This window comes from Caretta caretta, chromosome 24 (assembly GCF_965140235.1).
Source record: "Caretta caretta isolate rCarCar2 chromosome 24, rCarCar1.hap1, whole genome shotgun sequence".
Taxonomy (NCBI): Eukaryota; Metazoa; Chordata; order Testudines; family Cheloniidae; genus Caretta; species Caretta caretta.
The window spans coordinates 13,058,358-13,128,612 of NC_134229.1; the positions used below are offsets into that span (position 1 = coordinate 13,058,358).

At 55.0% G+C, this 70,255-nt stretch overlaps 1 protein-coding gene and 1 long non-coding RNA gene across 2 annotated transcripts; one reads left to right on the forward strand and one right to left on the reverse strand.

Moving 5' to 3' along the window:
• Positions 1-24,799: 24,799 nt before the first annotated feature.
• On the reverse strand, positions 24,800-37,831 carry PSMC4 (proteasome 26S subunit, ATPase 4). Its single transcript, XM_048828327.2, has 11 exons — positions 37,678-37,831; positions 30,163-30,261; positions 29,509-29,695; positions 29,263-29,409; positions 28,867-28,976; positions 28,448-28,541; positions 27,954-28,121; positions 27,297-27,373; positions 26,911-27,079; positions 25,641-25,696; positions 24,800-24,977 (listed from the first exon to the last, which is right to left on the reverse strand). Exons 1-11 carry the CDS (start codon positions 37,711-37,713, stop codon positions 24,864-24,866), a joined length of 1,257 nt encoding a protein of 418 aa, XP_048684284.1. The 5' UTR covers positions 37,714-37,831; the 3' UTR covers positions 24,800-24,863.
• A 91-nt stretch (positions 37,832-37,922) lies between these two features.
• LOC142069922 (uncharacterized) lies at positions 37,923-43,674 on the forward strand. The gene is made up of 2 exons (XR_012665888.1): positions 37,923-42,548; positions 43,136-43,674. It is a non-coding gene; the product is annotated as an uncharacterized LOC142069922 (long non-coding RNA).
• The last annotated feature ends 26,581 nt before the right edge of the window (positions 43,675-70,255 follow it).

The following is a 70,255-nucleotide window of genomic DNA, read 5'->3' on the forward strand; positions in this document are numbered from 1 at the left end:
AAGCATAACTGAGTCAAGCTTTCAAGCTGTCCAGAGCTCTTCTTCAGGTCCGGGGAACAAAATCAGAGGGTCTGAGCTACATCTGAGTCAGGGCAGATTGTTAAGCATAAAGCAATTAAGGGTTACAAGGCAGGTGTTTGTTACAAATTGTTGTAATAAGCCATAAAAACCGTGTCCTTGTTGAGACCATGGCTTTTAGTGTCCAGCAAAGTAATGAATATAAGTTACTAGGCTCATCTCTTGAAGGTGCTGTGCAGTTCCTTCAAGGACAAGGACTGACAGGTCAAATATTGATGATCCCTTTGTGAAAAGTGTTCACTCCCAGGCAACAGGGTGTTTTTGTCTTTCATCATTTTCCTATGTGAGTTCATCTGAGAGCACAGTGATTGTCTGGTTTCACCCACTAAGTTGTTACTGGGACATTGAGTGCACTGGTTGAGGTACAGCACAAGTTGTGATGGACCCCTGGCTCTGGAAAGTTGTGTTGTGGTAGGTGTTGATCATTGTAGCAGTGGAGCTATGTCTGCACATTTTGCATCTGTTGTTCTGGCAGGGACAGGGTCTTGTGACACTTTGAGTTGGTGGGTCCTGGACTGTGGGAAGCTTGCTTCTGATGATGAGCTTGGTGAGGTTGAATACAGGCCAGAGGGTGGGGGAGATTTCTTTCAGGATGTAAATATAGGTTGCAGTGTGACAATACCCCATATGGGTTCCAGAGTGGGGTGATAGGTGACAAGTAAGGATGTGCAGTCAGTGGGTTTTTCTTTTTTTTTCTTCTTTTTTCTGTATTGAAGAAAGTTCTCTTGGGTAGTTGGGTTGCCTGTTCCACAATGGGATCAACTTCACCTGTACAGTGTCCTTGTTTAGTGAGGGCAGGGTGTTTAGGTGTGTTCTCTGGACCTTTTCTTCAGCAAATTCTGTGGTATCTGAGTGCCTGACTGTGGAAAACAGATACCAGCACAACAGATGCAAACCCTGCAGACATAGCTCCACTGCTAGGAGCTCTTTGGGTCTGTCAGGGGTTTCCCTGGTGTGGGAACTGCTCCTACCTTGCTCTGCCAGATTCTTGGGATGCTGCAGTCCTGGGTACAACAGTGCAGAAATCGAAGCAGACAGCTTTTGGGGATTGCTCCAAAGTGAGAGATGAACTGGTTGTGGATGTTGCCTAGACTAGATCAGGGGCGCCATTCAGAGAGGATGAGGGGCACCTCCGCGCCCTGAGTTTTGTACCACAGCTGCGTGCAAACAGGAAAATGAACCACTGTGCCACGCTCTTGCCACAGGAACCCGAAGCCCTTAGTTGTGGGCTGAGACATTGCTGCAGGGGCAGGGCTGTTTCCGAGAAGCTGGACTGGACCATCAGCCTCTCGCTCCTCCCCACAGCCCTAGGAAATTTTTCCCTGGCTGTGTCGGCTGGTGCGTGCCCAAGAGCGGAACCCCCTACCAGCCCCCTCATCCAGCAGTAGCGCGAGTAGCCAGGGGGCCCTCAAAGCCCTTCCTGTGGGTAAATAGCTCCTTGTTATCCAGCTGAGAGCCAAGAGAGAGCAGTTTCTCGTGAGCCTTAGCCCAGAGAAGACAACTGATGAGTGCTGATCTCCTTAAGTCTTTCTCACAAAGCTAGTCAGCTTTATTTTCAGTGTAACAGTCAGTGCTGCCCTTAGACATTTCAGTTGCTCCTGATGGAAATCAGAGGAAGTCATTGTACATAGCTCTGCTTCTCAATCAGAAAATACAAATGTTTCCTTTCTGGAATTAGTCTATGGACCCCTGGGACATTTTTTTTAACAATTCCTGAAGGGCTGTTAATCCTATCAAGTTGTTACAGCCTTAGAACAGGTCTCTTTCCTAACTTCCTTAATATTTGAGAATGCCCTTGAAATGACATTGTTTAGAAGGCAAATGTTCTTAATAACATTTAAGACGTATAGTGTCATAGACGTATAGAATTATATTTTCATTAGGGCACAGTGAAGAATCATCCAGTTGGGTCACTATAGATACATACTCAGGATTTCTATATTACATTATAGAATTAAACAGTTTCCAGAGGCTAAAACAGATTTTAGACCAGTCATTTGTAAATGCAAGTTCATTTTTTAAATTCATTTTTATGATTTGAATCTTTACACCTTTAGTGCCTTGAACTGGAGTGTGTTTTCATTTGTTCTGGAGAAATATCAAATGCATTGTATGAACAGATTACAGTGTTTAAGACTTTATTTCTAAGTACTGAGGAACTTAACAGGAAAAGAAAACACATTGCCATTGGAAAAAGGTGATAACATTTTCATCTAGTGGAAATACACTTTTAAGGTCAGGCTTGACAAAGCCCTGGCTGGGATGGTTTAGTTGGGGATTGGTCCTGCTTTGAGTAGGGGGTTGGACTAGATGACCTCCTGAGGTCCCTTCCAAACCTGATATTCTATGATTCTATGATGATATGATGATTCTATGATTCTAAGTGTCTTAGAGCTGATAGGAAAGCCATGTTGGCCATTCTATTGTAATATTTTCCTTCCATGTGTCACTTTTAAAGCTTTTGATCTTTCCTTTTCTTTAAGCTAATGCCAAAACCAATTTGTTCTCTAATTTGTTCCATGTTTTAGAAGACTGTTTGAGGGAGCAGACTTCAACTCCCTCAGGGAATGGATGGGTAGGATCCCCTGGGGGACTAACATGAAGGGGAAAGGAGTCCAGGAGAGCTGACTGTATTTCAAGGAATCCCTGTTGAGGTTACAGGGACAAACCATCCCGATGTGTCGAAAGAATAGTAAGTATGGCAGGTGACCAGCTTGGCTTAACGGTGAAATCCTAGCAGATCTTAAGCATAAAAAAGAAGCTTACAAGAAGTGGAAGGTTGGACATATGACCAGGGAAGAGTATAAAAATATTGCTCGGGCATGTAGGAATTAAATTAGGAGGGCCAAATCGCACCTGGAGCTGCAGCTAGCGAGAGATGTTAAGAGTAACAAGAAGGGTTTCTTCAGGTATGTTGGCAACAAGAAGAAAGCCAAGGAAAGTGTGGGCCCCTTAATGAATGAGGGAGGCAACCTAGTGACAGAGGATGTGGAAAAAGCTAATGTACTCAATGCTTTTTTTGCCTCTGTCTTCACTAACAAGGTCAGCTCCCAGACTGCTGCGCTGGGCATCACAAAATGGGGAATAGATGGCCAGCCCTCTGTGGAGAAAGAGGTGGTTAGGGACTATTTAGAAAAACTGGACATGCACAAGTCCATGGGGCCGGATGAGTTGTATCCGAGAGTGCTAAAGGAACTGGCAGCTGTGATTGCAGAGCCATTGGCCATTATCTTTGAAAACTTGTGGCGAACGGGGGAAGTCCCGGATGACTGGAAAAAGGCTAATGTAGTGCCAATCTTTAAAAAAGGGAAGAAGGAGGATCCTGGGAACTACAGGCCAGTCAGCCTCACTTCAGTCCCCGGAAAAATCAGGGAGCAGGTCCTCAAAGAATCAATCCTGAAGCACTTACATGAGAGGAAAGTGATCAGGAACAGTCAGCATGGATTCACCAAGGGAAGGTCATGCCTGACTAATCTAATCGCCTTCTATGATGAGATTACTGGTTCTGTGGATGAAGGGAAAGCAGTGGATGTATTGTATCTTGACTTTTGTGTAGTTTGACACGGTCTCCCACAGTATTCTTGTCAGCAAGTTAAGGAAGTATGGGCTGGATGAATGCACTATAAGGTGGGGAGAAAGTTGGCTAGATTGTCGGGCTCAACGGGTAGTGATCAATGGCTCCATGTCTAGTTGGCAGCCGGTGTCAAGTGGAGTGCCCCAGGGGTCAGTCCTGGGGCCGGTTTTGTTCAATATCTTCATAAATGATCTGGAGGATGGTGTGGATTGCACTCTCAGCAAATTTGCGGATGATACTAAACTGGGAGGAGTGGTAGATACGCTGGAGGGCAGGGATAGGATACAGAGGGACCTAGACAAATTGGAGGATTGTGCCAAAAGAAATCTGATGAGGTTCAATAAGGATAAGTGCAGGGTCCTGCACTTCGGACGGAAGAACCCAATGCACAGCTACAGACTAGGGACCGAATGGCTAGGCAGCAGTTCTGCGGAAAAGGACCTAGGGGTGACAGTGGACGAGAAGCTGGATATGAGCCAGCAGTGTGCCCTTGTTGCCAAGAAGGCCAATGGCATTTTGGGATGTATAAGTAGGGGCATAGCGAGCAGATCGAGGGACGTGATCGTCCCCCTCTATTCGACATTGGTGAGGCCTCATCTGGAGTACTGTGTCCAGTTTTGGGCCCCACACTACAAGAAGGATGTGGATAAATTGGAGAGAGTCCAGCGAAGGACAACAAAAATGATTAGGGGTCTGGAACACATGAGTTATGAGGAGAGGCTGAGGGAACTGGGATTGTTTAGTCTGCAGAAGAGAAGAATGAGGGGGGATTTGATAGCTGCTTTCAACTACCTGGGAGGATAGTTCTAGACTATTCTCAGTGGTGGAAGAGGACAGGACAAGGAGTAATGGTCTCAAGTTGCAGTGGGGGAGGTTTAGGTTGTATATTAGGAAAAACTTTTTCACTAGGAGGGTGAAGTCATGGAATGCGTTGCCTAGGGAGGTGGTGGAATCTCCTTCCTTAGAAGTTTTTAAGGTCAGGCTTGACAAAGCCCTGGCTGTGATGATTTAATTGGGTATGGGTCCTGCTTTTGAGCAGGGGGTTGGACTAGATGACCTCCTGAGGTCCCTTCCAACCCTGATATTCTATGATTCTATGATTCTAGGGGAAACTCAACTACTTTAGACTTCATAATTTTTGAATGAGAAATGAGATATACAAATTGAGAGGGCACATGTTTGCTTGCTTATAATTTTCCACAATATATATAAATAAATGTGTGACACTCTGTGGCCCAAAGCAACACCCAGGCACCCAGACATTCACCAAGGTGATATAATTATATTTTTGTACAAAGTATGCCTCATGAAGTGTCATTCTAAAAGTCTTAATCTTTTGAACATCAGTACCCTGTTAAGTTGTCTGTGCTCTCATTGCATGTGAAGTTATAAAGTTTTGCTGTGTATGTGCTACTGAAACATGCTGTGGGGTTGGGAACACCCACAAGCAGCCTTTCAGGTACAACAAGAAAAACACCAAGCAACGCTGATGGCCCTTTGAGGAAATAGACACACTCACAAGGGTTACCCCAGGAACTGGGTACAATAGAAACCTCTCATCAGGGATCAAAGTAAGTCTAGGGACTTACCGGTATGGGGCTGGGCTGTGGCTGGCTCTGGCCCCCGGGAGGGGCGGGGCCTTGGGCGGGAGGGGCGGGGCTGGGGGGGTCAGAGCCAGGCCCGGCCCACTCTGTACCAGTAAGTGCCTCCTTTGTCCTCCCCTCCTCCCGCCGCCGGGGTAACAGCGACAGCCGGGGGCTCTGGCAGCGGTTTAAAGGGCCCGGGGCAGTAGCGGCAACCAGAACTCTGGGCCCTTTAAATCATCCCCAGAGCCCCACCGCTGCTTCTGCAGGGCTCCAGCAGCGGGGCTCCGGGGACGGGGCTCCAGCCGCCACTACCACCCCAGGCCCTTTAAATCGTCCTTGGAGCCTGCCGGAGCCCAGGGGAAGTGGCGCTGCCGCCGCTACCCCAGGTCTCTGGCAGCAATTTAAAGGGCTGGGGGCTCCTGGGAGCTGCAGGCCCTTTAAATTGCACTTGGGGAAGCCGATCCACCCCGGTACGGCGCACCGGCTCTTGCCAATATGCCATACCAGGAGCGTACTGACTTACTGCCTCTCCGAGGGAGCACAAGGGTTACCCCAGGAACTGGTTACAATCGAAACCACTCCGAGAGAGCATCAAGGGTTGGAACTGGTTACAATCAACATGTCTCAGAGAGAGCACTACACAGTGCAGATTGTTTGACCCAGTTCACAGCAAAATACTTTTCCAGAAAGTTGGAAAAAGATATAAAAGGGGGAAGTGACATCATGACTGGACCTCACTCTCCCTAGAACACAGCACCTGAAAACACCAAAGGAAAAAAGATTGAAATGGGGGGAAGTGCTGGTCCCAGGCAGGAAAGAAGGAAGCCAGCCTGTGTATGCAAAAGCTAACCTGCTTGTACTAACTAACTTGGTGAGACACTGCTTGATTCAAATCATAACTAGTATATTAGGCTTAGATTGCGTTTTGCTTTATGTCTTATGGTAATCTACTTTGATCTGTTTGATATCACTTATAATCACTTCAAATCTATTTTTCTGTAGTTAATAAACCTGTTTTATGTTTTATCTTAACCAGTGTATTTTTGAGTGAATTGTTTGGGGGAAATCTCAGTTCAGTTAACAAGACTTTGTGCATTGTCCTCTTCTCATCAAGGGGGGTGCGGACTGGGTAATAAATTCATACTGGTCAAGTTTTGACCAGGGCAGGACAGTACAGCTCCAAGGTCCTAGGCTGGGGAGCTGGGGGTATTTTGGCTAGAGCCTCTCTCATGTTGGTTTATGCGGTGGCTGGCAGAGCATTCATGAATGCAGCTGGATGTGGCCCCGCCTGTGAATGGTGGTGTGAATGCAAGCTTGAAGGGCTTTGAAGCTTGTCACAGTGTCACAGTGTGAGAGGAAACCCAGATTGGTAAAACAGAGAGCTCAGCTGTACCCCAGTTCCAGGTGGCACCCCAGGGGGATCCAGCACAAAATGAAAATAAAAAAGTTTGAGGGTCATTGGTGTGATGTGTTAAGGACAATGATGTGGAGCAAATATTCTGCATTATTTTATTTACTGGTTAAATTTATTATTTCTTGTATTAAGGCTCCAAAACTGATATAGGAAAGTAAATGCAAAGTAATGCACATTGGAAAACAATCCCATCTATAAATACTAAATGATGGGGTCTAAATTAGCTGTTACCACTTTAGAAAGCAAGCTGGGAGTCATTGTGGATAGTTCTCTGAAAACATCCACTCAATGTGCAGGGGCAGTCAAAACAGCAAACAGAATATTAGGAGTCATGAGGAAAGTAATAGATAAGACAGAAAATACCATAAGGTCTCAGGTCTGCATTTTATGTCAGGGGATAAAAGCAACTGTCACCCACACAGGGCTCAAACCCATGACGCTGGTGTTATTAGCACCATGCTCTAACCAGCTGAGCCAACCAGCCATGCAAGACTTAGATTTACTGCAAAGCCAGTTCTGTGTTATGGTGCCCCCGCAGTGTAATATTGAGGGCACTGCAACTAAATGCACCACACCTTCGCTGAGCCCAGACCTGATGGCAAGGGGCTCAGCTGGATCCCTGCAGACCAGCCCCAGCTCCCTGCTCCCAGGATGGTTCAAAATGCAACAGCCCAGCCCAGCACCCTACACCCCTGGCAGGTCAGGGAGAAAGACGGATCTCAAATTGCACATGTGAACGCCACAGGCTGCTAGCTGCATTCTCTGCACCAGTAGCATTGGGGGCCGGAGGCTCCCTGCCAGGCCCGTGGAGAATTCTTGTCAGCTGGTCAATGTCATGGGGCAGGCCCGGGGTCCTGGGCATCTACACAAAGATGGGTTCTTTCGGAGCCTTCAAAATCTCCCAGGTTTCCCCTCAGCCTGCTCCATGGGAATTGGCCGGACACCGTCAGCTCCATGTGCCAGAAAGCAGATTCAGGCTCCCAGAAACCTCGCCTGGGCAGCGCAGCCCCTGTCTGGGTTTGTTTGAAATAAAGGGGGCTAAAAGTGTTCAATGGGCGGGCACATCAGCTGGCGAAGATGCTGCGTGCCCACCCCTACCATTTGGAATATAATGGAAGCCACCAGCTCTGGGGCACAGTCTAAGGTAGGAGACCCGCTGTCTGGGGATGATTTCTAGCCCTTGGTCAGCTGCAGTTGCTGTATAGCCCAGGCCTGGCATTTGGGCAGCGAACGGAGTCAGTGCATGTCCACATACGGAGCCAGCCCTTTGTCAGCAACCACCAATTTCAGTGCCTAGCTGGTCGCTTTGCCCCAGGCAGAAGTCCTGCCGCTGGACTGCCAAGGCCTTTGCTGGGGTTGGGTATTCCCTCATGCCACATGAGGCTGCAGTCAGTCTGTTTGCCAGGCTCTGGGACCGGAGGCCTAAAGTGCAGTTTGGGAATAGGGTTTTCCCATCACTCGTGCCCAGTCTGACCCAGAGGGTGAAAAAGGGCCCCTCTGTAATCCAAAACCTTCTGCTCATTCTTGGTGGATTAAAATTCCTGATATAATGTGGGGGCATCAGCTGACCATCCAGGAGTGACTTGGGGATGCATTTCCCAAAGTCTAGCTCAGGGATCTCAAAGTCAAATCACCACGAGGGCCACATGAGGACTAGTACATTGGCCCGAGGGCCACATCACTGAAACCTTTTCATATAAAGTATGATAAAGTTCCTCCTCTGCCTTGGTGGGTCCTGCGCTTATTGGCGGATTTGCTCGCCTCAGAGGTTCATGGCAGCCCTCAGTTTGGCCACTTTCGTGGCTCAGATCTGCCGTTCACTCAGTTAGCCTCATTACTGGCCAGCATGGGGAAAAGAAAAAGAACAATCCCCGCTGTCTCTGCTGATCCACCTAGGGGATCGGGGAACAGGCCAGAGACCTTCCCCTCTGGTGAAACCCACAGTCCAGGTCAACTCCTCCGGTATCAAGTAGGGAGTTGGGGGGATGGAGGGATGGGGGAATCCGGGCCCACCCTCTAGTCCAGGTTCCAGCCCAGGGCCCTGTGGATTGCAGCTGTCTACAGTGGCTCCTATAACAGCTGCGTGACAGCTACAACTCCCTGAGCTACTTCCCCATGGCCTCCTCCCAACACCTTCTTTATTCTCACCACAGGACCTCCCTCCTGGTGTCTGATAACGCTTATACTTCTCAGTCGTCCAGTAGTACGCCTTCTCACTCTCAGCTTCTTGCGCCTCTTGCTCCCAGCTCCTCGCATGCCCTTCACTGACTGAAGTGAGCTCCTTTGTAAACCTAGGTGCCCTGATTAGCCTGCCTTAATTGATTCTAGCAGCTTCTTGATTGGCTTCAGGTGTTCTAATCAGCCTATCTGCCTTAATTGTTTCCAGAAAGTTCCTGATTGTTCTGAAACCTTCCCTGTTACCTTACCCAGGGAAAAGGGACCTACTTAACTGGGGGCTAATATATCTGCCTTCTATCACTCTCCTGTAGCCATCTGGCCTGACCCTGTCACAAGCTTTATTGATAAAATAATAAAATAACAGCAGAAAGTGCTGGGAACGCTCCCACGTCACTCAGGGGGAAAACAAGTGTTAGTGCCCCAAGCCCTCACACATGCAATACCCGAGACTGGCCAGGCCTGGGTGTAACGTCAGAAGAAGCCCGGGTGGAAGGGTGGACGGGAGGGGTGTCCTGGGCCCAGGTCATCCCAGGATCCGCTGTTGATCTCCGAGTTGCTCCAGCTCTCAGGAGGGTTTAAGTCCTGGGCTCCTGGAGGGGGTGGGGGGGGGTGGGATATTCCACTCAGGGACCTCTGTTCCTGGTGCTCTTTGTGCCAGTCCAAACCGGCTTGCTGTGGCCTCCTCGATTTCCCAAAACATCCCGGCTCCGGAGACTTTGTTCTCCCTTCTAGTGGCCTTCGCTGTCTCATTTGCTCTCACTGTTCTTACTGCTGTCTCTGCAGCTCTGCTCAACTTAGTTCTCCTCTTCTCACGGCTGGGCAGCTGCTGACCTTGGGCCAGGGCCAGCAGCTTATCTTCACACGGAGCTAGCTGAAGTGTTGAGTTAACTCATTCTCTGCTCTTCTTCTTCCTCTCCGCCCTGGCCTCTCATATTCTGCAAAGGAAACTTCCAATCTCTGCTCACACACCTTTGACCCACTCCAAAATGCTTTGCGATGCTTGCAAAAGTGTTAGCCACATACAATGCTGATCTGCCTTCCGCAAAGACTCCCTGAGGGAGGGGGCCATTGGAGTGTGACACCACCACCTTGTTAAATCAGTAACACAGAGAAACTGAGTCCTACCCCCTCTGCACGCAAAGAAACCCCTGCTTCATCACAATACCCACATCTTGAATACTATATGAAGATCTGGTTGCCCCATCTCAGGAAAGATATACTGGAATTGGAAAAGGTATAGAGAAGGGCAACAAAAACAATTAGGGGTATGGAACAGCTTCTGTATGAGGAGATATTAAAAAGACTGGAACTTTTCAGCTTGGAAAAGAGACAACGAAGGGGCAATATGATAGAGGTCTATAAAATCTTGGCTGGTACGGAGAAAGTGAATAAGGAAGTGTTGTTTACTCCTCATAACAGAAGAAATAGGGGTCACTCAATGAAATTAATAGGTAGCAGGTTTAAAACAAACATAGGAACTACTTCTTCACACAACACACAGTCATAGAATCATAGGGTTGGAACAGACCTCGGGAGGTCGTCTAGTCCAATCCCCTGCTCAAAGCAGGACCAACACCAACTAAATCATCCCAGCCAAGGCTGTCAAGCCTGACCTTAAAAACCTCTAAGGATGGAGATTCCATCACCTCCCTAGGTAACCCATTCCAGTGCTTCACCACTCTCCTAGTGAAATAGTGTTTCCTAATATCCAATCTAAATCTCTCCCACTACAATTTGAGACCATTGCTTCTTGTTCTGTCATCTGTCATCACTGAGAACAGCCAAGCTCCATCCTCTTGGGAACCCCCCTTCAGGTAATTGAAGGCTGCTCTCAAATCCCCCTTCACTCTTCTCTTCTGCAGAATAAATAACCCCAGTTCCCTCAGCCTCTCCTCATAAGTCATCTGCTCCAGACCCCTAATCATTTTCGTTGCCCTCTGCTGGACTGTTTCCAATTTGTCCACATCCCTTCTGTAGTGAGGGGACCAAAACTGGACGTAATACTCCAGATGTGGCCTCTCCAGTGCCGGATAGAGGGGAATAATCACTTCCCTCGATCTGCTGGCAATGCTACTACTAATACAGTCCAATATGCCATTGGCCTTCTTGGCAACAAGGGCACACTGCTGACATATCTAGCTTCTCATTCTCGGTAATCCCCAGGTCAGGTCCTTTTCTGCAGAACTGCTGCTTAGCCTGTCGGTCCCCAGCGTGTAGCGGTGCATGGGATTCTTCCTTCCTAAGTGCAGGACTCTGCACTTGTCCTTGTTGAACCTCATCAGATTTCTTTTCGCCCAATCCTCCAGCTTATCTAGGTCACTCTGGACCCTATCCCTACCTTCCAGTGTATCTACCTCTCCCCCCAGGTTAGTGTCATCTGAAAATTTGCTGAGGATGCAATTAATCCCATCATCTAGATCATTAATAAAAATGTTGAACAAAACTGGCCACAGGACCAACCCCTGAGGCACTCTGCTTGGTACCGGCTGCCAACTAGACATTGAGCCTTTGATCACTACCCGTTGAGCCCGACAATCTAGCTAACTTTCTATCCACCTTATAGTCCATTAATCCAATCCATACTTTTTTAACTTGCAGGCAAGAATACTGTGGGAGACCATATCAAAAGCTTTGCTAAAGTCAAGATATGTCACATCCACTGCTTTCCCCATGTCCAAAGAGCTGGTTATCTCATCATAGAAGGTAATCAGGTTGGTCAGGCATGACTTGCCCTTGGTGAATCCATGTTGACTGTTCTTGATCACCTTCCTTCTGTGGAACTGTCAACCTTGTGGAACTCATTGCCAGGGGATGTTGTGAGGGTCATAACTATAATGGGGTTCAAATAAGAACCAGATAAATTCATGGAGGATGAGTCCATCAGCGGCTATGAGCCAGGAATGCAATCTTATGCTCTGTGTGTCCCTAGCCTAGCATTTCTCAAATGCGGCCACCAGGGGCTTTTTTTGCAACGACAGCCTCCTGGACTATGATTGGGGCAGAGGGGGCAAATCAGCAGCCCTTCCATAGGCGCAGCAGTGGGTGCTTGACCCACCCCTGCCCCGCCCCCCATTCCAACCCCTTCCCCAAAGTCTCCGCCCCCACTCAGCCCCCTCCCTGCCCCTATTCCGGCTTCTTCCCCAAATACCCACCCCCTCATAGAATCATAGAATATCAGGGTTGGAAGGGTCCTCAGGAGATCATCTACTCCAACCCCCTGCTCAAAGCAGGACCAAACCCCAATTTTTGCCCCAGATCCCTAAATGGCCCCCTCAAGGATTGAACTCACAACCCTGGGTTTAGCAGGTCAATGCTCAAACCACTGAGCTATCCCTCATCCCCTAAGTGTGCCACTTTCCTGCCCCTTCCCCCAGAGCTTGCTACGCCACCAAACAGCTGTTTGGCAGTGGCAAGTGCTGGGAGGTAGGTGAAGGAGCAGGGACACGGTGCGCTCAGGGGAGGAGGCGGAGCTGGAGGTGAGGTGGGGAAGTGACGGGAGCTTGGCTGCCGGTGGGTGCAGAGCACCCACTAATTTTTCCCTGGAGCACCCACAGAGTCGGCGCCTATGAGCCCTTCCCCCACCCTCGTGCTCCTGGATGCACCGTCTTGGTGTTGAGTGCTGGGGCTGCCAGTAGGGGTTTGGCCCTGCTCCCCTCCGGAGACACCTGGGGCACAACACTGGAGGAGCACGCAGCTGGTGAGTTCCCTTTCATGTTCAGCTCTCATGTTCAAGTTCAACTTTCATGACAAAGAGATTGCACTACAGTACTTCAATGAGGTGAATTGAAGTTTCTTTTTTACAGTGCAAATGTTTGTAATAAAAAAAAATAAAGTGAGCACTGTACACTTTGTATTCTGTATTGTAATTAAAATCAATAGCTTTGAAAATGTAGAAACATTCAAAAATATTTAAATAAATGGTATTCTATTATTGTTTATCAGCGCGATTAATCGCGATTAATTTTTTTAATCACTTGACAGCCCTAATTATAATTTCTGTCTTGTTTTCAATTGCTTTTCTAATGGTTCCTAACCTTTTATTAGCTTTTTTGTTAGCTGTTCACCCTGTAGACGCTCCCATCAGTGCCAGTCTCGATCATGGTGAGTGTGCCCGGGATGTGCGCCCAGTGGGTCCCCATGCACTTGTCCGGCCAGATGCCCCAGTGGAACCAGACCTGGCCGGCAGTGTTCACCCCGCAGCAGCCCCACCAGCCATAGCTGATGTACTTGAGCTTCCCGTTCATGTGGGCCCAGGGCAGGGAGGGGCTGCCCCACTGCAGAATGGTCCCCAGTCGCAAGAGGCACCAGGTGCCCATGGAGGCGTGAACACCACTCACAAACAGGTCTTTCCCTGCATCGAGCTGTGCAAGTGACCCTGAGACCAGGGATGAGACTGGGGTCAAGGGAGATAAACCCTCCCCGATCTCGGTCAGGGTCTGTGCAGCACCTGGTGTGACAGGGGCCCTGATCTCAGCCTGGGCAGTGCCTGCACCTAGCACAATGGGGGCCCCATTCTCAGTCAGAGTCTGTGCAGTGCATGGCAGGATGGCAGGATAATAGCCCTAATAATAAAGTCTCTAGTGATTAGAGCAGGCACAGCTGGGTCCTGCTCTCTGTTGGGCTCCCCTGGCTGAGCCAGCCCAGCTGCTGGCGAGGGAGCCCCCAGCCCAGGTCCCAGCCGATAGCCACGGGGACGCAGGGAGCTCGGCTGGGATGGCAAAGCAGGGATCTCTGCCCTGTCCCAGATGGATTAGGGTGGCCCCTCGGGAAGAAGGACCCTGACACCCCAGATTGCCTCCAGCCCCTGCGGTATGGGTACCTGTTGTTTTCTGCCAGGTGTTGCCAACCAGTCAGTACATGTAGTTGTGCCTGTCCACAGCCAACATGCCCCTGGACCCCCGGACACGTGCTGCATGGGCCCCAACACATAGAGCCAGTTCCCTTTGTACAGGACATAGACATCCCCAGCTTCGTCCAAGCCAATCACCTCCCTATTGCCGGCGTCGATCTGCTTCAGGGACCCTAGCACTTTGGTGCAGAGTTAAGCTGGGACCAACACAGAACACAATTCACATGGGGCTGGCTGGCCTAGGGGTGGGTAATGAGTAATGGGACCTTTCCCCACATGGGGCACTGGCTCTGATCCGGCCCCAGGGCAGAGACTGCCTGGCTCAAGGGGTAGGGAATACGGTGTCACAGACTCCCAAGTTGTGCCCACTCTTGGTCCATACGGTCCCTGGGGGGGGAACCCCTTTCGGTGCGACAGCCCCTCTTGGTGGTCCACTCTCTCTTGGGGGTTAAGTCCCTCCGCCTCCTGGAACTGCACCTCTCTGAGCCTTAGCATGCCTGTCTCTCGCCACAGGAGTCCACTCGCTCTGGACCCCCGGGGCCTCCACTCCCAGAGGGAATAATGCCCCCCCTTTCTCTAGCCCAGAGCGACTCTCAGCCAGTGTAAAACAGGAGGCTTTATTGAGCATCTGAACCCAGCACAGGAAACGCTCAGGGCCTCAGGCCTGGCCTCCCTCAGCACCGTACATCTAAGTCTCTCCTGCATCCAGGGGGGCTCTGCCTGCTCTCTCTCTCCAGTCCGGAGACCCTGCGCTTTCCAGCTGGGCATCCGATATCACCTCCCCACATCCCACCTCTGTCCATTGTTTTCTATCCAGGTAAACAGGGTCGCCTGGGCCTTCTCTCCTCTCAGCCGTCCTTTGTACCCCTATGGCTGGAACCTTTGTATCCCGCTGGCTGACACCGGCTGGTCAAGTCACCGGGGTCCTCTCTTCGCAGCCCATTGTCCTCCCACTGGCCAGATTTGGTTGTGACTCCCGAGCTGACCCTCCCGGTCACCAGGTCACCAGTGGCTGGGGTATTCATTCTCCAGGCCATTGGCTGGGGTCCCAGTTCCATCGTGGCTCCTCTGTAACGACAAACTCCATCTCCTATCACCTCATTAAACCAGTAACACCCAGGGAAACAGCCCTACCCCCTCTGCATGCAAACCATTGAAAAAAACCAAGAAAAAACCAAGAGAGTTTGGCTGTTTGGCGGTGTTTAGTGCTTTCCAGGAGGGTGGGGGGAGGAGCAGGGTGGGGACTTTGGGGAAGGGGTTGGAATGGGGGTGGAAAAGATGTGGGAAGAGGCGGGGGCAGGAGTGGGGTCTCATGGAAGGGGTGGAGTGGGGGTGGGGCCGGGGCAGAGGTGGGGGTGCTTTTGTATCTTTTGTGACAGGGTCGGGCCAGATGGCTACAGGAGAGTGATAGAAGGCAGATATGTTAGCCCCAGGTTAAGTAGGTCCCTTTTTCCTGGGAGGAGGCTACCCGTGTCCAGGCTGCTGCCCAACAGGAGGCAGTGCGGCTGCAGCAAGAGACCAATTGCTTGTTGATGGACCAGGCTGCTCAAGACCATACTGTGTTGCAGGAACTGGTAAATCAAGTGAAGGCCCTTGCAGAGATGAACTGTGGCCATGGTGGGACACGTATCATACAGGCCAGCAATTGCCTGCAGAAAATGACGGGGGAGGATGACATAGATCCATATCTCCTGGCCTTTGAGAGGACAGCCTATGGGAGGCCTGGCCTCGAGATCAGTGGTCTGGCATCCTTGCCCCATTCCTGTGTGGGCAGACCCATGCTCCCTAATCCACCTTGTGGGGTCTCACTAACCCCATGTATGTACACCAGACCAGCGAAGCTAAATGAGGTAGAGACCACAGCACTGGTTGATTCGGGGAGTGCTATCACACTTATCTCAGGGAAGCTCGTGAAACGTAGTCAGCTGCTGCAGGCTAAATGTACAGGGATAACATGCATCCATGGGACAGTTAATTATTACCCCACCATCCCAGTAAAAATTGAAATCCAGAGGAACACTACTGAGGTAGCAGCAGGTGTAGTCACTAAACTCCCATACCCAGTGCTCATAGGAAGGGACTTCCTAGGGTTTGGAGACTTAATCCCAGTAGGGGGTTTGGAGAGAGAGGGGGACCCTGAAATTAGTGAGGCATGCCCAGTAGATTGTCAATCCCCAATCTTCTCTGAAATATCCCCAGATGTGTTCTCCCTTCCCAGACGGGGTAGAAAGATGAAAAGGGAAAGAAAGGCAGTTGAGGGCTTGGGAACCCGAATACTGAACCAAAGCCAGAGGGTCGCTCTCGTAGGTAGGCGGACCTGAGCAGCTGAAAAGGATGTCATCCAGGAGGGAGAAGCACCCGAGTCTGACCCCCATCCTAACACCTCTGAACCAGTTGAGGCAACAGAGACTGGCCCCCTAGATCTCAGGTAGATTAGCCCTGGGAGAGGAAATTTTGAACGGGACCAAGCTGAAGACCCAAGGTACAACAACATTAGGAAGGAGGTGACCGAAATAAATGGGGTTCCCATGGAAGGGAAAACCCAGGGACCAGGACCCTACTTCATAATGAAGAAGAATCTTTTATACTGGGTTGCACCAGTACAGTGACAGAAGGTACAGAAGATCCTAGTACCTCAAAAACACCAGAATGCTGTATTAAGTCTTGCCCATAGTCATCTTTTTGGGGGGGATTTGGGGGTAGAGAAGACCCTGGGATGGGTCCTACGACAGTTCTTCTGGCCCGGAGTACATGAAGAAGTATGGAGGTACTGTGTGTCCTGCCCAGAATCTCAGCTGCACAGTCACCATCCCCACTTGAGGGCACTTTTAGTACCCATTCCCATCATAGAGGTCCCCTTCGAGCAAATAGCCATGGACCTGGTGAGACCCCTGGAGAAGACGGCTCGGAGTCACCAATATATACTTGTTGTTTTTGGACTATGCTACTCGCTACCCAGAAGCTGTCCCCCGGCGGAACACGGCCTCTAAAACAATAGCCAAAGCGTTGTTGGGGATCTTTGCCTGAGTGGGGCTACCAAAGGAGATATTAACAGACCAAGGTACCCCATTTATGTCGAAGCTAATGTAGGATCTCTGTACACTGCTCCATATACATACCTTGAGGACTTCGGTCTATCATCCGCAGACCGATGGGCTGGTAGAAAGGTTTAACTGAACCTTCAAGGCAATGATAAGGAAAGTGGTAAGTCGGGACGGGAAGGATTGGGACACTCTACTACCCTACCTTATGTTCGCAATCCGGGAGGTACCTCAGGCCTCAACTGGGTTTTCCCCCTTTGAGTTATTATACGGACACCACCCCTGTGACATACTAGATATCACAAAAGAAATCTGGGAAGAGAAACTCAATGAGGAGAGAAATATAACTGACCATGTGTTGCAGATGCGAGAATGGATAGCCCGGGTCACCCCTATTGTATGGGAACATTTGGAAAAGGCGCAGGAGGCCCAGCAAACCCATTACAATCACCAGGCAAAAGTCCGACAGTTCCAACCGGGGGATCGGGTGACGATGTTGGTACCCATGGCAGAAAGCAAGCTTTTGGCCCAATGGCAGGGGCCCTATGAGGTGGCTGAACCCATGGGGGAAGTAACCTACAAGGTGTGGCAGCCAGGACGCCGGAAACAAGAACAAATTTATCACATTAACCTCTTAAAGCCTTGGTACCAATGAGAGGCGTGTGTAGTGGCCCAAGAGACCCCGATCCAGGGAAATAACATGCAGGAGCAGATCAGGAGATCCATTGATCTGACACTAAACCAGAAGAAGGAGGTAACTGAGATGATCAACTGATACCAGGATGTGTTTTCAACCAAACCAGGTCAGACCACCGAAGCTTATCACCACATTATCTCAGACCCTGGAGCAAAGGTAACTTTAAGGCCTTCTCAGTTCCCAGCGGCAAGAAGGGAGGAGATCAAGGCAGAGGTAAAAAGGAGCTCACTTCAGTTTGTGGCGTGCGTGCGAGGAGCTGGGAGCAAGAGGCGCAAGAAGCTGAGAGTGAGAAGGCGTACTACTGGAAGACTGAGAAGTACAAGCATTATCAGATACCAGGAGGAAGGTCCTGTGTTGAGAATAAAGAAGGTGTTGGGAGGAGGCCATGGGGAAGTAGCTCAGGGAGTTGTAGCTGTCACGCAGCTCTTACAGGAGCTACTGTAGACAGCTGCAATCCACAGGGCCCTGGGCTGGAACCTGGACTAGAGGGTGGGCCCGGATTCCCCCATCCCTCCATCCCCCCAACTCCCTACTTGATACCGGAGGAGTTGACCTGGACTGTGGGTTTCACCAGAGGGGAAGGTCTCTGGCCTGTGCCCCAATCCCCTAGGTGGATCAGCAGAGACAGCGGGGATTGTTCTTTTTCTTTTCCCCATGCTGGCCAGTGATGAGGCTAACTGAGTGAATGGCAGATTTGAGCCATGAAAGTGGCCAAACTGAGGGCTGCCGTGAACCTCTGAGGCGAGCAAATCCGCCAATAAGCGCAGGACCCACCAAGGCAGAGGAGGAACTTTGTCACAAGCTTTAAAACTTAGACACTTGATGTGTTCTGCACCTCCTCCCCAAACGATCCTGCGGCATCAGCCTGATCAACTGATGCCCCAGGCAGATTGGTAACAAAAATCTGTCACAGTGGGAGAGGTTTCAGAGGAACAGCCGTGTTAGTCTGTATTCGCAAAAAGAAAAGGAGTACTTGTGGCACCTTAGAGACTAACCAATTTATTTGAGCATGAGCTTTCGTGAGCCACAGTGAGCTGTGGCTCACGAAAGCTCATGCTCAAATAAATTGGTTAGTCTCTAAGGTGCCACAAGTACTCCTTTTCTTTTTAGTGGGAGAGGGAGTTTGTTGTTACAGAGGGCCAGCAAATGGCCTGGAGAATGGATACCCCAGTGACTGGTGACCAGGAGGCCCAGCTTGGGAGTCACAGCTGGTTCTGGCCAGCGTGAGGACAATGGGCTGCGGAGAGAGGATTCCGGTGGCCTGACCAGCCGGTTCCAGCCAGAGGGGAAACAAGGGACGGATGAGAGGAGAAGCTGAAAGGAGAGGAGGCCGAGACAATCTGTTTACCTGGGACAGAAGACAAAGGACAGAGGCGGGACTTGGGAGACAGTGATATCAGATGCCCAGCTGCAAGGAGTGGGTTCTGGGCTGGTAGTGGAGAGCAGGCAGAGCCCACCTGGCTACAGAAGAGACCTAGATGTGCTGTGTTGAAGGATGCTAGGTCTGAGGCCCTGAGAGTTTCCTGTGCTGGTTTCAGCATGGTAGCCGCTCAATACACCCTCCTGTTTTACACTGGCTGAGAGTTGCTCCAGTCTAGATATCAGGGTGGCATTATTCCCTCTGGGTGTAGCGGCCCTGGGGGTCCAGAGCCAGTGGACTCCCTGAGGGGGCCCACGGCAAGAGACAGGTGTATTAAGGCTCAGAGAGGTGTGGTTCCAGGAAGCGGAGCGGCCTATGTCTTAACCCGAGAGAAAGTGGACCCCTGAGAAGGGATGTAGGAGGTTCCTCCCAGGGGCCATACAGAGCCGAGAGAGAGCACAAGTCCTGTGAGTCCCTGACAGGCATACCATGGATTTATATAGAGCAGGGGTTCTCAAACTTTATTGCACCGCAACCCACTTCTGACAACAAAAATTACTACATGACCCCATGAGGGGGAACTGAAGCCTGAGCCCGCCCAAGTCCCACCATCCTGGGTAGGGGGCCAAAGCCTGAGCCCCTCCACCCTGGGTGCGGGACCCAAGCCAAAGGCCAAGGGCTTCAGCTGCAGTCAAGGGGTCTGTGACATGAGCCCTGCTGCCCTGGGCTGAAGCTCTCAGGCTTCAGCCCCAGGCAGTGTGGCTTCAAGCTTTGGCTTTGGCTCCGGGTGTTAGGGGGCTTGTTCCTTCACCCACTTACTTCCCTGGTCCTTCTTGCATGAACAGAGAGCAACAATACCCGAAGTCCAAAGGTGCAAATAATTTGATGTTTATTGGGGTGACCTTCCAGCAAGCATGATTCCAGTTTCCTTCCTTAGCATCCCCCTTCCCAGCTCTGACACAACAGAACCTTACCTGTGTTCCTGTTCCCATTCCCCCCCCTTAGCAAAACATGATTCCAAGTTCCCTACCCCCATTTCCTGTTCCTACCCCACCCCCACCCCCACTTCCTGATTGCAGACTATATAGTAAAACTTGAGATCTGCTTTGCTATACCTTAACCAACCATTTTACTGAAATTTAACTAACCAATCCTAACATATTGTAACATGATTATTTAACCAATTATATCCCACCACCTTAATTAGTTTACACCCAGCAAAATTAATGATATAGCAGACAGAAACAATCACAGAACCAGACCGAGATTATACAGACAAACAATAGGAAAATGGGGACTACAGTGATAGAACAACACAGAAATGAGGATTTCACATCCCAGCTATTGATAAGTGAGTTCTTGCCAGACAGGATGCTATCAAACTAAGTTTCCTTTTACATTTTCGAGGCACTTCCCTTTCTCTGGAGGCGATCGGCATTATCAGGACAGGATTGTATTCCTAACAGCCCAATAGCACCTTATTTCAATGTGACTAGTTTGGAATGTGAGGATCTGACCATTCGCTTCCCAACTTATGGCTGCCTCTGCTGCTTAGCCAAAGGTCTTAGCCTAAGCACAGGGCCTCAGACTGTCACAGTAAGAGAAGGCCCTTACACCAGCAGACAGTGATTTTGATTCTTTCTTTTATACCTCTAGAACTAGCTAAGTGATAAGAATACACCTAAATCCCTAGAGTACAGACCTTTACAGACAGGCCTGAATATCTATATCCTAACACTGGGTCCCAGCAAGTCTAAGCCAGCCCAGGTGACCCCATTAAAACAGGGATCAGTTTGAGAACTGCAGTTTGAGAACCGCTGATATAGAGGCATTATGATTAGGGCTGTCAATTAACTTGCGTTAACGCCTAGCATAATTAATGTGTTAAATTTTTTTAACACAAGTTAATCGCAGACCTTCTGGGCAGGAGGGCAGCAGGAGCTGCTCAGAAAAACCTGTCTGGTCAGGCTCAGTAATGCAAGCCACCACCAGAGGGAGGGAAGAGAAGAGGCTACAGAAAGTAAGATGACGGGTTTCAGAGGGGTAGCCATATTAGTCTGTATCAGCAAAAGCAAGGAGTCCTTGTGGCACCTTAGAAATTAACAAACTTATTTGGGCATAAACTTTCGTGGGCTAAAACCCACTTTGTCAGATGCATGGAGTGGAAAATACAAACTACCAGTACATGAAAAGATGGAAGTTGCCTTACCAAGTGGGGGGTCAGTGCTAATCAGACAATTCAATTAAAGTGGAAGTGGGCTATTCTCAACAGTAGACTACCAAGGCAGGAAAAATCACTTTGTAGTGGTCCACCATCAAATTAGGCCTGAATAAAGACTGGGAGTGGATGGGTCATTACAAAAGCTAATTTCTCCATACTGTTAGTCACACCTTCTTGTCAACTGTTTGAAATGGGTCACCCTGATTACATTGGCTTCATTACCACTACAAAGTGATTTTCCCCCCATGGGGCACCAGCGCTGATCCAGCCCCAGGGCAGAGACTGCTTGGCTCAGGGGGTTGGGTGTGTGGACTGGATCAAGACTTAGGTACTTTCCCCTCCCGCCCCCTGTCCTGCACCTAGGGAACCCTGCTGCAGCTGCAACTGCTGCACTCGCCCCAGATGGGCCAGACCCTGCCTGGGACTCACATCTGGGGCTCCTGCAGCATGTCAATGGAGGGGGGGTTCCCATTCTGCTGAGGCGCAGCCAAACCCTGCCCCTAGCTATCCCAGTCACTAAACCAGCTCCTGCCCAGAAACCCCCCAGCACCCTGTCCCACCAGCGTGTTTTAGCCCCTAATCCAGCTCCTGCCCAGATACCCAGAGCTCACAGCCCGGGCATTAACAGGACACTGCGGGGGGGATGTGGGGAGGGAGAGAGAAGCTCACAGCCCTCGTATTGACAGAGCACTGCTGGGGGAAGCTCACAGCCCTGGGGCTGACAGGGTACTGCTGGGGGGAAGCTCACAGCCCTGGTGCTCATAAAGCACTGTTAGGAGGGAGCTCACAGCCCAGGTGTTCACAGGGCACTGCTGGGGGAAGCTCACAGCACTGGCACTGACAGCATTGTTGCGGGGGGGGAGGGGTGTCAGTCACTCCTGGCACTGTGGAGGGGTCTGTGCAGCTGGGTCCCGACTCCGTTGGCCCTGAGGTTTGAAGGATGGGGGGAGGCAAGAAAGAGGCTGCCCTACCTGGCGTCGAGAAAAGCCCTGGTGATACCAGCCTAGGACCCCTCCCAGGGCAGCAGCTGGCAGCACAGGGCTGGGAGATGATTAACCCAGCCAGGAAGACAGCATCTCAGTCTGACATGCGGTGGGGATTAGAGGGGGTTGAGCCCTGTTGCCAGCATAATTGGCCTGCATCTTGACCACCTCCACCCATAACAGTCCCTGCCCGGCAGCTTCTTCCCTGGGCAGGTCTGGGGTGTGCGTATGAGTGCACTGCTGGGGGGAAGCTCACAACCCTGGCGTTGACAGGGCACTGCTAGGAGCAAGGAATGTGGGGTGGTCTTGGACTCACTCACTAGCTGGCCAGCGGGTCAGTCACTCCAGATAGAGCAGAGGGTGTGCGTGTGGCTGGGTCCCAGCTCCCATGGCCCTGAGCTTTGATGGATGAGGCGGAAATAGGAGAGGGGCTGGGATGTAGGGGAGAAGCATGGGAAGCACATACATAGCTGGCAGCACTTGTACCCTCCACCCCTGCCCAGCTCTGGGGCCTTGCCCCAGAGTGCTGGGCAGGGTGGGAGGATTGATCACAGCCTTCAAGGGAAGGACGGATTCTGTAGCACACATGCCCTCTTGGCTTGCAGCTGGCCCCATGCAAGAGGCAGCCCCCAAGAGCAAACAGCTGCTCGCATTTCCAGCAATGGGTCCTGCTGCTAACAGGATGCCCCTCGCTAGGCCCAGTGCATTCCTCCCTGGGGCCAGGGGTTCCAGGTCCTGCATGATGGGCATAAACCAGCTGGGGGGGCTGCTCCTCCCTGGCAGTGTTTGTTTCTTGTCGGCTTCTTTCTCCCTGGGAGGCTCCGTGAGCCCAGCCAGGTTTGGGAGCTGGAGCCTTTGTTAACAGAGGTGAGGGGGGATTGACACTGGGTTCTGTTCAGCGGCTAACACTCAGTTCCTCTGGTACGGAACTGGGCCCACCAGAGGTTCTTGCATGGGACAGATTTTGCATTTCCAGAAAAGCCAAATTCCCTTCAGGCCCAGATGGTGCCGAACCAGCCCAGATCAAGCATTTGTGGGCAGAAGGGCCCTGGGATACTCCAGTCCAATCTCCAAGCCAGCTCAGAGGGGAATGGCACCGGGCCCCCACGCACGGAGTCCAGACTCGAGTTAGCCCAAAGCAATTCAGTGCTCAGAGGATCTGGGCCATGTCTACACCATGGCTCCCACGGCATAGCTCCGGCACAGCAGCCAGAGCTCTGGAACGCAGATGCTTCCTGCAGCCAGGGGCAGGGTGTGCCCAGCGCAGCAGTTAATCCATCTCTCTGAGGCCGTATCTAGGGCGCTGCACAAACTCTTCCCTGTACCTGGCTGTGTCTAGCTCAGGGGTCAGGCCAGCAGAGCTATAGCCAGGTCTCTGCTTGTGAGCCATAGACAGAGAACAGGCAGGGCCTGATGTGGGCTGAGACCAGCCCAAGGGACTCCAAGAACCAAAACTACGTTTTCAAATGTTGCCAGGCTGCCTGGCTCTGGCAGGTTATATGGGGAGCCATGGAGGAAAGAAACCTGGCAGGGGGGCCGGTCCATCTGCCCAGTTTCAGTGGGAAGTGTTATTAGCCAGGATAGTCAGGGATGCTACCCCATGCTCAGGGTGTCCCTAAACCTCCAGCTGCCAGACTGGCTGATGGGATCAATCACTCGATAACTGGAGCACCCGGAACAGGCCACTGGCACCAGACAGGACACTGAGCTAGCTGGGCCATAGGGCTAACCCCATATGGCTGTTATGACTTGGCACCACAGAGTGCTTGCTTGGTCCCATTGGCACTTTCTGAGTCAACCGCCCTGGCAGAAAAGTGGCTCTAACACCCAGAGTGTGCAGAACGCTTGTCCATTACCCCCAAGCCCCACACCCCTAGCCAGGTCAGTGCCCACCCGAAGCCAGCACCAGGCTCTCCTTCCTTTGCGGAGCTCTGCCCCCTGTCAGCTGCCTCACAAGGGGGGGAAGCACTGCAAACAACCAAGCCAGCAGGGATGCAGCCAGTACGACAGAAACCACATGATGGGCTCAGACCTTGCACCCCCTGCTGCTGAGGGGAAGAGGGCTGGGGAACTCAGGATAAGAGTCCCAGTGCTTGGGGAGAGGGGTTTGTGGGGCCGGAGAAGACAGAATGGGCCCCCACTGCTAGGGAGGGCTCTGCACGGCCAGAGAATACAGGGCAGGAGCCCTGTTGGTGGCAGTGGAGAGGAGGATGGGATCCTGGGAACATGAACTGGGAGCCCCAGGGCTGTGGGTCTAGGGAACAGACTATGCGGTACAACCCTGGCCTAGGCCCCCAGGGCTTCTCCAGCTGTTCCCTCTCTGCTCCCAGTACGGGCCTGGCCACAGGCAGCGTTCCGAGCCCACTGCAGCCAGAGCCAGCTCTGCCTCCAGCACTGGGCAGGGGAGACCCTGCCTGGGGCACAGGGAGCTATGGGGGCAGCAGCTGCTATAGCCCAAGACAAGACAGCGCCTGTCTGGGACACATGGGCCCTTTGTGGGGGCTGCCGTGCAGCACGGGGGGGCGGGGGCCTAGTGGGAGCTTTCCAGGCAGCACAGGTCCCCAGGCTGCAGGGACAGACACCTGCACTCCCCCCAGAGGCATGGGGCTGGGGAAGGGATTGGCAGGATGTTAGCCTGCTCCACACTCCCCCTGGGGCCCTGGGCTGGGCCAGGCCAGTCAGCAGGGACAGACACCAGCACTCCCTGAAGAGGTGTGGGGCTGGGTCTATTGGAGGGATTTTAGCCTGCTCCGCGCTCCCCACAAGGCTCCAAGTTGGGCCAGGTCGCACGGACAGACAGCGGCACTCCCAGCAGAGGTAGGGAGCTGGGGATGGGTTTATTGGTTGGATGTCGAGCCTGCCCCACACTCCCCCATGGCCCCTCATTTGTAGAACTCGTGCTCCTGCTCGTCCTTCTTGATGACCGTCTTGTACGCCTTCTCGAAGTCCTTGGCCAGGACGATGTAGCGGTTCTCCCGCACGGCCAGCATGCCACCCTGTGCATACGGAGACATGTGTGAGGGGGCGACGCTGGGCACAGTGACCCCCTCCCCATCCTGCCCTGTGAAACGTGTGGGGACGCCACCGCCAGGTGCAGTGACCCCTCCCATCCTGCCCTGTGCACAGGGGGACATGTGAGAGGGGGCGGCACCAGGGTGCAGTGATCCCTGCATCCCACCCTGCGCACATGGGCACATGCATGGGGGGGCAACACCAGGTGCAGTGACCCCACCATCCCACTCTGCGCACACGTGTGGGGGCAATGCGGGGCACAGTGACCCCAACCCACCATGTGCACAATGGGCATATGTCTGGGGTAGGGTGGGTGCTGAGCAGTGACCCCCCCTGTGTATGTGGGCACATGCATGGGGGGGCACGACACTGGGTGCAGTGACCCCCCCAACCCCCCATGTGCATACGTGTGTGTGAGGGGGATGCTGGGCACAGTGACCAACTCCATGCACAATCGCCCAGCAGCAGAGGACCCCATAATTTCAGAGTCAGGGTTCCTTCAGCCACGCACTCTGTGGCAGTGGTCCTGCTGACTTGGGGGAGCAGTGGGGGATCCCCAAAAAAGGAGCAGGTCACAACACACACAGCACCCAGATATCATGGCCTGGGGTGTCCAGGTGCCCTGTCCCATGTCCCCCAGCATTTACCTCCTGGCAGATGGAGTTGATGTCGGCACCCGAGATCTTATCCGGCCGGGCCACATCTGGGGAGGAGTGAGGGAAACGTCTGCACAGCAGCTGAGCTGGATCATGGTGAGAGGGCCCCCGGGAGCCACTGCCACCCTTACTCCTCCCCCACGCGCCAGGGGGCCAGCAACGCTACCAGGGCACCGTGGTGGGGGGCCCTGATGGGCTTCTCATAGCCTTCCCAGAGGGATGGGATCAAGCTTGAGGGCCCATGAAGCTCCTGGGCGGAGGGAAGGGGGCAGATCGGCATGACGACAAGTCCAGAGGCCCCAGACAGGAGGAGTGGGCATGTTGGGGGCTAGAGTCAGAGGATAGGTTTTTTGGTGAGTGACCCCTCTCCGCCCCCACCAACCCTTTCTGGACCCTATGGATCCAGAGGCACAGGCAGGAGCCAGCTTCACCCCATCCCCCCCACTCCGGAGCGGAACCAGACAGCACTGGCTCAGCTATGCCAGGTTCTCCCTGGGGGTCCTGGGCCCTCCTGCCTCATTACTCCAGCCTGCAGCCTGAGCCAGGCCCACCCCTTGCCCTGTGGGCTCGTGCCAGACCTGTGTCTGTCTGCCTGCTCTTGGTGCAGCAATCAGTCCATATGCTGTGCCAGTCACTGCCCAGCAGGAGGCAGCCCCAGCTGCACCCTCCCCTGGTGCTCCCCCTGTCTAGCCACGTGTCAGAGGGGGACAGAACAGCTCCCAGCTGTCGTGCCCGCACCTGTAGCCCGACTCCACCCTGACCCCAGCCCTGGAGGTGGCCAGAAGACATCCCCTCCAGCAGGGGTGCCCAGGGAGAGGAGGGGTTCTTGGATCAGTGCACCCCCTGGACCCTCAGGCATGTGTGTGTGACACAGGGAGAGTGAGGCAGAGCTGTGGCCTGGGTCACTGGGTCAACCCCGTGTGGGGCAGCACAGGACTGACAGGCACCTTCTTATGAGCTGGGCCCGAGACATCCCTTCCTCAGTGCCGGGCACCCAGTGGGACGTAGCCTCCCTGCTGCGCCCCCCCATGCCAGCAAGCCAGCCAACGGGACGCAGCTTCCCCCCTGTGCTAGGCACCCAATAGGACACAGCTCCCCTGCCGTGTCCCCCCACGTCAGCCAGCCAAGACGCAGCTCCGCCCCCTGTGCTAGGGATCCACTAGGACGCAGCCCAGCCCAAACATGTGCTGGGCACCCAGTGGAACACAGTCTTCCTGCTGTGCCACCCTTCCCGCCCCGTGCCAGGCTCCGGGCAGGATACAGTCCTCCAGGTCCACTTCCTCAGACAGGTTCATCTTGCTGGTGATGGTGGAGAAGATGAGGCGCTTCTGGCGCCGGTCGGGCAGGGGGAACTCAATCTTGCGGTCGAGGCGGCCGGGCCGCAGCAGGGCGGGGTCCAGCGTGTCTGCCCGGTTTGTGGCCATGATCACCTGGAGGGCAAGAGCGCACAATCACCCCTCAGGAGAGCCCTCTGCCCATCCCCAATGGGGAGACTCAGCCCCCTTGGTCCTGCGCCCTCCAGCCTCGCTGGGACAGCAGTGCCTTTGCCCCCATTCAGTCCCCCACATCCCACCACCTCAGGGAGAAATCTGGGGGCTGGCACAGCAATGCCCGTCACCCCCCATCCCAGCCCCTGCTCTCCCGCACCTTGACGTTGACGTTCTGATCAAAGCCATCCATCTGGTTGAGCAGCTCCAGCAGGATGCGCTGCACCTCCCTGTCGGCTGGGGAGAGGGGCACAGCCTGGTGAGCGGGGCACCTGGAGAGCCAGCGCTGGGCACAGACACCCCTGCCCCCCACTATCTACCCTCATCCCCATTCCTGTCCCCTCCTGCATCACCCCCTTCTCCAGTGCCCACCCCCACCCTGCCAGCCCTGCCTAACCCACTCCCTTCCCCCTCCCCTCCAGCCGCTCCTCCCTCCCCCCCATCCCCTCTCCCCAATCTCCTGCCACTACTGTCCCCACCCAGTGCACCTCAGCCTTGCCCACCACTGCCACCCCACATTTGCACACCTCCGCCACTACCCCCAATCCTGCTGGCCCAGCCTCCCTCACCCCACTGCCCACCATGGGACTGGCCGGAACCTGAGGGGCTCACCCCAGTGTGACACTGACATCTACAAGGAGTGGGGTGGGGACTGCAGCTCTCTGCTCCCCCCACCTGCTGGGACTTGGGTCCAGTACCCTAGAGGGAAGAGGCCCCATGTCCCATTCCCGCTCCTGCTCCCCCCGAGCCAGTCCTGGGGCCAGATCGGAGCCTGCACACCCAGAGGGGCGGGCGCAGCGCCTCGCCCCCTGCTCACCCCCTGTCTGGGCGTCAAAGCGCTTGGTGGCGATGGCATCTATCTCGTCTATGAAGATGATGGCAGGCGCATTCTCCTTGGCCAGCCGGAAGACGTCCCGCACCATGCGCGGCCCCTCACCCAGGTACTTCTGCACAAACTCCGAGCCCACCACGCGGATGAAGGCAGCTGGACAGATGGGTAGACAGCATTAGTGCCCAGCTCCCCTGCAAGACAGCAGCCCCACTCCATCCCTGGCCGTGAGAGATACCCCGCCATGGGACAGGCACGCCCTGGGGCAACCCACAGGCTCCCCGTGCCACACAGCCCTGGCACCAGCCCCTGCAGCACCAACCGTCCTGGGCACAAAGCTGGGGCCCTTCTAGACCTTGAGCCGGGACCACAGGTCGCCTGGTACCTTCGCGCTAGAGAACCCAGGCATCCTTGACAGACTCCCATGGTACTAGCTGGGCACTGGTGCTCCCCCTTCCCCCGCAGTCCAGCACCCTGCTCACCTGTGGTGTGATGGGCCACGGCTTTGGCCAGCATAGTCTTCCCACAGCCCGGGGGGCCATACATTAGGACGCCGCGCGGGGGGTCAATGCCGATCTGAGGAGGACAGAGGGGGTTACTGGGGGCTCCCCCATCCCGCCCTTGAGGGGCCCAGCAAGCTGGTGAGCTGGGGTCTGGACACCAGTTACATCCGGTGCTGCCGAAAGTCAAGGGTTCTGTGCCTCTCCTGATCTGACAGCGACTTGCCAACCCCAGCCCAGCCCCTGAGCACACAGCCCCAAGCCCCGCAGGAGTCCCCCCAGCTATAGGGCACAGTGGGAGGAGGACCCATGCTGGACCTGCAGGATGGAGCTCAGCCCTAGCGCAGGGCACAGCCACCCAGGATGTAGCCCCAGCCGGCCCAGTCTCGCCCCCCACTCACCTGCTTGTAGAGCTCAAAGTGGGTGAGGGGCAGCTCCACGGCCTCCCTCACCTCCTGCTTCTGGATGTCCATCCCGCCGATGTCGGCGTACATCACGTCTGGTTTCTGATCTGTGGGCACACACCAGGGCTGAGCCCAGCACGGGCAGGGGACCCCTGCCTCCCCTACTCATAATGGCCAGGGGACCTCCGCTCCCCAGAAAACCTGCACTCCCGGCATTCACAGCACAACTGGGGGACCTCCCGCCCCCTGTCCAGCACAGTCGTGGGACCTCCGTCTTCCCTGTCCAGCACTCCCCGCATGCCCCTGGGACCCTCAGCTCTGCCCCCAAAGGCACTGGGCATGCTGCTCCCTGTGGCACCGGCTGCCCCTGGGGCTGGCGCAGGGAGCACCCACCTGATGTCAGCATCATGATGCTGCTGTCAGCCTCGGGTGGCAGCACATCCACCAGCGCGTTGCTGTGCTTGTGGAGGGCCACCGAGGCATTGGGCTTCAGCAGCTCCCGGTCAATGGTGCTCAGGATCCGCACGTAGTAATTGGAGCCTGCGGGTGAGAGGCAGATGGGGGTAAGCCAGGCAAAGCCGGGGCTCGGACCCCCGTGCACAGCTCCCCTCCCCCGCAATCCCGCTCCTCCAGCTGCACCTGTGGTAGAGCCCACGATGGCCGTGTTCTGGTCCACGGCCTCCAGGAACTGGCCGATGACCAACGGGATGCTCTGGATGCGCTTCACCTCCTCCTGCGCGTGCAAGAACTCCTTCTTCAGGTTCTTCTGCTCATCCTTGATGTACTCCTCCTGCACCTCCAGGAACTCCAGCTCCTGCTGCAGCTTCTACGGACGGACGGACAGACAGACAGCCCCTCCTCCCTGCTCTGCTCAGGTACCCGCAGTAGCTGCTAGAGGAAGTGGTGCCACGGGCCGGGCACCAGAAAGCTCCCTGCTCAGCACTGCGGCTGGGTGACCTGCAGGGAAGTGGGCTCCCAGGGGTGCTGTGCAGCAGAGGGGAATGGGACTGGAAGAACCAAACCCACCAGAGGTTACTGGGGCCCAGATCTCCCAGGTCCCTGGCCCCACAACCCTAGTCAGAGATGCCATCAGATCCCAGCTCCAGGCCAAGGTCACATGCTGCCCCCACCTCGGGGCCTGCCATCCCAGCCTGCCTCCCACAGCTCCCATCTGAGGGCATCCCCCTAACTCCACCATCCGGTCAGAGGGCCACTCCCACCCTGAGGCCTGCCCTCCCAACACACCTCCCATCTAAGGGCAACCCTCTCCCGCCACCCCAGCCCCCAACTCACCTTGTAGCGGCTGTAGAGATCCTCCAGGTCCTCGGGCTCTGGGGCCAGGAAGGACAGGCCAGTCTGGGGCCTGGAGATAGCCAGCGCAGGCAGCTCATCCTAGGACAGCCACAGACAGGCAAGGTGAGAGCTGGACACCCCAGCTCAGGGGTGACCACAGCTCAGGGAGGGGTGAAGCTCCCTCTGAGCAGCAAAAGTCTCACACCCGATCTGATCCCACCCAGCTGCCGGGATACCAAGCACCGGGCCCTGAGCCCAGCTGGGCAGCAAGAGTCAGACACCCCCATCCCGCCCCCAACAGATAGGGATGGGGGGAACGAAGGGACTAGAGGAACACCAGAGATTTTCTGACCAATCTGAACGAATTCAAATCACCCAAGCCAGATGCTACTCACCCGAGGGTGAGGGAATTAGCTGAAGAAATATCAGAGCCACTGGCAATAGTATCTGTAAACTCATGGATGACAGGAGAGGTCCTGGAACACTGGAGAAGGGCTAGCGTAGGGACTATCTTTAAAAAGGAGGAGCCAGGGAACTATAGACCAGTGAGCCTGGCCTCGATACCTGGGAAGGTACTAGAGCAGGGGTTCTCAAACTTTTGTACTGCTGACCCCTTTCACATAACAAGTCTCTGAATGCGACCCCCCTTATAAATTAAAATAATTTTTTTATATATTTAAACACAATTATAAATGCTGGAGGCAAAGCAGGGTTTGGGTTGGAGGCTGACAGCTTGCAACCCCCATGCAATAACCTCGCAACCCCCTGAGGGGTCCCGACCCGCAGTTTGAGAACCCCTGTACTAGAGCAATGTATGAAACATTCACTTTGAGAACACCTGGAGGATGAAGGGGTGATCACTAGCAGCCAGCATGGATTTACCAAGAACAAATCACACCAAACCAGCTTGATTTCCTTCTTTGACAGGATTTGGTGGATAGGGGGAATGCAGTGGAAATAATATACCTGGACTTCAGCAAGGCTTTTGACTAGGGCTGTCAAGTGATTAAAAAAATTCATTGCAATTAATCGCGCTGTTAAACAATAATAGAATACCATTTATTTAAATATTTTTGGATGTTTTCTACATTTTCAAATATATTGATTTCAATTACAACACAGAATACAAAGTGCACAGTACTCACTTTATATGATTTTTATTACAATATTTGCACTATAAAAATGATAAAGAAATATATTTTTCAATTCACCTAATACAAGTACTGGGCACCAAAGATGACCTTGAGCGGATCACTGTAGACTATGTGTGGCTCTGGGAAGAAGGATAAAGAAGTTTGAGGCGCAAGTGGTCTTCTCGTCCATCCTACCCGTGGAAGGAAAAAGGCCTGGGTAGAGACCGTCGAATCGTGAAAGTCAACGAATGGCTACGCAGGTGGTGTCAGAGAGAAGGCTTTGGATTCTTTGACCATGGGATGGTGTTCCAATAAGGAGGAGTGCTAGGCAGAGACGGGCTCCACCTAACGACGAGAGGGAAGAGCATCTTCGCAAGCAGGCTGGCTAACCTAGTGAGGAGGGCTTTAAACTAGGTTCACCGGGGGAAGGAGACCAAAGCCCTGAGGTAAGTGGGAAAGCGGGATACCAGGTGGAAGCACAGGCAGGAACGTCTGGGAGGGGAGGGCTCCTGCCTCATACTGAGAATGAGGGGCAATCAGCAGGTTATCTCAAGTGCTTATATTCGAATGCACAAAGCCTTGGAAACAAGCAGGGAGAACTGGAGGTCCTGGTGATGTCAAGGGATTATGACGTGATTGGAATAACAGAGACTTGGTGGGATAACTCACATGACTGGAGTACTGTCATGGATGGATAAAAGCTGTTCAGGAAGGACAGGTTTTTCTGCAGTTTCATACCGGAGCTCTGAGCAGTCATACTGCTCTCTTACATACAATGCAACTCCCCCACCTTTTCTGCCCTGCCTGAGTGTCTCTGGATTCAAGTTTAGAAGTGTGAGCAACAAGGGTGATGTCGTGGTGGGAGTCTGCTATAGACCATCGGACCAAGGGGACGAAGCTTTCTTCCGGCAACTCGCAGAAGTTACTAGATAGCACGCCCTGGTTCTCATGGGAGACTTCAATCACCCTGATATCTGCTGGGAGAGCAATACAGCGGTACACAGACAGTCCAGGAAGTTTTTGGAAAGTGTAGGGGACAATTTCCTGGTGCAAGTGCTGGAGGAACCAACTAGGGGCAGAGCTCTTCTTGAGCTGCTGCTCACAAACCAGGAAGAATTAGTAGGGGAAGCTAAAGTGGATGGGAACCTGGGAGGCAGTGACCAGGAGATGGTCGAGTTCAGGATCCTGACACAGGGAAGAAAGGAGAGCAGCAGAATACGGACCCTGGACTTCAGAAAAGCAGACTTTGACTCCCTCAGGGAACTGATGGGCAGGATCCCCTGGGAGAATAACATGAGGGGGAAAAAGAGTCCAGGACAGCTCGCTGTATTTTAAAGAATCCTTATTGAGGTTACAGGGACAAACCATCCCGATGTGTAGAAAGAATAGTAAATATGGCAGGTGACCAGCTTGGCTTAACAGTGAAATCCTTGCTGATCTTAGACACAAAAAAGAAGCTTACAAGAAGTGGAAGATTGGACAAATGACCAGGGAAGAGTATAAAAATATTGCTCGGGCATACAGGAGTGAAATCAGGAAGGCCAAATCACACCTGGAGTTGCAGCTAGCAAGAGATGTTAAGAGTAACAAGAAGGGTTTCTTCAGGTATGTTAGCAACAAGAAGAAAGTCAAGGAAAGTGTGGGCCCCTTACTGAATGAGGGAGGCAACCTCGTGACAGAGGATGTGGAAAAAGCTAATGTACTCAATGCTTTTTTTGCCTCTGTCTTCACGAACAAGGTCAGCTCCCAGACTACTGCACTGGACAGCACAGCATGGGGAGGAGATGAGCAGCCCTCTGTGGAGAAAGAAGTGGTTCGGGACTATTTAGAAAAGCTGGACAAGCACAAGTCCATGGGGCCGGACACGCTGCATCCGAGAGTGCTAAAGGAGTTGGCGGATGTGATTGTAGAGCCATTGGCCATTATCTTTGAAAACTCAGGGCAATCGGGAGAAGTCCTGGACGACTGGAAAAAGGCTAATATAGTGTCCATCTTTAAAAAACGGAAGAAGGAGGATCCTGGGAACTACAGGCCAGTCAGTCTCACCTCAGTCCCTGGAAAAATCATGGAGCAGGTTCTCAAGGAATCAATTCTAAACCACTTAGAGGAGAGGAAAGTGATAAGGAACAATCAGCATGGATTCACCAAGGGCAAGTCATAGAATCATAGAATATCACGGTTGGAAGGGACCTCAGGAGGTCATCTAATCCAACCCCTGCTCAAAGCAGGACCAATCCCCAATTTTTGCCCCAGATCCCTAAATGGCCCCCTCAAGGATTGAACTCACAACCCTGGGTTTAGCAGGCCAATGCTCAAACCACTGAGCTATCCCTCCCCCCATGCCTGACTAATCTAATTGCCTTCTATGACAAGATAACTGGCTCTGTGGATGAGGGGAAAGCGGTGGACGTGTTGTTCCTTGACTTTATCAAAGCTTTTGACACCGTCTCCCACAGTATTCTTGCCAGCAAGTTAAAGAAGTATGGGCTGGATGAATGGACAATAAAGTGGATAGAAAGTTGGCTAGATTGTCGGGCTCAACGGGTAGTGATCAATGGCTCCATGTCTAGTTGGCAGCCGGTATCAAGTGGAGTGCCCCAAGGGTCGGTCCTCGGGCTGGTTTTGTTCAATATCTTCATAAATGATCTGGAGGATGGTATGGATAGCACCCTCAGCAAGTTTGCAGATGACACTAAACTGGGAGAAGAGGTAGATACGCTGGAGGGTAGGGATAGGATACAGAGGGCCCTAGACAAATTAGAGGACTGGGCCAAAAGAAATCTGATGAGGTTCAACAAGGACAAGTGCAGAGTCCTGCACTTAGGACGGAAGAACCCCATGCACCGCTACAGACTAGGGACCGAATGGCTCGGCAGCAGTTCTGCAGAAAAGGACCTAGGGGTTACAGTGGACGAGAAGCTGGATATGAGTCAACATTGTGCCCTTGTTGACAAGAAGGCCAATGGCATTTTGGGATGTATACGTAGGGGCATTGCCAGCAGATTGAGGGACGTGATTGTTCCCCTCTATTCAACATTGGTGAGGCCTCATCTGGAGTATTGTGTCCAGTTTTGGGGCCCACACTACAAGAAGGATCTGGAGAAATTGGAAAGAGTCCAGTGGAGGGCAACAAAAATGATTAGGGGACTGGAACACATGACTTATGAGGAGAGGCTGAGGGAACTGGGATTGTTTAGTCTTCAGAAGAGAAGAATGAGGGGGGATTTGATAACTGCTTTCAACTACCTGAAAGGGGGTTCCAAAGAGGATGGATCTAGACTGTTCTCAGTGGTAGCTGATGACAGAACAAGGAGTAATGGTCTCAAGTTGCAGTGGGGGAGGTTTAGGTTGGATATTAGGAAAAACTTTTTTACTAGGAGGGTGGTGAAACACTGGAATGCGTTACCTAGGGAGGTGGTGGAATCTCCTTCCTTAGATATTTTTAAGGTCAGGCTTGACAAAGCCCTGGCTGGGATGATTTAGTTGGGGATTGGTCCTGCTTTGAGCAGGGGGTTGGACTAGATGACCTCCTGAGATCCCTTCCAACCCTGATATTCTATGATTCTATACTGTATGCAATCTCTTTGTCATGAAAGTTGAACTTACAAATGTAGAATTATGTCCAAAAAACTGCATTCAAAAATAAAACAATGTAAAACTTTAGAGCCTACACGTTCACTCAGTCCTAATTCTTGTTCAGCCAATCGCTCTGACAAGTTTGTTTACATTTGCAGGATTAATGCTGCCCACTTTTTGTTTGCAATGTCACCTGAAAGAGAGAACTGGCATTCGCCTGGCACTTTGTAGCCGGCGTGGCAAGATATTTAGGTGCCAGATGTGCTAAAGATTCACATGTCCCTTCATGCTTCGACCACCATTCCAGAGGACATGCACCCATGTTTATGGCAGGTTCTGCTTGATAATGATCCAAAGCAGTGTGGACCGATGCATGTTCATTTTCATCAACTGAGTCAGATGCCACCAGCAGAAGGATGATTTTCTTTTTTGGTAGTTCGAGTTCTGTAGTTTCTGCATTGGAGTGTTCACTTCACATTCTTAAACTTTGAGTCGAGTGCTGTAGCTATCTTTAGAAATCTCACACTGGTGCCTTCTTTGCATTTTGTCAAATCTGCAGTGAAAGTGTTCTTAAAACAAACGTGCTGGATCATCATCTGACACTGCCATAACACAAAATATATGACAGAAAGCGGGTAAAACAGAGAGGAGACAAAACTCTCCTCCAATGAGTTGAGTCACAAATTTAATTAATGCTTTTTTTTTTTTAAATGAGCATCATCAGCATGGAAGACTGTCCTCTGGAGTGGTGGTAGATACATGAAGGGGTATATAAATGTTTAGTATATCTGGCATGTAATTATCTTGCAATGCTGGGTACAAAAGTGCCATGAGAACGCCTATTCTCATTTTCAGTCAACATTGTAAATGATAAGCGGGCAGCTTTATTGCCCGTAAATGTAAACAAACTTGTTTGTCTTAGCGATTGGCTGAAGAAGCAGGAGGACTGAGTGGACTTGTAGGCTCTAAAGTTTTACATTGTTTTGTTTTTGAGTGCAGTTGTGTTACAAAAAACCCTGTAAGTTGCACCTTCATGATAAAGAAATTGTACTGCAGTACTTGTATTAGGTGAATTGAAAAATACTATTTCTCTTATTTTTATAGTGTAAATATTTGTAATAAAAATCATATAAAGTGAACACTGTACATTTTGTATTCTGTGTTGTAATTGAAATCAATATATTTGAAAATGTAGAAAATCATCCAAAATATTTAGATAAATTTCAATTGGTGTTCTATTGTTTAACAATGTGACTAAAACTGCAATTAATCATGATTAATTTTTCTTTTAGTTAATCGTGTGGGTTAACTGCGATTAATCGACAGCCCTACTTTACACATAGTCCCACATGACAGTCTGATAAGTAAGCTGGAGAAATGCAGGCTCTACAGAACTACCATTGAGTGGCTACATAATTCAGAGTAACTATTAATGGAATGATGTCAGATTGGAAGGAGGTATCAAGTGGGGTTCCACAGGCATCTGTTCTGGGTCCAGTGTTGTTTAACATCTTTATTAATGACTCAGAAGTAGGAACAGAGAGCATACTGATCAAATTTGCCAATGACACACAGCGGGGCAGGGGAGGGGGGAAGTGTTTGCAAACACTTTGGAGGATAGAGCTAAAATTAAGAGAGATCTTGATAAACGGGAGAACTGGGTTATAGGCAACAAAATGAAATTCAACAAAGACAAACGTCAGGTGCTACATTTACGGAAGAAGAACCGAATGCACAAATTCAGAATGGGGGATTACTGGCTGGGCAGCAGCATGGCTCAGAAGAATCTGGGAGTTGTGGTGGATCACACCTCAACACGAATCAGCAATCTGATGCGGTTGCAAAAAAAGCAAATGCAATTTTAGGTTGCATTAACAGAGACCCAGCATGCAAGTCATGGGAGGTGACAGTAACACTCTACTCGGCCCTAGTTTCGCCTCAGCTGGAGTACTGTGTCCAGTTTTGGTCATCAATGTATAGAAAGGATGTAGAGAAACTGGAAATGAGCCCAGAATCCTGGGTTCCATGCCCGGATTTTGGGAGGGAGGGGGGGAAGCCCAGACTCCTGGGTTCCATGCCCAGATCGCTTGGGGAGGGGGGGGAGCCCGGACTCCTGGGTTCCATGCCCGGATCGCTTGGGGAGGGGGGGGAGCCCGGACTCCTGGGTTCCATGCCCGGATCGCTTGGGGAGGGGGGGGAGCCCGGACTCCTGGGTTCCATGCCCGGATCGCTTGGGGAGGGGGGGAGCCCGGACTCCTGGGTTCCATGCCCGGATCGCTTGGGGAGGGGGGGGAGCCCGGACTCCTGGGTTCCATGCCCGGATCGCTTGGGGAGGGGGGGAGCCCGGACTCCTGGGTTCCATGCCCGGATCGCTTGGGGGGGGGGGGGGGAGCCCGGACTCCTGGGTTCCATGCCCGGATCGCTTGGGGAGGGGGGGGAGCCCGGACTCCTGGGTTCCATGCCCGGATCGCTTGGGGAGGGGGGGGGAGCCCGGACTCCTGGGTTCCATGCCCGGATCGCTTGGGGAGGGGGGGGGAGAGGGGGAAGCCCGGACTCCTGGGTTCCATGCCCGGATCGCGCGGAGGGGGGGGGGGAGAGGGGGAAGCCCGGACTCCTGGGTTCCATGCCCGGATCGCGCGAGGGGGCGCACTCCAGGCCGGGCCGCCGTGACTCGGCATCTCCCCAGGAGCGCGGCTGCCGGCGGGGCGCGAACCAGGAGGGCGGTGACGGGGACTGGAGCTCGTCCGAGCGGAGCGGGACCGGGGATCCCCGAGCCACCCCCCGCCGGGTCCCCCTCGACCCGCACCTGGGTTTTCTCCACCAAGATTCCGATTTCCTCCATCTTCCCTCCGCCGCGGAAACCTGGGGCCGCCCCGGGGCTGCTGGGCGTTGGAGTCTCTCCCTTGGCGCGGGGGCTGCTGGGAGCCGTAGTTCCCCCGGCGCGGGGACTGCTGGGAGCTAGAGTCCTCACCCCGACCCCGTTATGAGTTTTGTCCTTCCTCAGCCCCTTTCCAGCAACGCAAGGGTTAACGCACACAGCCCCGCCCATCCCCTGCGTGCACAGTTGGCACCGCAATGCAACGTGAGACCCGGGAGCCGTCCAGTGACAGGCCCAGGCTCTGCGCAGACTCAGGCAGCGTGGCTGATGCCCCGAGCAGCTGCCCCCTCTCCGGATGATCGGCCCAGGCTCTGCGCAGACTCAGGCCGCATGGCTGACGCCCGAGCAGCTGCCCCCTGTCCGGGCGATCGGCCCAGGCTCTGCACAGACTCAGGCAGCGTGGCTGACGCCCCGGGCAGCTGCCCCCTCTCTGGATGATCGGCCCAGGCTCTACTCAGACTCAGGGTGCATGGCTGACGCCCCGAGCAGCTGCCCCCTGTCCGGGCAGTCAGCCCAGGCTCCACGCAGACTCAGGCTGCGTGGCTGACGCCCCGAGCAGCTGCCCCCTCTCCGGGCGATCGGCCCAGGCTCTGCACAGACTCAGGCAGCGTGGCTGACGCCCGAGCAGCTGCCCCCTCTCTGGATGATCGGCCCAGGCTCTACTCAGACTCAGGGTGCATGGCTGACGCCCCGAGCAGCTGCCCCCTGTCCGGGCAGTCGGCCCAGGCTCCACGCAGACTCAGGCTGCGTGGCTGACGCCCCGAGCAGCTGCCCCCTCTCCGGGCGATCGGCCCAGGCTCTGCACAGACTCAGGCAGCGTGGCTGACGCCCCGGGCAGCTGCCCCCTCTCCGGATGATCGGCCCAGGCTCTGCGCAGACTCAGGCCGCATGGCTGACGCCCCGAGCAGCTGCCCCCTGTCCGGGCAGTCGGCCCAGGCTCCACGCAGACTCAGGCTGCGTGGCTGACGCCCCGGGCAGCTGCCCCCTCTCCGGATGATCGGCCCAGGCTCTGCGCAGACTCAGGCCGCATGGCTGACGCCCCGAGCAGCTGCCCCATCTCCGGGCGATCGGCCCAGGCTCTGTGCAGACTCAGGCCGCATGGCTGACGCCCGAGCAGCTGCCCCCTGTCCGGGCGATCGGCCCAGGCTCTGCACAGACTCAGGCTGCGTGGCTGACGCCCCGAGCAGCTACCCCCTCTCTGGATGATCGGCCCAGGCTCTACTCAGACTCAGGGTGCATGGCTGACGCCCCGAGCAGCTGCCCCCTGTCCGGGCAGTCGGCCCAGGCTCTGCGCAGACTCAGGCCGCATGGCTGATGCCCTGAGCAGCTGTCCCCTGTCCGGGCAGGCGGCCCAGGCTCTGCGCAGACTCAGGCCGCATGGCTGACGCCCCGAGCAGCTGCCCCCTGTCCGGGCAGTCGGCCCAGGCTCCACGCAGACTCAGGCTGCGTGGCTGACGCCCCGAGCAGCTGCCCCCTCTCCGGGCGATCGGCCCAGGCTCTGCACAGACTCAGGCAGCGTGGCTGACGCCCCGGGCAGCTGCCCCCTCTCCGGATGATCGGCCCAGGCTCTGCGCAGACTCAGGCCGCATGGCTGACGCCCCGAGCAGCTGCCCCCTGTCCGGGCAGTCGGCCCAGGCTCCACGCAGACTCAGGCCGCATGGCTGACGCCCCGAGCAGCTGCCCCATCTCCGGGCGATCGGCCCAGGCTCTGTGCAGACTCAGGCAGCGTGACTGACACCTGGGGCTGGCAACTCTCCGCGTGATTGGCCCAGGCTCTGCGGAGACTCAGGCAGGGTGGGTCACACCTGGGGCGGCTGCCCCCTGTCACTGACTCACAGGTCGTGCCCACTCCTAGCCCCGTGTGGTCCCTGGGGGGAACCCCTTTCAGTGTGACAGCCCTTCTCGGGGGTCCACTCTCTCTCGGGGGTTAAGCCCCTCTGCCTCTTGGAACTGCATCTCTCTGAACCTTAGCACACCTGTCTCTTGCTGTGGGTCCCTGCAGGGAGTCCACTCACTCTGGACCTCCGGGGCCTCCACTCCCAGAGGGAATAATGCAACCCTGTTTCCTAGACTAGAGCGACTCTCAGCCAGAGTAAAACAGGAGGGTTTTTGAGTGTATGAACACAGCATAGGAAACTCTCAGGGCCTTCCGGCCTGGCCTCCCTCAGCACAGCACATCCATGTCTCTCCTGCATCCAGGTGGACTCTGCCTGCTCTCTCTCTAGTCTGGAGACCCTGCGCTCAGGGCCGGCTCCTTCCACCAGCTTCCCAAGAATGGGGCGGCAGTCCGTGTCCCGCTGCGGCAATTCAGCAGCAGCTCCACCGCTCTTCCCGCAGCAGGGGCTTTTGGGCGGCAGCTCCACCGCTCTTCCAGGTGTGGCGGCAATTTGTTGGCGACTGCTTGGGGCAGCAAAATTGGTCGAGTCGCCCCTGCCTGCGCTTTCCAGCTGGGCATCCGATATCACCAGCTCCAACAGCTCCTCCCCTGTACTTTGTCTTCTGTCCCAGGTAAACAGGTCGCTGGGGCCCTCTCTCTTCAGTCCTTTGTTCCCCTCTGGCTGGAACTGGTTGGTCAGGTCACGGGGGTCCTCTCTCCTCAGCCCTTTGTCCTCCCACTGACCAGAACAAGCTGACGGACAAGCTAGGCTGGGCCTCTTAGTCACCAGGCCACCAGTTATTAGGTTTCCCCATCTCCAGGTCATTATCTGGGGGTCCCGGCTGCTATGCGAGGTCACAACTGGTCCTCTGCAACAACAAACCCTCTCCCACCACCTTGTTAAACATGCAGCACACAGGGAAACTGAGGCGCACACACTATTCATGTAAAACACTACAAAAATCCTCAAATTTGTCACAGGCACACACTCAGGGAAACTGCCCCCTCTCTGGGCCATTGGCCCAGTCACTGTGCAGACTCAGGCATCGTGGGGCACATTTGGGGCAGCTGCCCCATTTCCGGATGATCGGCCCAGGCTCTGCGCAGACTCAGGCAGCGTGGCTCGTACCCGGGGCAGCTGCCCTCTCTTCGGGCGGGCGGCTCAGGTTCTGTGGAGACTCAGGCAGCGAAGCTTACAACTGGGGCAGCTTCCCTCTCTCCAGGGTATCGGCCCAGGCTCTGAGCAGACTCAGGCAGTGTGGCTGACACCCAGGGCAGCTGTCCTCTCTCCAGGTGATTGGACCAATCTCTGCGCAGACTGAGGCAGCATGGAGGACACCCAGGGCAGCTGCCCCCTCTCCCAGCCATGGGCCCAGGCTCTGTGCATAATTTGGCAGCGTGGCTGACACCCAGGTAAGCTTCCCCCTCTCCGGCCGATCAGCCGAGGCTCTGCGCACACTGAGGCAGCGTGGCTCATCTCGGGAAGCTGCCCCCTCTCTGGGCCTTTGCCCAGTAACTGTACTGACTCAGGCAGCGTGGATCACACTTGGGGCAGCTGCCCCATTTTAGGTCAATCGGCCCAGGCTCTGCGCAGACTCAGGTATCATGGGGTGCATTTGGGGCAGCTGGACCCTCTCTGGTGATCACCCCAGGCTCTGCGCAGTCTCAGGCAGCGTGGCTCACACCCGAGGCAGCTACACCCTCTCCGGGCGATTGGCCCAGGCTCTGCACAAACTCAGACAGCGTGGGTCACATGGGGGAAGCTACCTCCTATCTGGGTGATTTTCCCAGGCTCTGTGCACACTGAGGCAGTGTGGGTGGCACCCAGGGGAGCTGCCCCCTCTCAGGGTGATCAGCCCAGGCTCTGCGTAGTGTTTGGCAGCATGGCTGACACCGGGGGAAGCTTCCCCTTGTCCGGACAGTAAGCCCGGGCCCTGGCGAGACTCTGGCAGTGTGGCTGACTCCTGGAGCATCTGCCCCCTCTCTGCCCTGGTCTACACTAGGACTTTAGGTCGAATTTAGCAGCATTAAATCGATGTAAACCTGCACCCGTCCACATGATGAAGCCCTTTATTTCGACTTAAAGGGCTCTTAAAATCGATTTCCTTACTCCACCCCTGACAAGTGGATTAGCGCTTAAATCGGCCTTGCCGGCTCGAATTTGGGGTACTCTGGACACAATTCGACGGTATTGGCTTCCGGGAGCTATCCCAGAGTGCTCCATTGTGACCGCTCTGGACAGCACTCTCAACTCAGATGCACTGGCCAGGTAGACAGGAAAAGAACCGCGAACTTTTGAATCTCATTTCCTGTTTGGCCAGCATGGCAAGCTGCAGGTGACCATGCAGAGCTCATCAGCAGAGGTGACCATGATGGAGTCCCAGAATCGCAAAAGAGCTCCAGCATGGACCGAACGGGAGGTAGGATCTGATCGCTGTATGGGGAGAGGAATCTGTGCTATCAGAACTCCGTTCCAGTTTTCGAAATGCCAAAACCTTTGTCAAAATCTCCCAGGGCATGAAGGACAGAGTCCATAACAGGGACCCGAAGCAATGCCGCGTGAAACTGAAGGAGCTGAGGCAAGCCTACCAGAAAACCAGAGAGGCGAACGGCCGCTCCGGGTCAGAGCCCCAGACATGCTGCTTCTATGATGAGCTGCATGCCATTTTAGGGGGTTCAGCCACCACTACCCCAGCTGTGTTGTTTGACTCCTTCAATGGAGATGGAGGCAATACGGAAGCAGGTTTTGGGGACGAAGAAGATGATGATGATGATGAGGTTGTAGATAGCTCACAGCAAGCAAGCGGAGAAACCAGTTTTCCTGAGAGCCAGGAACTGTTTCTCACCCTGGACCTGGAGCCAGTACCCCCCGAACCCACCCAAGGCTGCCTCCTGGACCCAGCAGGCGGAGAAGGGACCTCCGGTGAGTGTACCTTTTAAAATACTATACATGGTTTAAAAGCAAGCACGTGAAAGGATTACTTTGCCCTGGCATTCGCGGCTCTCCTGGATGTACTCCCAAAGCCTTTGCAAAAGGTTTCTGGGGAGGGCAGCCTTATTGTGTCCTTCATGGTAGGACACTTTACCACTCCAGGCCAGTAACACGTACTCGGGAATCATTGTACAACAAAGCATTGCAGTGTATGTTTGCTGGCATTCGAACAACATCCGTTCTTTATCTCTCTGTGTTATCCTCAGGAGAGTGAGATATAATTCATGGTCACCTGGTTGAAATAGAGTGCTTTTCTTCAGGGGACACTCAGAGGAGCCCATTCCTGCTGGGCTGTTTGCCTGTGGCTGAACAGAAATGTTCCCCGCTGTTAGCCACGGGGAGAGGGGAGGGTTGAGGGGGTAGCCACGCGGTGGGGGGAGGCAAAATGCGACCTTGTAACGAAAGCACATGTGCTATGTATGTAATGTTAACAGCAAGGTTTACCCTGAAAGAGTGTAGCCACTGTTTTATAAAATGTGTCTTTTTAAATACCGCTGTCCTTATTTTTTCTCCACCAGCTGCATGTGTTTCAATGATCACAGGATCTTCTCCTTCCCAGAGGCTAGTGAAGCTTAGAAAGAAAAAAAAAACGCACTCGAGATTAAATGTTCTCTGAGCTCATGCTGTCCTCCCACACTGACAGAGCACAGACGAATTAATGGAGGCAAATAATGTCAGAGTGCAGGAAAGCACAAAATGACCGGGAGGAGAGGTGGTGGGCTGAAGAGAGTAAGTGGCGGGCTGAAGACAGGGCTGAAGCTCAAATGTGGCGGCAGCGTGATGAGAGGAGGCAGGATTCAATGCTGAGGCTGCTGGAGGACCAAACCAGTATGCTCCAGTGTATGGTTGAGCTGCAGCAAAGGCAGCTGGAGCACAGACCGCCACTACAGCCCCTGTGTAACCAACCGCCCTCCTCCCCAAGTTCCATAGCCTCCTCACCCAGACGCCCAAGAACGCGGTGAGGGGGCCACCGGCCAACCAGCCACTCCGCCACAGAGGATTGCCCAAAAAAAAGGAGGCTGGCATTCAATAAATTTTAAAGTTGTAAACTTTTAAAGTGCTGTGTGGCATTTTCCTTCCCTCCTCCACCACCCCTCCTGGGCTACCTTGGTAGTCATCCCCCTATTTGTGTGATGAATGAATAAAGAATGCATGAATGTGAAGCAACAATGACTTTATTGCCTCTGCAAGCGGTGATCGAAGGGAGGAGGCGAGGGTGGTTAGCTTACAGAAAAGTAGAGTGAACCAAGGGGCGGGGGTTTCATCATGGAGAAACAAACAGAACTTTCACACCGTAGCCTGGCCAGTCATGAAACTGGTTTTCAAAGCTTCTCTGATGCGTACCGCGCCCTCCTGTGCTCTTCTAACCGCCCTGGTGTCTGTGCTTGTTTCCCGAGCCCAGAATCGGTGTTCCACAGCATGAACCTGCCCCATTAGCACCATGATGCATGCATTGGCAGGGCCCATGCTTTCAGAGAAATCTGTGTCCATGTCCTGATCACTCACGTGACCGCGCTGACGTCGCCTCCTCGCCCGGTATCGCTGTGCCAGGTTCTGGTGCTGCATATACTGCTGGATAATGCGTGTGTGTTTAATGTGCTCCTGATTGCCAAAGTGAGCTGAGTGGCCTCCATGCTTGCCTTGGTATGGCGTCCGCACAGAAAAAAGGCGCGGAACGATTGTCTGCCGTTGCTCTGACGGAGGGAGGGGCGACTGACGACATGGCTTACAGGGTTGGCTTCAGGGAGCTAAAATCAACAAATGGGGTGGCTTTACATCAAGGAGTATTTCAGGCAAGACTTCACGGAGGGTTCCAATAAGAAATGGTGCACCTAAGTTATTGTTCTTATTGGAACAAGGAGGTTAGCCTGGCCTCTGATTGATAGATACATGGCTAGATTTACCTCACTGCACCTTCTCTGTGAGTGACTGCAGTGTGACCTAGAGGAATGAGTCCCCTAGACGGGGGAGGAGGCAAATGAGTACAAAACAAATCTGGTCTATTTCTTGTTTTGATCCACGCCATCTATCTTTTACATCTTTGGCTGGCAGCAGACGGTGCAGAAGGACTGCATGCCATCCACATCTCATGGCTGCTCGGCAGAAGATGGTATAGTATGACTGCTAGCCATCCTCATCTCTTGCCTGCCCGGCAGAAGATGGTACAATATGACTGCTAGCCATCCTCATCTCTTGCCTGCCTGGCAGAAGATGGTACAGTACGACTGCTAGCAATCCGTATCGCCTGCCTGCTCACCATAAGATGGTTCAATAGGACTGACTGCAGGACTAAAGAGAATGACCTGGTCAAGTCACTCCAAATTTAGTCCCTGCGCCCATGTCTGCCCAGGCGCTCCCAGCCGACGTGGCCAGGAGCACCTCGGACACGACCACGACGGCTATCAGTCGTACTGCACCATCTGCTGCCAGAAGGCAATGGGTTGCTGCTACTGTGTAGCAATGCTGTACCACGTCTGCCAGCACCCAGGAGACATACGGTGACGGTTACCTGAGCGGGCTCCATGCTTGCCGTGGTATGGCGTCTGCACAAGTAACTCAGGAAAAAAGGCGCAAAACGATTGTCTGCCCTTGCTTTCACGGAGGGAGGGAGGGAAGGGGGGCCTGACGATATGTACCCAGAACCACCCGCGACAATGTTTTAGCCCCATCAGGCATTGGGATCTCAACCCAGAATTCCAATGGGCAGCGGAGACTGCGGGAACTGTGGGATAGCTATCCACAGTCCAACGCTCCGGAAGTCGACTCTAGCCTCGGTACTGTGGAAGCACTCCGCTGAGTTAATGCACTTAATGCACTTAGAGCATTTTCTGTGGGGACACACACACTCGAATATATAAAACCGATTTCTAAAAAACCGACTTCTATAAATTCGACCTTATTCCGTAGTGTGGACATACCCTCTGGGTGGTCGGCCCAGGCTCTGCACTGACTCAGCAAGTGTGGCTGACACCCGGGGCAGCTGCCTCCTCTCTGGGTGGTTGGCCCAGGCTCTGCGCAGACTCAGGCAGCGTGGCTGACACCTGGGGCATTTGTCCCCTTTCTGGGTGGTCAGTCCAGGCTCTGCGCAGACTCAGGCAGAGTGGCTGACAACCGGAGCAGCTGCCCCCTGTCACGGAGTGTGGGGGAGTCAGGGCCCTGCACCCCCCACTTCCTGCGCTTCACCATGACTCTCAGCCAGCCAGTAAAACAGAAGGTTTATTAGGCAACAGGAACACAGTCCAAAACAGATCTTGTAGGTACAGAAAACAGGACCCCTCAGTCAGGTCCATCTTGGGGGTAGGAAGCCCAGACCCCGGTGCTGGGCCTCCCTCCTTTTCCCCTGCCAGCTCCAAACTGAAACCCCTTCCAGTGCTGGATCATATTAAAGAAGTTCTGTATTAAAATCACAAATGAGTTTGATTCCCCAGAGTTTAAATTCCAGGGTATTACTAATTAAGAGGTCTCTTGGTTTTTGGTACTGTTTCTCTCCCTCTATGTGTGAAACTTGCAAGCTGCTAATTGTGTTAGTACATTCTAAGACAGAGTCTGTTCTCAAAGCAATTCACAGAGAGAGAGACTCAAAGCAATACTCTAACAACAGAAACAGCACCCAGAGACTCCCCGCCCTTTTGTTGTATTAACAATTGTGATTAAAATAGAGATAGAGGATGTATGTGGATGGATGCTTGGTGTGGATAATAACTGAATGATCAGGGAGGTGCCAGCCTAAGAATCCAGTGTCCATCAGCTGAGTGTCAAGTGGAAATAACCAGAGGACCCCCCGGAGGGCAGACTGGAATCCACCCAACAGCCTCAAGAATGGGAGAACCAAAGAACAAGATAACATCTCGGAGCCGTCAGGAATGTGCTATCTGCTGATTGATTCAGCAACAGCATGATGAAGCAATTCCCATAGACTGGCATAGGAAGAAATTCCTATAAAAATAGACTCTAAAAAGTGAGAACTTTGGGGTCTGATTCTGCAAACCAACTTCCAGGAGCATCAGATGAGCATCTGACAAGGCCCTGCTCCCTCCTCATGTCCAGGCCACCTGGCCAGTGGCTTGGCATGAGCAACTCTAAGGCTGGTAACTATGATAACAACCTTGCAGAACCTGTGTGTGTGTATGTTTGTATGAATGAATGTGTGAATAAATATGAGATTGAATGGAATGTTATAACTATAACTAACTGCTTACTATGATTCTTTCTGTATTCACAGTAAATGTGGTATTTTGCCTTTTTCCCTTTAATAAGATCCTGCTGGTTTTTATTTTATTGGTATAACACCAGCAGTCTCCCCGCAGCCATACCCCCCGGCTCCTCCTCCAGCCTTTGTCCAGTTTCCTGAGCAGAAGGTGTCACCTGGCCCCAGCCCCCTCCTGGGCTCAGGTTATGTATCATCCATCACGTGAGGTCACACCCTGATATCCCACCACCATCCAGCACCAATGCAACATTCCCAGTAAAACTCCCACGCAACATTCCCAGGTCAATACTCCCCACTCCCTACTCCGTCACATCTCTCCCCCCTTCAGGACTGAACTGAGTGGGGTGGGGAGTGAGGGGCCCCAGGCCTCTGTGGGGTAGGAGCAGGGAGGGAGCGGGGGGTGGGGCTGGCTTGGGGGGCAAGGGGGAACCACCCCCCAGCACTCACCGGCAGCGGGAGTGGGAGTGCAGCCACCCGGTCCCCAGCCATGCCATCGGTGAGTGCTGGGGGGTGGTTCCCCCTTTCTCCCCAAGCCAGTGCAGGCCTGGCCCTGCTGCAGAGCTCAGGGGAGTGGGGGCAGGGCTGGGGTAGGAAGAGGCAGGGCGGGGCATGGGCGGGGACCCTGGGGAAGAGCCGGAGCAGGGGCTGGAGCAGCACGCAGCTGCGGAGGGCACCAGGAAATTTGGTGCCCCAAATTTCCTGGTGCCCTATGCAGCTGCGTACTTTGTGTATGGGTAAGGACAGCCCTGGCTATCATGTTGGCACTCCCCTTCACATGGACTACCTCCAACTCCATATCATAATTCTGCAGGAACAGGCTCCACCTCAGGAGCTTGGCATTGGCTCCTTTCATCTGGTGTAACCAGGTCAGGGGGAGTGGTCAGTGTACACAGTGAAGTGTCACCCAAATAGTTAGGGCTCTAGCTTCTTAAGGGCCCACACCATGGCCAGGTATTCCTTCTCTGAACTGAGTGGGGTGGGGAGTGAGGGGCCCCAGGCCTCTGTGGGGTAGGAGCAGGGAGGGAGCGGAGGGTAGCAACTTCTTGCTCAAGTACACGATGGGATGTCTCTCCCCCTGCATTAACACTGCCCCCAGCCCCGTGTCTGAGGCATCGGTGAACACCATAAAGGGCTTGTCAAAGTCTGGAGTTACCAGCACTGGGCCACCAGAGCCTCCTTCAGCGCGCAGAGAGCCCTCTGGCACTGCTCAGTCCAGACCATTGTGTCTGGCTTCCCCTTCTTGCACAGCTCAGTGATGGGGGCAGCTATGGAGCTAAAGTGGGGCACAAATCTTCAATAATACCCCCCCATCCCAATAAAGGCTTGGACCAACTTTCTGGTGTGGGGAGCGGGCCAGTCTCTGATCACCTCCACCTTGGCTGGTTCCGGCTTTAGGCGGCTGCTCCCCACCCAGTGGCCCAGGTAAGATACTTCGGCCATCCCCACCTTGCACTTCTCTGCTTTTATGGTCAGCCCAGCCTCCTGGAGTCGGTCCAGCATGTGTTTAACCTGGGACACATGGTCCTAGGGTGACCAGACTTCCCGATAAAATCGGGACTGTCCCGATTTTTAGTTCTTTGTCCCGCGTCCCGACTGATGCATGGTTGGGACGCCATTTGTCCTGATATTGCAGCTTTGTCCGCTCCGGTGGTTTGTTTGTTTTTTTTCCTTCGGCAACTCCACTCTGGCCCCCCTTTTTTTTTTTTTTTTTGCTTACCCCATGTGTCCCGATATTTTGTCCGTTTCATCTGGTCACCCTACGTGGTCCTCCCAGGTCTGGCTAAAGACATAGATGTCATCAATGCATGCTACGGCAATACTCTCCATCCCCCTCAATAGCTGATCCACAAGGTGCTGGAAGGTGGCTGGTGCCCCCTTGAGGCTGAAAGGCAGGGTCAGGAACTCATAGAGCCCCAGAGGGGTGATAAGGCAGATTTCAGCCTGGCATCTGCATAAATGGCACTTCTGAGTAGCCCTTTTTAAGATCCATGGTGGTAAGGTAGCAAGCTCCTCCCAGCTTGTCTAGGAGCTCATCAGGCCTGGGCATGGGGTAGGCATCAGACACGATGATGGCATTAAGCTTCCGATAGTCCACACAGAACCGGATCGACCCGTCCTTTTTGGGGAACAGGACCACAGGCAAGGCCCAACGGCTGGAAGATGGCTGGATCACCCTCAAAGCGAGCATGACACAGACTTCTCTTTCCAGGTCCTGAGCAGTTTTCCCTGTGACTCGGAAGGGGGAGCATCTAATAGGCGGGTGCGATCCTGTCTTCACCCGGTGGACAGTCAGATTAGTGAGTCCAGGCTGATTGGAAAACAGCTATCCGTACAAATGCAACGCTCCTCAGATCTCAGCTTGCTGGGCAGGGGTTAGCTGATCAGAGAGGGGAATTGTTTCCAGGGAGGAGCCAACTCCTGTCTCAGGGAATAGATCTACTAAAGGGTCAACTTCCTGCTCCTCCCAATGTCCACACACAAATAATACCACATTCCCCCGTCATAATATGGTTTCATCATAATAACATGGTACACACGGTGGCCATGTGCCCAGTTAGACAGTTCCACGACATAGTTTACCTCATTTAGTTGCTTGACAATCTTGAAAGGACCTTCCCAGACGGCTTGTAGTTTGTTTCATCTCACAGGGATGAGAACCATCACCTGGTCTCCGGTAGTGTAGGCAGGGGCCCGCGCCATGCAGTCATACCAGACCTTCTGCTTCTTCTGGGCTCTGGCCAGATTCTCCTTGGCCAAGCCCATGAGCTCAGCAAGTATTTCTCAGAAGGTCAAGACATACTCCACCACTGGTTCTCCATCGGGAGTGGCCTTCGCCTCCCATTTGTCTCCCATCAGGTCCAGGGGCCCCCTTATCCTTCTTCCATATAACAGTTCAAAAGGCGAAAACCCGATAGACTCCTGGGGCACTTCCCTGTACGCTAACAGCAGGTGAGGTAAGTACTTGTCCCAATCCTGCAGGTGCTGGTTCATAAAGGTTTTCAGCATCATCTTTAGAGTTCCATTGAACCTCTCCACCAGCCCATTGGACTGGGGGTGATATGCTGAGACCAGATGTGCCAGACCCCACATTTCTCCCGCAAGCACCGGAGCGGGGCTGACATGAAGTTGGATCCTTGGTCTGTTAAGACTTCCTTGGGGAACCCCACTCGGCTGAAAATGGTCAGCAGTGCATCTGCCATGGTGTCTGCATCAATAGAAGACAAGGCCACTGCCTCGGGGTAGTGGGTAGTGAAATCTACCACCACCAGAATGTATTTCTTCCCCGACCGGGTCGTCTTCCTGAGAGGCCCCACTATGTCCACAGCCACCTTCTGAAAAGGCTCATCTATAATGGGCAGAGGTCTCAAAGCCACTCTCCCCTTGTCCCAGGCCTTCCCCACCCCCTGACAGGGGTCACAGGATCTGTAACACTGTTGGACGGTAGTAAAGACTCCAGGCCCGTAAAAGTTCTGTAGCAGACTCTGCGTGGTGCACCGGATTCCCTGGTGTCCTGAGCGGGGGATGTCATGGGCCAGTTACAGTAGCTTGCAGCAATGCTTCTTGGGGACCACCAGCTGCCTCCTGATCCCCCACGACTCCACTTCCCCTGGGGGAGCCCACTCTTGGTACAGGAATCCCTTCTCCCACAGGAACCTCTCCTGGCAACCTCTCCCCATGGTCTGTGCCGCACTGAGGCCAGCCAGGTCCCTTAGCTTCCGCAAGGAGGGATCTTTCTGCAACTCGGCCTGGAACTTAGCATATGGGGAAGGGATGGGCACCTGCTCCCTCTTGCTGCCACTACTCTGAGCCTTGTCCCTGGGCACTCTCTCCCCACCAGGGTAGGGTCCTGTGCCTCCTGTGAGGTACCCTCCCCAATGTCAGGGCATAGTGCCCCTCGCCGGCTCTGGCTACGGGTCACAAATAGGGCATTCTGGGGGTTGCTTGGCCAATCCTTTAGGTTCACCTCCCATCAACACCTCAGTGGGCAAATGATGGTGCACTCCCACATCCTTGGGGCCCTCCTTGGCACCCCATTGCAGATGTACCCTCACCACAGGCACCTTGAATGGGGTCCCGCCCAAACCCGTCAGGGTCAGGTAGGTATCAGGCACCACCGATCTGGGGCCACCACCTCGGGCTGGGCCAGTGTCACCTCAGCACCCATGTCCCATTATCCATTGACCTTCTGTGACAATGTGACCCAGCAGAGAGAGGGGAGTGTTGACCTGTGAATGTGCCCTGGGGATGGGAGACCTGAGAGCCTGTAACCTGAGCCAGGAGGGGGAGGTAACACCTCTGCCCGGGAATGTGGACAGAGGCTGCAGGAGGGAGCCTGCTGGGGGGGGGGAGGGGGGGTTATTTTCAGTTTGGTGCTGGGTGGAGGAACGCAGGGAACCCCAGGGCTGGGGTCTAAGCTCCCTGCTCCCCCAGAAGGACTTGACTGAGGGGTCCTGGTTGTACCCACAACCTCTGTTTTGGACTGTGTTCCTGTTGTCCAAAAACCTTCTGTTTTACTGGCTGGCTGAGACTCTCAGTGAATCCCAGGAAGAGGGGTGCAGGGCCTGGACTCCCCCACACTCCGTGACACCTTCCTCCCATCCACCTCTAGGGGAACAAGGCGCTCACACTGCAGGGACAGCCCTGCACCCACCCTGTAAATTGAGAACCTTGAGTCCAGAGCAACCCAGGGGAGCTGGTCTGGGAAACTCCTCCCTCCTGAACAGTTGGTAAGCTGCGCGGACCCCCACTGGGAAGCCTGCCCCTTCTCTGGCTGTGTTCCTACCTAGTTAACTCTGTGCGGGTTCGGTCTGCTCAGTATGTCCTTGAGCTTGGGCACTGGCAGGGGCAGCAGGTTTGTATAATTTTTGGTGGTGCCCAGAACCCACCCCTGCCCAAACTCCGCCCCCCACCTGCCCAAGGCTCTGGGAGGGAGTTTTGGTGGGGGAGGAGGTGTGGGGTGCAGGCCTTAGGCTGGGGCATAGGATTGGGGTGCAGGCTTTGAGAGGGAGTTTGGGGATGGGAGGGGGTGCAGGGTGAGGGCTGTGGGGTGTGGCTGAAGATGAGGAGTTTGGGGTGTGGGAGGGGCTCAGAGTGAGAGTAGGAGTGTGGCGGGTGAGGGCTCTGTCTGGGGCTGGGGGGTTTGGGGTGTTAGAGAGGCTCAGGGCTGGTGCAGAAGGTTGGAGTGCAGGGGGATGAGGGCTCTGACTGGGACTGGGGATAAGGTGTTTGGGGTGCTGGAGGGGGCTGGGACAAAGGTTTAGGGTGCGGGGGGATGAGGGGTCTGGCTGGGACTGGAGATGAGAGGTTTGTGGTGCTGGAGGGGGCTCGGGCAGAGGGTTTGGGTGTAGGGGGATGAGGGCTCTGGCTGGGACTGGAGATGAGGGGTTTGTGGTGCTGGAGGGGCTCAGGGCTGGGGCAGAGGGTTGGGGTGTGGGGGGATGAGGGCTCTGGCTGGGACTGGAGATAAGAGGTTTGTGGTGCTGGAGGGGCTCGGGCAGAGGGTAGAGGGTGAGGCGGGATGAGGGCTCTGGCTGGGACTGAAGATGAGGGGTTTTTGGTGCTGAAGGGGGCTCAAGGCTGGGGTTGAGAGTGCGGTGGGGGGTGAAAGGTCTGGCTGGGGATGTGGCCTCTGGGTTGGGGCAGGGCTGGTGATGAGTTTGGGGTGCAGGCAGGCTGCTGTGGGACAGGGGCCAGAGAGGAGGGCTCCCTCCAGCCCTTTCCCTGCCGGCAGCAGTGAGCTCTGGGGGAAGAGCCCCCCTTTCCTGCCCCCCCCAGCAGCACACTCAGCCCCACCACTGTCACTGCATGTGCTCCTAGGGCCCCTCTCAGGTCCAGGAATCTCCCTCGCCTCCCCCGGGGTGGGTGCCGGGAGGAGCTGCGTGCGCCTCCTCCCCTGCTGTTGCCCCTGACTGTAGCCTCACTGGGGGCGAGGGATGGGGCTGCCCCTTGCCCAGCATGGGGCAGGAGGGGTGACTGCGGGCGGGGGGGTCCCCTGTGCTGGTGGAGGGTCCCACCGGAAACGGGAAGGGTCTGAGGTGGAAGGGCAGGCTCAGTCAGCCTGCCCTGGCAGTTAAGATGGCGGCACTAGGATCCTGCGGCAGCAGTTGCTTCAGGGAGGCAGCATGGAGCTGCTTGGAAGAGGCAGGGACGCTCTGCTCTGGGGCTCGGGGAGGCAGCAAGGGGAGGCCGGGGGGCACTAGTAGGAGGCGTGGGGTGGGGGGACATCCAACCCCAAATATTGGTGGAGCTGTGCCCCTGGGCTCTGAATTTTGCTGGTGCCAAGGCACCACGTGGAGATATAACTCACTGCCTATGAGTTATGTGGCCTCTCTGGCCACAGTTAATAGCAGTTCAGGTTCCATTGGTTCCCTTGAGCTGGGCGGTTGGTCCTGATGCCAGTTGTTCCCCTTGGGAGGGGGTTCTCCACATTCCCCCTTTGGGGGATCCCAGGGTGACTGTTTCTCTGCATCATGGTGGGCTTATTCTTTTGGGACTCCTCCTTTCCACCCCCTGACTGGCTGTCCACAAACTCATCGGCCAGCTGCCCTGTGCGCTGCAGGTCCTCTGGCTTTTTGTCCCCCAACCACATCCTCAGGTTGGCTGGGCAATGTTCATACAGTTGCTCCAGTACAATCAGTTAAACCATGTCCTCCTTAGTCTGGGCCCCATCTGCCCACTTGTGGACATATCCCTCCATTCAGAGGATCAGTTCCAGATATGTGTCCTCAGGGGTTTTACGCTGACTCCGGAACTTTTTCCGATATGCCTCAGGAGTCATCCCAAACTTGCATAGCAGGGCCTTTTTGAACAATTAATAGTCCCCTGCCTCCACCCCTTCCATTCGGCTATACAGCCCCATGACTTTGGGGTCCAGTAAGGGGGTGAGAAACTGGAGCCTGTCTGCAGGGTCAACTCTGTGCAGCTCGCAGGCCTTCTCAAAGGCAATCAGGAATTCATCTATGTCCTCCCCTTCCTTAAACTGGGTCAGAATGCACTTTTCAAAGCTCCATGCAGTCCTGGGTCCCCCTCACTCACTGCAGAAGAGGGCTCTCTGTTCCTTAGCCTTGCCAATTCCAGTTCATGCTGCCGCTGTTTATTCCGATCCACCAGTTCATGCTGCCGCTGTTTCTCCCACTCCTCCAGCTCATGCTGCCTCAGCTCCAGCTCTTTCAGTTTTATCTCCCTCTCCCATGCCAGCCACCTCAGCTCCAGTGATGGGGAGCTCCGCTGTGAGGATCCCCTGCTGGCTGCGGGAGTCATGGTGCCCCTGATGTTCACCAGGCTCCTTCCAGCCCCTCCCCTAGCCATAGGTAGGAGGAGCCTTAGAGTGCTCTCGGCAGCAGTCTGACCACTCCCAGTTGGGACAGACACCGGTGCCCACACTGCATTTACTGGGCTGCTTCCCCCAGGGACAGGTATCGGCTCCTCTGAGTGATCCTGCTCCTCCAGCTGGGCAACCAGCTGTTCTTTGGTGAGCTTTCCAGTGCGCAGGCCTCTCTGCTTGCAGAGCTCCACCAGGTTGCTCTTAAGGAGATGGTTACACGACTTCTCGCTGATACCAAGTTGCTGTGGACTCGCAGGCCTGTGTGTTCTCAGCTCCCCACGGTTTCCAAAAAGAACCCCTACTGTGCCAGCCCTTCTCCAGGTCACCACCTCTCTCCCAGGCTCAAGCCGCAGACTCCTCCCCACCTGTAGCCACTAACCAGGGGGACTCCGTTCCTGCAACAGTCCTTCTCACTGGTCACACACACCCAGGGGTTAAGTGTAGCTTCTCTGCTCCCTGAAACTGCTCCTCTCTGAGCCTTCAGCATGCCTGGTCCTCGTTAATCCCCCTTAATTTTATTGCTCCCCACTCACTTATTGCAGGAAGTGCCATCCACGGGGTGCAGTACATCCCACCTCTGACACCAGTTGTCACGGAGTTTGGGGGAGGTCAGGCCCCTGCACCACCTACTTCTTGCGATTCACCGTGATCTTCAGCCAGCCAGTAAAACAGAAGGTTTATTAGACAACAGGATCACAGTCCAAAACAGAGCTTGTAGGTACAGAAAACAGGACCCCCTCAGTCCTGGTTCTGGGCCTCCCCCTGTCTCCCCAGCCTACTCCAAACTGAAAAACTCTCTCCAGCCCCTCCTGTGGCCTTTGTCTCTTTTCCAGGCAAGGAGGCCACCTGATCTCTTTGTTCTCCAACATCTTCAATTGGCACCTTGCAGGGGAGGGGCCCAGGCCATCAGTTGCCAGGAGACAGGGTGTCGGCCATTCTCTGTGCAGACGGCATCACACTGGCCCTCTAAGACTCTGCAACAATCACATACCCTTGTCCTACCATCTAGATACTTAAGAAATGAATAGGGGAAACTAAGGCACCCACACAGTATTCAGAGAAAACATTAAGAAAATTCCCACTTTTTCACATCTCTCCCTCCTTCGAGACTGAACTGAGTGGGGTCCCTTTAGCTAGTGACCTGGGGAAGTTCGAACCCACCAACATTCCCATGGATGCCCCAGCATCTCTCCCATTCCTTGGTGAGAGTTACACCAGGCCTTTCCAGTTTCACACCCTCCCTTAGATCGGGTGTGCTTGATGGCATTCACAGGCCGCATGTGGGAAGGTTTATGCAGCCCCAAAACCCCTGGTGTTCAAACTGAGATCGGGTCTTCTCCAGTCTGGAGGGCTGTGATTCGGGCTCTCTTGGTTAAAAGCCCCCATCTTGACCTTGGCCACCCTCTGACCAGGTGTCTCTGTCACCAGGCATCAGCCCCTTTCATTTGATGCAGCCACGTCAGGGCAGAGAGGTCAGTATACACAGCAAAGCGCCGCCCAAATAGATACGGCTGCAGCTTTTTAAGGGCCTGCACCATGGCCAGGCATTTCTTCTCTATGGCCACACAGTTCTGCTCCCAGAGCAGCAGCTTCTTACTCAGGTACCCGACGGGGTGTCTCCCCCCTTAGCATCGACCTGCATGAGCGCCGCGCCCAGCCCTGCATCTGAGGTGTCAGTGGCCACTGTAAAGGGCTTGGCAGAGTCTGGGTTTACCAGATTTACCAGGGCCTGGATTAGAGCCTCTTTCAGTGCATAGAGAGCCCTCTGGCACTGCTCTGTCCAGACCATCTCGTCTGGCTTCCCCTTCTTACATAGCTCAGTGATGGGGGCAGCTAGGGAGCTAAAGTGGGGTACAAACCTCCGGTAGTACCCCGCCATCACGGTAAAGGTCTGGACCTGTTTCTTGGTCTGGGGAATGGGCCAGTCTCTGATTGTCTCCACCTTGGCCAGCTCTGGGTTTGGGCAGCCGCTCCCCACCTTGTGGCCCAGGTATGACACCTCTGCCATCCCCACCTTACACTTTCCAGCTTTTATTGTCAGTCCTGCCTCCTTGAGGCACCCCAGCACCCTCTTCACCTGGGACATGTGTTCCTCCCAGGTCTGGCTAAAGACACAGATGTCATCAATGTATGCCAGGGCCAAGTTCTCCATCCCCCTCAGTAGCCGATCCACCCAGCACTGGGAGGTGGCCAACGTCCCCTTGAGGTCAAAAGGCAGGACCAGGAACTCAGAGAGCCCCAAAGGTGTGGTGAAGGCAGATTTCAACCTGGCATCTGGGTCCAAAGGCACCTGCCAGTCGCCCTTGGTGAGATCCATAGTAAAGAGGTAATGAGCGCCCCCCCTCCCCCCAGCTTGTCTAGAATCTCACCAGGCCTAGGCATGGGGTAGGAATCGGACATGGTGATGGCATTAAGCTTCTGATAGTCCACACAGAATCGGACCAGCCACACTATTGAGGCTCATGGGCTGTTGAACAGCTGGATCACCTCTAAAGCCAGCATGTCCTTGACCTCTCTCTCCAGGGTCTGGGCTGTTTTCCCAGTGACTCTGAACGAGGGACACCTGATGGGAGGATTGGCTCCCATCTCAGGGAAGAGATCACCAGGGGATCTTCCCCCTTCTCCTCCCAACCATCCCTTACCAGGTCCAGGGGTCCCCTCACTCTCCTCCCATACAGCAGCTCGAAAGGGAAGAACCCTGTGGATTCCTGGGGCACTTCCCTGTACCGCAGGTGGGGCATGTACTTGTCCCAGTCCTGCAGATGCTGATTCATAAAAGTCCTCAGCATCATCCTCAGGGTCCCATAAACTCTCTCCACCAGCCTGTGGGACGGAGGGTGACCTGCAGAGGCCCAAGTGGGCCAGACCCCGCATTTCTCCCACAAGCCCTGGAGCCGGGATGACATGAAATTGGACCCTGGGTCTGTAAGAACCTCGCTGGGGACACCCTCTCTGCTGAAGATGGTCAGCAGCGCGTCTGCCTTGGTGGAGGACAGAGCCGCCACCTCTGGGGAGCAGGGAGCGAAATCCATCCCCACCAGGATGTATTTCTTCCCTGCACAGGTCGCCTTCCTGAGGGGCCCCACTATGTCCATAGGCACCTTCTGGAAAGATTCCTCAAAGATGGGCAGGCGTCTCAAAGGAGCTTCACCCTTATCCCAGGCCTTCCCCACCCGCTGGCAGGGGTCACAGGACCTGCAGTGCTGCTGGGCTGCGTCACAGACTCCAGGCCAGGAAAAGTTCTGCAGAGCCGCTGCCTGGGGCTCTGGATCCCCTGGTGTCCTGAGAGAGGGACGTCGTAGGCCAGGTACAGCAGCCTGCGGCGGTACTTCTGGGACACCACCAGCTGCCTCCGGATCCCCCACGACTCCACTTCTCCTTGGGGAGCCCATTCCCGGTACAGGAACCCCTTCTCCCACAGGAATCTGTCCCTGCAGCCTTCCCCAAGGGGGTTTGCAGCGCTGTGCCCAGCAAGTTCCCTCAGCTTCTCCAAAGAGGGATCCTTCTGCAGCTCGGTCTGGAATTCAGCTGCTGCGGGAGGGAGTGGGACCTGTTCCCTCTCGTGGGCTGGGCCTGGGGTCACAGCCCCGCTGAGCCCTGTCCCTGGTAGTCCCCTCCCTGCTGTGGACTCACTTCCCAGCAGCGCTTCTGGACAAGGCAAACCTGGTTGGCAGCCGACCTGTCCTGCCTGTGTCCCCCCACTCAGCCGGGGTCTCAGCTCCCACCGTGCTCAGTGCTGCCCTTACGGTCCCACTGAGGGCAGGCAGTGCGCTCGCTGCTTTGGTCACAGCATCAGAGCCAGCGCGAGCCCCCTCTCCGGTGTGCAGGGGGGCAGGGAGCATCTCTTTGTCCCACCCAGCCCCAGGGGTCTGTTTACAGGTGGGCAGATATCCTGAGCCTAGCAGCTCCTCCCCACTGCCAGCCAGGTCATTTGTATTTTTACTGACAATTTCAGTCTCAGCTGATTGGTTCCCTGGATTCAAATTCAAACACTTGGCCGTTACAGGAGCAGGGCCTGGATCCTGTCCCAAAGAGACACAGTCACCCCCCAACAGGACCTCACAGTCAATATCTTGGAGAACCCCAACTACCAGCCAGCCTGACCCCTCCTGTGACTGCAAAGTGGTCTGGGCCATAGGCAGGGCGAGGGGCTTCATCCCTGGTACCTTCACCCAGGTCATGCAGCCCCTCAGCATCTGGTGAGGCTGCACCACTGGGAGCCTGACAACAGTTCTGTCTGTCCCAGGATCTCGCCACCCCAGGAATGTCTCCCCATTGACCATCACCTTCCACTCCCACTGGGGGACCGAGAGGCCTGAGCCCAGGAGAGTCCACGCAGACATATAGGCCGGGGCCAGGAGTGGAAGCCTGTCCACCACCCCACCCATCTGGCCTTGGGACCCAGCAAGGGAGCTAGATACTGGGGCTTTTCCGCAGGGTACCCCTGGTTCAAATCACCAGCCTGCTCAAAGGCAGTGAGGTGGGCATCCACATCCTCCCCTCCTTAACCAGGGGCAGCAATTTAGTATCGAGGTTCCCTGCGGAATTGGCACCCCGGGGTCTATCCCCACTCATCCCTGGGAAGTCCTGTATGCTTCTCCACTTCACCATCGCCAGTTCATGCTGCTGCTGCTTCTCCTGCAGCTCTTTCTTGAGCTCTCGCTGTCTCTCACTGTCCTCCAGCTCTCTTGGACTCAGCTCCAATCCCATCCATCTCAGATCCCCTGATGGGGAACCTGACCATGAAGACCCCCATCTGGTTGGGGACAGGAGTCTTGGGGATGCCTGACTACTGCTCCAGCTGCTCCCAGATCCTCTTGTAGCCCCATTTGGGTCAGGAATCTGCTCCTTAGAGCGTCATCGTCCTCCAGCTGCATGATTAACTGTTCTTTGGTGAACTTTCCAATGTGTAACCCTCTGACAGGCCACCACTTTGCTGTTCCCAACTTGTTGTGGACTCACAGGCCTGTGTGATCTCAGCTCCCTACGGTTTCTAGGAAGATCCGCTACTGTGTCAGCCCTTCTGCAGGTCACCACCTCTCTTCCAGGGTCAAACCATGGACTCCACCCCTGGAACCGCTCGCCACAGTCCCCTGTGGGACCCCGTTACTGCAACTATCCTTCTCTTTGTCAGGGTCAAATTGCAAACTCCTCCGCCCCTGGAACCACTCACTGTGGTCCCCAGGGGGACCCCATTACTGCAACAGTCCTTCTCGCTGGTCACACACTCTCAGGGGTTAAGCATAGCTCCTTCACCTCCTAAAACCGCTCCTCTCTGAGGCTTCAGCATGCCTGGTCCTCGTTAATCCCCTTTCATTTCACTGCTTCCCGGTCACTCACTGCAGGAAGCGCCATCAGTAAATCCCACCACTAACACCAGTTGTCAGGAGACAGGGTGTCGGCCATTCTCTGTGCAGATGGCATCACGCTGGCCCTCTATGGCTCTGCAACAATCACACACTCTTTTCCCACCACCTAGATACTTAAGAAATGCATAGGGGAAACTGAGGCACCCACACAGTACTCAGAGAAAACATTAAGAACATTCCCACCTCATCACACCCACTCTCCAGGTAGTCAGCCCAGGCTCTGCACTGACTCAGGAAGCATGGCTGACACCTGGGGTAGCTGCCCCATCTCCGGACAGTCAGACCAGGCTCTGCGCAGACTCAGGCAGAGTTGCTGATACCTGGGGCTGCTGCCCCCTCTCTGGGTGGTCAGCCCACGCTCTGCACAGACTTAGGGAGCAAGGCTGACACCCGCGGCATCTGCATCCACTTTGTGCGGTCTTCCCAGAGTGTGCAGACTCAGATAGCATGTCTGACAACCGGGGCAGCTGCCTCCAATCCAGGTGGTTGACCCAGGCTCTGCGCAGACTCAGGCAGTGTAGTTGACACCCGGGGCAGTTGTCCCCTTTCTGGGCAGTTGACCCAGGCTCTGTGCAGATTCAGGCAGCGTGGGTCACAAGGGGGAAGCTGCCCCCTATCCGATTTAATTGGGGATTGGTCCTGCTTTGAGCAGGGAGTTGGACTAGATGACCTCCTGAGGTCCCTTCCAACCCTGATATTCTATGATTCTATGATTCCGGGCAATCGGCCCAGGCTCTGCGCAGACTGAAGCAGCGTGGAGGACACCCATGTTACACAAAATTGAGCCAGCTAGTAAGCTTAGGCAGAACTAATGACCCACCAGAGTTTGGCAAAAAGCAGCACGTTTATTATACTGATAGCTAAGCTCAAAAGAAGGCAGAGGGATCACATTCACACTCTCAGGACAGGCATGGCACCGGAGATGTCAGGATCCTTCAAGGTAAGTGTCCCACAGCACAGCAATGGAGGTAAGTCTTCCTCACGCACGATGAAATGTAGGCAAACCAGGTGAAGGGCCTTCATAGAATACCAGGATTGGAAGGGACCTCAGGAGGTCATCTAGTCCAACCCCCTGCTTGTGAGTGCACTCCTGAGTACATGGCCCCTTCCCCTTTTAAGGACCTGATCTGAGGGGGAGGGAGAGGGGGAAAGCCACTTCACAAGTATTCAAAGAGGGAGAGGAGACAAAAGGGGGGGGGCGGTCCAGAAGGTGTAACAGATCTTTTGAACATACAGGTTATATAGAGCATAGTCATACAAAGCACTGCTGCTTCTACAACAACCCAGGGCAGCTGCCCCCTCTCCCAGAGATGGGCCCAGGCTCTGCGCAGACTCAGGCAGCGTGGCTGACACCCGGGGCTGCTGCCCCTCTCTGGGTGGTCAGCCCATCCTCTGCACAGACGTAGGCAGCGTGGCTGGAACCCAGGGTTTCTGCATCCACTTTGTGCGGTCTTCCCAGGCTCTGCGCTGACTCAGAAAGCATGGCTGACACCCGGGGCAGCTGCCCCCTCTCTGGGTGGTCGGACCAGGCTCTGCACAGACTCAGGCAGCGTGGAGGACATCCAGGGAAGCTGTCCCCTCTCCCAGTGATGGCCCCAGGCTCTGCGCAGACTCTGGCAGCATGGCTGACACTGTGGCAACTGCCCCCTCTCCCTGTGATTGGCCCAGGCTCTGATCATACTCAGGCAGAGTGGCAGACACCCAGAGCAGCTGTCCCCACTTCAGAGTGTTGGTGCATGATCTGCGCTGCCCCCTATTGCAGGAAATTGGCCCAGGCTCTGAGCAGACTGTGGCAGGGTGGAGGACACCCGGGACTGCTGCCCCCTCTCCCAGCGATGGGCCCAGGTTCTGCGCAGATTTTGGCAGCCTGGCTGACATCTGGAGCAGCTGCTCCCTCTCAGGTGATCGGCTGAGTCTCTGTGCTGACTCTAGGCAGTTGGCCCAGGCTCTGTGGAGACTCTGGCAGTGTGGCTGACACCCGGAACAGCTCCCCCAACTCCAGGTGGTTGGTCCAGGCCCTGCACAGACTCAGGCAGAGAGACTGACATCTCTCGCAGCAGCCCCCCTCTGGGTGATCGGCTCAGACTCTGTGCTGACTCAGAAAGAGGAGCTGACACCCAGGGCAGCTGCCTCCTCCCCAGGCTGCCCCAGGCAGTAGGGCTGACACCCGGAGTGGATGTTCAATGCAGGCTCTGCGCAGACTCAGGCAGCATGACTGACACACAGGGCAGCTGCCCTCTCTCAAGCCGATCGGCCCAGGCTCTGTGCAGATTCAGGCATCGTGGCTGACAGCCAGGGCAGCTGCACCCTCTCTGAGCATTTGGCCCAGGCTCTGCCCAGACTCTAGCAGCATGGCTGACACCTGGGGCAGCTGCCCCATCTCCAGGTGTGACGAAGTGGGGATTTTCCCTCGTTACGTTGTATATGAGCCTATGTGAGTCTTACTGTTTTTCATGAATGATGTGTGTGCCTCAGTCCCCCTGTGTATTGCACCAATGTCTAGGTGGTGGGAATAAGGGTGTGCAACTTTTGCGGATGCTGTAACCACCCCTTCATAACCTGAGACCCTCTTGGCCCAGGAAGCAAGACAAAGGCTGGAGGAGGAGCAATGGGCAGGGCAGGGGCCAGGTAGCTGGAAGCGAGTCAGTCTTGGCTGGCTTGGGGCGAAGTGGGAGGACCAGAGCCCTGGCTCTGGGCTCCCCTCCTGCCAAGATGGACTTGGCTGAAAGTCACTCACTTCTCTGCTAACAAGTTCTTTTCTAAGCTGTGTTCCTGTCGACTAATAAACCTTCTGTTTTACCAGCTGCCTGAGAATCATGTCTGACTGTGGAGTTGGGGTGCAGGGCCCTCTGGCTTCCCCAGGAGCCCTGCACAGGCGGACTCGCTGCAGAAAGCACACAGTGTGGAAGGGGATGCTGAATGCTCCGAGGTCAGACCCAGGAAGTTGAAGCTGTGTAAGCTTCTTGCCCTGGAGGCAGTATGATCAGAGACAGGAGGCTCCCACAGAGTCCTGATTGGCTTCCTATGGAGTAGTTCCAGAGCATCGCCTGGTGACTCCATGACACCGGGTGATCGGCCCACCCTCTGTGCAGACTCAGGCAGCGACGCTGACACCCGGGGCAGCTGCCCTCTTTCCAAGTGGTTGGCCCAGGCTTTGCGCAGAGTCAGGCAGCATAGCTCACACCTGGGACAGCTGCTTCCTCTCCGGATGCTTGGCCCAAGATCTGTGGAGACTTAGGCAGCGTGGCTGACACCAGGGGAAGCTGCCTCCTTTCTGGGCAGTTGGCCCAGGCTCTTTGCAGACTCAGGCAGCGTGGGTCACACTCGGGGCAGCTTCCCCCACTCTGGGCGGTCGGCCCAAGCTCTGTGGAGACTCTGGCAGCATGGCTAACACCCGGGGCAGCTGCCATTTGTCAGGGTGGTCGGCCCAGGTTCTGCACAGACTCAGAAAGTGTAGCCTTAATGGACTCACAGGTCATGCCCACTCTTGGCCCCGTACAGTCCCGGGGGGGAACCCCTCCAGTGTGACAGCCCTTCTCAGGGGTCCACTCTCTCTCAGTGGTTAAGCTCCTCCGCTTCCTGGAACCGCACCTCTCTGAGCCTTAGCATGCCTGTCTGTTGCCATGGGCCCCCTCAGGGAGTCCACTTGCTCTGGACCCCCGGGGCCTCCACTCCCAGAGGGTATTATGCAACCCTGATCTCTAGTCCGGAGCTACTCTCAGCCAGCGTAAAACAGGAGGGTTTATTGAGCGTCTGAACACAACATAGGAAACTCTCCGTGTCTCAGGTCTGGCCTTCCTCAGCACAGTACATCTAGGTCTCTCCTGTATCCAGGTGGGCTCTGCCTGCTCTCCATCTCCAGTCCCAAGCCCCTGTGCTTTCCAGCTGGGCATCTGATATCACCTCCCTCAAGCCCCACTTCTGTCCATTGTCTTTTATCCAGGTAAACAGGGTCCCCTGGGCCCCCTCTCCTCTCATCCGTCCTTTGTACCCTTCTGGCTGAAACCGGCTGGTCAGGTCACTGGGGTCCTCTCTTCACAGCCCATTGTCCTCCCACTTGCCAGAACCGGCTGTGATTCCCAAGCTGGGGCTCCCGGTCCCCAGGTCACCAGTTGATGTAGTATCTGTTCTGCAGGCCATTGGCTGGGGTCCCAAGTTTAGTCGCTGGTCCTCTGTAACAACAGACTCCCTCTCCCATTACCTATTAAACCAGTAACACCCAGGTAAACTGCATCCCACTCCCTCTGCATGCAAACCATTGGAAAAACCAAGATACCCCCCCCCCCCTTCATCACATCTCTCCCCTCTTCGGTCTGAACTGAGCAGGGTCACTTAGCCAGTGACCTGGGGAAGTTCAGGGCCTCTGCTCTGTGATAAAGCATCGGCTATAACATTGCCAGTCCCCCTCACATGGACCACCTCCATGTCATAACCCTGGAGGAGCAGGCTCCCTCTCAGGAGCTTGGCATTAGCCCCTTTCATTTGGTGTAGCCATGTCACAGGTGAAAGGAGAAGGAGGGTACCACTGGACGTAATGAGAAACAAATGTGGAATCGGTGGTGGATTTGGAGATCATGGGCTTGGCCAAGGGAAACCTAACTGTTAGAGGGTGTGACAAAGTGGGAATGTTCTTAATGTTTTCTCTGAGTACCGTGTGGGTGCCTTAGTTTCCCCTATGCATTTCTTAAGTATCTAGGTGGTGGGATAAGGGTGTGTGATTGTTGCAGAGCCCTAGAGGGCAGGTGTGATGCTGTCTGCACAGAGAATGGCCGACACCCTGTCTCCTGGCAACTGATGGCCTGGGCCTCTCCCTTGCAAGGTGCCAATTGAAGGTGTTGGAGAACAAGTAGATCAGGTGGCCTCCTTGCCCTGGAAAGAGACAAAGGCCAGAGGAGGGGCTAGAGGGTGACTGAGGTTTGGCTAGGGGAAAGGAGTCAGTCTCTGGTTGGGGACTCAGGGGGGAAAGGGCTCCAGGGCCCTGGGTTCCGGATGCCCTCCCCCAAGGTGGACTTTGCTGAGTGTCCATTTCCTGTGCTAACAAAATCTGTTCTACGCTATGTTCCTGTTGACTAATAAACCTTCTGTTTTACAACGCTGGCTGAGAGTCACTGCTGACTGCAAGTTTGGGGTGCAAGGCCCTTTGGGAGCTCACGGTGAGAACAGGGGTGCTGAACCCTCTGAGGTCAGTCCCAGGAGGCGTTGAAGCCAAGGAGGCTTACCCTAGCAGAGTGTGCCCTGAGGGGAGCACACTAAAGAGGGTGCTGCCTGGGTTTGATTCAGAGCTGTTCCAGAGCACCGAGCCTCAGTTGACAGAGGGCTTATTCCTTTACCCTCCCACTTCCCTGGTCCTTCTCACATAAACAGAGAGCAACAATACCCAAAGTCTGAAGGTGCAAACAATTCGATGTTTATTGGGGTGAACTTCCAGCAAGCTTAAATCCAAGTTCCTTTTTTCTTATTTTCAAATCCCAATTTACTTCCTGTTTGCCCCTAATTGATATAGTAATATTCTTAGCTATACCTTATGTCGCGGAGTGTGGGGGAGTCCAGGCCCTGCACCCCTCTTCCTGGGATCCACTGAGACTCTCAGCCAGCCAGTAAAACAGAAGGTTTATTGGACAACAGGAACACAGTCCACAACAGAGCTTGTGGGTACAACCAGGACCCCTCAATCACGTCCTTCTGGGGGAGCAGGGAGCTTAGACCCCAGCCCTGGGGTTCCCTGTGTTCCTCTCCCCAGCCTCCAAACTGCCAACTAAAAACCACCCAGCAGGTTCCCTGCTGCAGCCTCTGTTCACATTCCTGGGCAGAGGTGTTACCTCCCCCTCCCCCTCCTGGCTCAGGTGACAGGCTCTTAGGTCTCCCATCCCCAGGGCACATTCCCAGGTCAACACTCCCCCCTCCCTGCTGAGTCACATCGTCACATCTCTCCCCCCTTCGAGACTGAACTGAGCGGGGTCACTGTGACCAGTGACCTGGGGAAGTTCGGGGCCCCCTCTCCGGGACAGCGCATCCGCTATCAGGTTGGCACTTCCCTTCACGTGGACCACGTCCATGTCGTAATCCTGCAGGAGCAGGCTCCATCTCAGGAGTTTGGCGTTGGCTCCTTTCATCTGGTGCAGCCAGGTCAGGGGAGAGTGGTCAGTGTAGACGGTGAAGTGCCGCCCGAAGAGATAGGGCTCTAGTTTCTTGAGGGCCCACACCATGGCCAGGCACTCCTTCTCGATGGCCGCGTAGTGTTGCTCCCGGGGTAGCAACTTCTTGCTCAGGTACACGATGGGGTGTCTCTCCCCCTTTTCATCCTCCTGCATTAACACCGCCCCCAGTCCCGTGTCGGAGGCGTCGGTGAACACCACAAAGGCCTTGTCAAAGTCCGGGTTCGCCAGAACTGGGCCACTGACCAGAGCCTCCTTCAGCGCCCGGAAAGCCACCTGGCACTGCTCGGTCCAGACCACCTTGTCTGGCTTCCCCTTCTTGCATAGCTCAGTGATGGGGGTTGCTATGGCGCTAAAGTGGGGCACAAATCTTCGGTAGTATCCTGCCATCCCAATAAAGGCTTGGACCTGCTTTTTGGTGTGGGGAGCGGGCCAGTCTCTGATCACCTCCACCTTGGCTGGTTCCGGCTTTAGGCGGCCGCTCCCCACCCGATGGCCCAGGTAAGACACTTCCGCCATCCCCACCTTGCACTTCTCCGCTTTTACAGTCAGCCCAGCCCCCTGGAGTCGGTCCAGCACTGGTCTAGCCTGGGACACGTGGTCCTCCCAGGTCTGGCTAAAGACACAGATGTCATCAATATACGCCACGGCAAAACTCTCCATCCCCCTCAGGAGCTGGTCCACCAGGCGCTGGAAGGTGGCCGGCGCTCCCTTGAGGCCGAAAGGCAGGGTCAGGAACTCATAGAGCCCCAGAGGGGTGATAAAGGCCGATTTCAGTCGGGCATCTGCATCCAGCGGCACTTGCCAGTAGCCCTTTGTAAGGTCCATGGTGGTAAGGTACCGAGCTCCTCCCAGCTTGTCTAGGAGCTCGTCCGGCCTGGGCATGGTGTGGGCCCTCAAGAAACTAGAGCCCTATCTCTTCGGGCGGCACTTCACCGTCTACACCGACCACTCTCCCCTGACCTGGCTGCACCAGATGAAAGGAGCCAACGCCAAGCTCCTGAGATGGAGCCTGCTCCTGCAGGATTACGACATGGACGTGGTCCACGTGAAGGGAAGTGCCAACCTGATAGCGGATGCGCTGTCCCGGAGAGGGGGCCCCGAACTTCCCCAGGTCACTGGTCACAGTGACCCCGCTCAGTTCAGTCTCGAAGGGGGGAGAGATGTGACATAGTTTACCTCATTGAGCTGCTTGACGACCTTGAAAGGGCCCTCCCAGGCGGCCTGTAGTTTGTTCTTTCTCACTGGGATGAGAACCATCACCGGATCCCCGGTGGCGTAGGCACGGGCCCTTGCCGTGCGGTCATACCAGGCCTTCTGCTTCCTCTGGGCTCTGGCCAGATTCTCCCTGGCCAGGCCCATGAGTTCAGCAAGTCTCTCTCGGAAGATCAGGACATACTCCACCACTGACTCTCCATCGGGAGTGGCCTTCCCCTCCCACTCGTCTCTCATCAGGTCCAGGGGGCCCCTCACCCTCCTTCCATATAACAGTTCGAAAGGCGAAAATCCGGTAGACTCCTGTGGCACCTCCCTGTACGCGAACAGCAGGTGAGGTAAGTACTTGTCCCAATCCTGCGGGTGCTGGTTCATAAAGGTTTTCAGCATCATCTTTAGCGTCCCGTTAAACCTCTCCACCAGCCCGTTGGACTGGGGGTGATAAGCTGAGGCCCAGTCGTGCCGGACCCCACATTTCTCCCACAAGCACCGGAGCAGGGCCGACATGAAGTTGGAGCCTTGGTCTGTCAAGACTTCCTTGGGGAACCCCACTCGGCTGAAAATGGTCAGGAGCGCATCGGCCACGGTGTCTGCTTCAATGGAAGCTAAGGGCACTGCCTCGGGGTAGCGGGTGGCAAAATCTACCACCACCAGAATGTATTTCTTCCCCGACCGGGTCGTCTTGCTGAGAGGCCCCACGATGTCCATGGCCACCTTCTGGAAAGGCTCCTCTATGATGGGCAAAGGTCTCAAAGCCGCTTTCCCCTTGTCCCGGGCCTTCCCCACCCTCTGACAGGGGTCACAGGATCGGCAATACTGCCGGACCGTGGTAAAGACCCCGGGCCAGTAAAAGTTCTGTAGCAACCTCTGCCGGGTGCGCCGGATTCCCTGGTGCCCTGCGAGGGGGATGTCATGGGCCAGGTACAGGAGCTTGCGGCGATACTTCTGGGGGACCACCAGCTGCCTCCTGATCCCACAGGACTCTACTTCCCTTGTGGGAGCCCATTCTCGGTATAGGAACCCTTTCTCCCACAGGAACCTCTCCTGGCAGCCTCTCCTCATGGTCCGTACCACACCGAGGTCGGCCAGGTCCCTGAGCTTCCGCAAGGAGGGATCTTTCCTCAACTCGGCCTGGAACTCAGCGGCTGGGGAAGGGATGGGGACCGGTTCCCCCTCAGTGGCCAGGTCTGAGGCCTCAGCCTCTCTGAGCCGTGCCCCTCGGCCCTCCCTTCCCACCAGGGTAGGGTCCTGCGCCTCCGGTGCGGTACCCTCCCCGAGGTCAGGGAGCAGTGGCCCTCGCCGGCTCTGGCTACGGGTCACAACCAGGGCGGTCTGGGGCTTGCTTGGCCAGTCCTCTAGGTCTCCCCCCATCAAAACTTCAGTGGGCAAATGGTGGTGTACCCCCACATCCTTGGGGCCCTCCTTGGCCCCCCATTTCAGGTGTACCCTTGCCACGGGCACCTTAAATGGGGTCCCGCCCACCCCTGTCAGGGTCAGGTAGGTGTTGGGCACCACCCGATCTGGGGCCACCACCTCGGGCCGGGCCAGCGTCACCTCCGCGCCCGTATCCCAGTATCCATTGACCTTCCTCCCATCCACCTCCAGGGGAACAAGGCACTCTCTCCGGAGGGACAGCCCCGCGCCCACCCTGTAAACTGAGCACCCTGAGTCCAGAGCCTCCAGCCCTCTGGTGGAGCTGGCCTGGGGTACTCTTCCCTCCTGAGCAGGTGGTAAACTGGTAGGCCCCCTTTCCTGGGTCATCTGCCCCTCGTCCAGCTGGGTCCCTACCCAGTTAACCCTGGGTAGGTTGGGTCTGCTCAGTTTGTCCCTGAGCCCAGGGCACTGGGACCGTACGTGGCCTCTCTGGCCACAGTGATAGCAGCTCAGGTCACGTTGGTCCCCTCGAGCGGGTCGGAGGGGCCCGACGCCAGGCGTTCCCCTTGGGAGGGGGTTCTCCCTATTTCCCCGCTGGGGGGCCCCCTGGTGATTCTCTCTCTGCATCGGGGGGGGCCTGTTCTTTTGGGACTCCTCCCGGCTACCCCCTGACCGACTGTTCACAAACTCGTCGGCCAGCTGCCCTGCATGCTGGGGGTTCTCGAGCTTTTTGTCCACCAACCACAGCCTCAGGTCGGAAGGGCACTGTTCATACAGTTGCTCCAGTACAATTAGGTCAAGCAGGTCCTCTTTAGCTCGGGCCCCAGCTGTCCACTTGCGGGCATACCCCTGCATCCGGTTGGCCAGTTGTAGGTAGGTGACCTCAGGCGTTTTACGCTGACTCCGGAACCTTCTCCGGTACATCTCGGGGGTCAGCCCAAACTCACGGAGCAGGGCCTGTTTGAACAGTTCATAGTCCCCTGCCTCCGGCCCTGTCATCCGGCTGTACACCTCCACGGCTTTGGGGTACAGTAAGGGGGTGAGGAACTGGAGCCTGTCTGCAGGGTCAACCCTGTGCAGCTCACAGGCATTCTCAAAGGCCGTCAGGAAGCTATCTATGTCCTCCCCCTCCTTACGCTGGGCCAGGAAGCACTTATCAAAGTTCCTTGCAGTCTTGGGTCCCCCCTCACTCACCACAGCCGGGGCCCCACTGCTCTTCAGCCTGGCCAGCTCCAGTTCATGCTGTCTTTGTTTCTCCTTCTCCTGACGTTCCCTCTCCTTCTCCTCCTGCTCATGTTGACGTTGTTTCTCCTTCTCCTCCTGCTCATGTTGACGTTGTTTCTCCTCATGTTGACGTTGTTTTTCATGATCCTCCAGCTCCCTCATTTTCATCTCCCTCTCCCATTCCAGCCGCCTCTGCTCCAGGGATGGGGAGCTCCGCCGGGAGGATCCCCTGCTGGGTGCTGGGGTCAGGGTGCCCTCGGTATTCGCTGGGCTTCCCCCAACCCCTCCCCCAGGCATAGGTAGGAAGGGTCTCGGGATGTCCTCGGCAGCAGTCTGACCCCTCCCAGCCCGGTCAGGCCCCAGGGCCCACGCTGCGTCTGCCGGGCGGCTCCCCTCAGGGACAGGGATCGGGTCATCCAAGCGATCCCTCTCCTCCAACTGGGCAATCAGTTGTTCCTTGGTGGACCTCCTGACGCGCAGCCCCCTCTGCCTGCACAGCTCCACCAGGTCACTCTTAAGGCGTTTAGCGTACATCTCCCTGCTGGCCACTCGCAGGCCGGGCAGCTTCCGACAGTTTCCAGGAAAAGCCCTTAGTGTGCCAGTCCTTTTTGAGGTCACCACCTCTTTGCCAGGGTCGAGCTGCAGACTCCTCCGCCCCTGGGACCGCTCGCTGCAATCCCCCGGGGGACCCTGTTACTGCAAAAGTCTTTCTCTCTGGTCACACATTCCCAGGGGTTAGCCGCCCCCCGAAACCGTCTCTCTCTGAA

Excerpts from the sequence above, each read along its gene's own strand:
- PSMC4 (XM_048828327.2), bottom strand. The coding sequence starts at position 37,713 with ATGGAGGAAATCGGAATCTTGGTGGAGAAAACCCAG. Across the intron at positions 30,262-37,677 it reads TCTTGGTGGAGAAAACCCAG|GATGAGCTGCCTGCGCTGGC; the intron begins GTGCGGGTCGAG and ends TGGCTGTCCTAG. Across the intron at positions 29,696-30,162 it reads ATCTCTACAGCCGCTACAAG|AAGCTGCAGCAGGAGCTGGA; the intron begins GTGAGTTGGGGG and ends GTCCGTCCGTAG.